The following is a 70,259-nucleotide window of genomic DNA, read 5'->3' as shown; positions in this document are numbered from 1 at the left end:
CCATTTTAGATAACGTTGACCACCCTGAGATTTCTCTTAACATTAATTTTATAACGGTCTTCCTATTGCGTACAGGATAATAGCAACCATTTAGTTTTAAAGGGATTAACTATACAAAGCATACAAGCCCTGGTACTCAAAACACTTGGAGAAAGGAGGGAGGAAGTAGCGGAACCTAGCAGATTCCACCCACCTAAACCAAAAAGGCAAAACTGATAAACAAGGCGTAAATAATGTTAAGGTTCAGAATCACCATAAAGTTCGCCTACATCCAGCAGAAGTCTCCTTTCGTCCATGAACGAAGCAGACGTACAGAGTTGCCACCAATATCGTATATGTTTGATGAGGAAGGCTACGAATCTTGCTATCTGGGAGAGAAACGCAAAAGTGACCAAGAGCAACACTAACACTGGAATAAAAGCTAAGGCTCCTACTTCAATCCACTCCAGGTGATCCAGGTAAGATTTCGCCGGCCCCAGATCTAAGCCAATAAAAAGCAAGGTTGCCCTTGGTAGGTTGATTGCTGCAATCATTGTCAAAGCAGAAAGGGACAAAGTCTCTGCTTTATTAGCCAGTGGGTCTCGATATGGATTCTTCAACATGTGATGAAGGGTCATCAGGAGGCAAGCGAAAGTCATGCAAACCATACGCAACATTGCATTGTGAATAAACGTATGGCATGCGAGAAGGACAAACCGTCGTCCAATCAGAATACTTTCCCAGTACAGTGTTCCTCCGTCATTAGTGCTTGGTGGGCGAAATGGACCATGAAGAACTTCCAAAACGTCGTCGCTCTCTTCCTGTGCATTCGTAGAATCGCTCATTCTTCGTTTTCGAATTTCTTTGAGAGACCAGCACAGGATAAATGGCAATGGAAAAATGCAAGCCGCAAGGAACTCATTTGCGCTTATGGATGACTTATAAAGTTTGAAGGAGCCAAAGTAAAGAACTAAGATAAAGGGCATCAAAAACACTACAATGTAAGCGAGAAAAATGTACTGCCACCATTGGAAGCATTGTACATTTCCGTCAATAAATAGGCATTGTTTTGATCCAATAGACACGCAATGCATAAGCTTCAAGGATGTTTCCGCCAGCCGTTCGTAACCCAGTAGTAGAACTTCAACAAGAACCGCCACATACTGACTTAGTTTTGGTTTTTCTTTTCGCCTGGAGATGTTGATGAAGCTATGCACGCAATAAATCAATAAAACGTCGGCCATTGTCACAGAGACGGTTGCAGAAAGAAACAACTCCTTTGTCACTGCTGTTAGCCCAGAAAAGGGACACCCGATTCTGTCATTTACTGTTCTAATCTGGAAATTGAAAGCGGACACCACGAGATAGGCGAAAGGTACCTTTTCAAAAAAGCTCTTTGTTGTGCCATCAATGAGAATCTCAGCGACTTGATAGAAGTAGAATGTAATTTTAATGTAGCCACTATCGGAGTGGTGGCGGTCACCAAGTTCGCCCGAATCATCTTCTAACTGGCCGTCCTTTCTTTTGTACCATAAGATCTGATCTGCAAGAAAACCAAGAATGGGTGGTTTTATCAAAAGATAGAGCGCCAATCCAGTTGTGAATATCATCGTTGCAATCCACAGCCAGTGTTGGTTACATTTCGCTATTTTGGTGCAATCAGCTGAAAACAGTGTTTCTGTGAATCCCTCTGCGCATTTTCCACACAAAGTACCATCTCTGTTGCCACGACATCGGTTGTAGTCTTTTGAATGGGGCAACGGACTTTGACAGTAATGTTCCGGGCAGCTAATAAATTGCAGTGATGGTGGATGGCCAGGTAATGGATAGCCCCAGAAATTTGGTTTCGCAGCTATGTTAGTTTCAGTGCAATTTCCACCAAATGGACAAGGTATACAGTCAACTGTAGAATTAACATGCAAACCTCGAGAAATCCCCTTTTGGAGGCTGTAATAACCTGGGATGCAAGACCGACAAGAATACTTTAAAACAGTGACATTTATTCGGCAAGACATGTTGTTTTTCTCCGTATAGACAATATGTGTTGCGTTTTCCAAGAGAAGCTTGCTTCCTTCGCTGCAGTGAATCTCCGATTTCTCATCTATATCAACGTATCCTCCACTGGAGGTGGCTAGCACCGGGAAATTGTTTTTCTCCGGGACTAGCGATATCATAGAAGTGTTTGTAAGATTTAAAGGTCCTCCACTTTCGGAATACAAGAAGGTGGATTTCTTATACGACGTGTTTTCTTTTGTTCTCAAGAAAGAACAGTTTTCAAACTCCACCTGACCAGTGCCATAAGCGGAATAAACATGCCCAGTCTGTTTGATGCCAAAATTATCTTGAAAAGTACATCTTTGAAATTTGGTAAATCCGTTACTTAGGTGCACTCCTCCAGCAATCAACCCGACATTATTTTCAAAGACGGTGTCTTCAAATGTCACGTGAGTTTCGTACTGCCAGAGCGGGTGAGTGTTCGCCTTGGTATCCGATCGAAGACAACCCATTTTCAGAGGTTTGTCTGGCTTGGTTAAAATCGAAATGCCTCCTGTAGCAGTCTCGTAAAAACCATCACCCGACTTATTTCCTGGAATGATCCATTTCTGAACCTCAGGATAGGGGTAAGTACAGTTGATGAATCTGGAGCGTCGTATTGTCAAGTTCTTCTTCCCTTCGAAGAAAAGGGCAAAATTACTGGAGGGCTTGGAGTCAAATGTGTCATTCTCGAGTCTGATTACTGCGTTTGAGGAATTAATGTTTTTTAATGGCGCGATATTCAGACGAATAGCATAGCTTTTCTGGATTGTTTCATTGCATGTAAAGAGAGTGTTTTTGATGATAACTTCAACTGAGGTTGGATCGAGAAGAGTTAACATAAGGTCATAATGATTTTTTACAAATGTGCAATTATCAACGTAGACTTTGACCGAAAATGAGTCATTTTTCGGAGGCGTTGATACCACTTGGAAACCATAGCGAAAGGAAGTGACTGTAACGTTGACCAGCTTAATTCGGTATTTGGGACTTACGAAGAATGCGTTTTGTTTTGTTCCGTTGCTGATCATCAGGCTGTTTGTTACTGTTACGCTTCCTGCATTACCGTTTGATGCCACTATACGGAAAGCAATTGCTTTCCTTTTATTTGGAGCATGGTCTATCAGTGAGCACCTCGAAATTGTTACGTTCGTTTTGCCTCCCAAAGTCTTCAAACTTAAAGAGCCGCCCACTGATGTTTTTAACCTCTTATAGAAACTGGAATTGTATAGTGTCACTTTTCCTCCTCTCAATAAAACTTCGATAGCAGTGCATTTTGATCCGTCCCCGTGCCAGTTCTGAACTGTTACATTTCTCAGGGTGAGATCTAGTTCATTTGGAAATGACCCATTATACAATCTATGGTGTTTTTTTACGGGGGGTACTCCTATTGCTATTGCGCATCCGAATTTTCTTGCACCACTGTAACTGAATAAAACGTTGGTGAGACTAATTGTTAATAACCCTCGTGGGGTGTTTGCAAACAGCGATCCACCAGCCAAAGCTCTGTTGTTTTTGAATGTTGAATTGAAAATCTTTAAAAACGCACTGATACTGGCCTCAAGGAACAAGCCTGCTCCTTTAGATTTTCCTTTCTGCTTGTTGAAAGAGGAATTCTGGATTTCCACATCTGCTTTGCCAGACTGAATCCCAATGCAAGGAGAACGATTGTTAATGCACTGAAAAGCCATGAACTTTACGTGTGCTTCTCTCACATTTGAGAAATACAAACGCTCTCTCTCGACTCTATTGCATTTTAGTTCCACATTGTTGTACTCCTCATTTGTCACCCCATTAGGAACAAAAAGGTCCATAAAAGGTCCATGATTTCCGACATAGCTGACGCTGGTGCATGATACAATAATCTGTACCGCTACTGATTTTTCTGGGTACTTTTTGCTGGTTGCAATCCTCACACCCCCTTTGTGAGAACCTGGGCCACCATTTTCTGAGAAATATGTATCACTGACGTTAATATTAAGCACTTGGTTTCCGTTTACTGAGTTGTTAACCAGAAGAACTTCGACACATTGCAAATTTTCGTGGAAATACGAAAAGCCTTGGATTTCAAGTTGAAAAGTTCTAATGCTCCCGATCTGAATACTCAAAGCCGAAGGCGAATGATGGAACGAGCAGTTAACAATTTTTACTAAACTGCAGTCATGAAAAGTTAAGGGCGTTTGCCAAAAAACGATCCCTGATAACTCGAACTCCATCCTCTGTGGGCCATTTGGTTTCTTGAAATGAATTCCTCCATCACAGAAAACATGAGATATTGAGCCCTTTATGCTCAAGCTTTTGTTGATATAAATACCTTGATGACTTTCAGAAACGCTGCAGTTGTAGAAGGTTCTTTTTGTACCAGTCCCTTCGAGGTAGATTTTTCCGCCACAGTCCACTTGGTGAACGGCCTTAACAATGGACTGACAAGGTTGATCTCTGGCGCCACAGTTGTTGGTGTCATGTCCAAGGGGCGACACATAAACTGTCGGGAAATTAAGCTCTTGTGCATCTAGAGCATTTTAATCAAAAGGAAAAAAAGAAATCGTGAGTCAACTTTAATGTAACAAGAAACTCGCTATGAATTAGAAATTCACCTTTATGATCATTCGGACCTCGTTAATGCTTACAATGTAGTTCAAGTTGATTGTAACTTGAGTGATCAATTCTGTACAAGAGGCTTTTAGTTAGCTTAAATGTTCAAAAGGTTTAGATGATGCGCGCCCCCAACAATTAAGGCGGGGGTTAACATGAAGGCCATATTTTTGCTGGGTATTATGGCTTGAATGCAAATATCTCGTTCACGTGTCAAGCAGTGAAAAATCTCTCTGCTCATTCCACATAGCTACGTTTTGGGCTGTTTTGTAAATTTTTTGGTGATTTTGGGGTATATTTGGGGATAAATAGTTTTCCTCAAAGGATTAGTAAAATTTATGGAAATAGGAAATTTTGAAGATTTGATGTTGTTTTAAAATTAGAATTTGAAGTTAGAAATTGGTAGACGTACACCAAACAGTTGCCCACCAACCCGGGGTTCCCTTTTGGGGGCAATCAACTGTCTGGTGGTGTTACAAACCCCTTTTTATCCTTTTAATCCCTCTTTAAACTTCCTAAAATTTCACTTAAATTCATTTGCACCCCCCGCCTTAAGAGTGTTAAAATTTGGTCACACGTACATTGAATGATCGCGTCAGTAGCCTCGTCAACACCAAATGACGGGGGGTCCGATTTGTTTGACAGATTCAAGGAAAACGAAAAATTTGTCTAATCTGAACTATGATGTTTTCATGAGGATACCCTATTAGGCGATTCGGAAAAAAACTTTGCGAAACTCCTTGGCCGAGCGAGAACCAGGGGCTTGGGGCGAATGACAGACGACGACGAATAACCAAACAAATGGGTGTTACTAGAAGCGGCTCGTCGCTATGGCAACGACCATTCAGTGACGGTCATGAACAGTAATGTAGCTCTAGTTGCTCCCATTCACTTTTGCTGCTTTCAGGCAGAGCTACCCTACAGGGTGTTTCAAAAATTCGTGGACACTTTTTTATACAAATAAATGATAGTTAGAGGATTCCCATGTTACTGAAAGTTTTATGTACATTGTTTCCTTTATCAATTTCCGAGAGTGTATTTAACGAATATTGTGTATTTAACAAATTGACTTCAGTTTTTTATGCATCTGTCCTCTAATTGATGATAAATTGCGTTATAACGTTGTCAAAGTGACTGTGGAACCACGAGTCTCAGGCGAATGATTCTGCAGTAAACTTTGACAATGTTATGACCAAATTTATCTTCAATAAGAGGACAGACGCATAAAAAACTGACGTCAATTTGTTTTTTACAATAACAAGACCCCAAAGTGGTCAAACGTCGGGAATAAATGAAGGTTAAAGATGCCGTAAACTTACCGTAGACAAAGCCAAGTAAATTTTATTCAAAGTGACGCGAATATTGTCAATAGCTCTTCTCGCTTTTTGATTCGCTACTTAGGAAAGTTAATAAAATCCCATTGGTTAAAAAGTTGACAGCTTGACGGCTGAAGGTTGAACTGTTGAAAGTTTGCATAAATTAAAATTTTATCCGTCTGTACTCTCATTGATGATAAAAATGAGCCAATCGGCGAGCTAGAAATTACACAGTTATCGTATAAAAAAGGTTTTTGTGGCATAGAACGAGCTACCGCCCTTAGCTTGCTAGTGATAAGTTTCGCCAGGCTTGCCGTAACCTTGATTTTAGTCCTTCCATCGTCTTAGGGATCGGATGTCTATATGCAGCTTCGTCAATGATGCTCCATAGGTTCTCGATGGGGTTAAGACTAGGTGAACTTGCTGGCCACTCATCTTTTAGAGTAAAACTCGGGAGGTTCCTCTTGCACCACTGCTGGTTTGCTTTCGCCGTATGAGCTGGTGCGCCATCTTTTACGAAGGTCGCGCTGCTTTTGTTCGTGAAAAGCTTTCGTTTTACAGGCTATTCTGTTGCACGTCGTCAGAGGAAAAGAGGCTTCACTTCTTTCTCAAGGATTTTTGTAATATAATACTCTGCCGTTACAGTTTGGCCTTGCGGAATAAAATGTAAGGAAGTAAGTATTGCCACCACAAGCTATCCATTTGGCGCTTCCTTTAACTTGGTACGATGGCGAAACCTGGCTTTCCTGTGCGCCTCATACCATATCGTTTTTAGGGTTGGGGAGATGGAAAAGGTATTAGGGCACTTATCGCTAAAGAGAAACTTTTTCCATTCATCTCCTGCAACTGCTGCAAAGATATTTGCGAGCGAATGCTAAGCGAGTTTTCCGCTGTTTGTTGCTCAGAAGTGGTCGTTTTTTTTTTTCTCTCAAGGTTTGCATCCTTTTCTGGACATATATCTCCACACGGTTGTTGTTGTTCCAAGCAGATCTTTGTTCTTCAGTTGTTTGCTGATTTTTTTTGATAGAACTGCCCTTTTTATACTTTGCTTTTTCTTTAATTTTCTTTGCTAGTCTGTCAAGGACTGTTGGTCTACCACTTCTTGGCTTGTCGTGAGACTCTTGAGAACTTGACCATTTTGCTACCAAGCTCCTGCTTTTTTGGAATAGTTTAGCCGTTCCTCGCGTAGATACTCCAAATGATCGTAAAATTGCTGCCTGTGTTCTTAAATACACTGCTTTTTTTACGGTTCATAATGCAAATTATGTCAAAACGATGAAAATCTAGTAGGAACAAAAAACAGACAAAGATGGCGGGAAAGTACAGAAACAAACACGGCATATATTTGCACCTTTTGGTGAGGAAGTATTTAATTCAACGATTCTTTTTATTTTTCATCTATAATAGTTCTGATAATCAATAAACAATAAGATTTCTTAATGTCTGTAAGAAAATGGAGAGAACAATGAAAAATCTGGATGATGTATAGACTTTTAAAATGTCCACGAACTTTTGAAACACCCTGCACAGTATTCTGAAGAGAGTCTGGAAGGGTATTCTCGGGATCCGGGATTTGGCCAAAATATGGTGCGGGAGTCGGGGAAACGTTAAATAGCTTGACGGGACCCGGGATTTGACTGCTTCCCGGGAAGCGGGACTCGCTAAAATTTGGTTACGGGATGCGAGATTTTTTTCGCCTGTCTGTCGGGAATTTGGGAAATTGTCACGACTCGAAGAAAAACGTTCCAGCGGCCAAAGAGAATCAACCACGCGAGCGCTAAGTGGTGTCTGCTTTCAAATCAAACTATAGCGTGTGCCTGGTTAATAGTAATCCAATTGAAAATGTCACAGAGTATTTTGTTCCAACCAGATGCCAGAAAAGTGCACGTACTGTAATAACATAGCAGTTATTTACTCGATGCTCAATTGACTTCAAGCTCTTCAGTCTCTTCATGGATTCACATTTATTGAAATCTTGATGGGATTTTTTCAAGAACTTAACCGCTAGATGGTCCTAGATACGGTAAATAGTGATGTCAGCTCTGCTACAGTTAGAGTTTTGGTCTCGTTTTATCTTACAGCCATATCATATGGTGATATCGTCATAGCATGCTCTTTCATCATACTGAGGTACAAAAAGCTATTTCTTTTTAGCAGAAGTCTTTAAAAACACGCGTAAATTAAAATATCAGTCGAAAGGGCCAATGTACATCTTACATTTATTAGCTTTTGTGGAAATTAGACTTTTTAATGTATTTTTCTGGGAAAGAAAAACGGGATTAGGGATAGTGATGAAGAAAGTGCGGGGTGCGTGATTCTCGTGAAAAAGGAGCGGGAATGCAGGATAAGGACCCCCTTTCCCCCCTTCCAGACCATCTGTGAATAGCCTAACAAGGACTGAAGCTTGGATGGGTGGAGCACGAACGGACGGACTGACTGATTGACTGACTTACTGACCGACCGACCGACCAACCGACTGACTGACTGACTGACTGAATGACAGAGAGATGGATGGATGGATTATCTGATTGATTGATTGACTGATTGATTGATTAATTCACTGACTGACTGACTGACGGGCTCATTGATTGACTGAGTCACTGATCGACTAATTGGCTAACTGACTCACTGACTGACTGATTGACCGACTGGCTGACTGACTGACTGACGGGCAGGCTTAAATTGAACTGGCCAATTGAACAGACTGTCACATGAATTGATCTCCTCGGTAGATTTTAGCTGATACCCCTGGGGCACTTCCGTATAAGAGGCTAATGGGAATGTGCCGCTGGATGGGGTCGCATTTTCACAACTGGATTGACTATCATGGGCTCGCATTTTCAATAGAGTTACTAGAATGAGGTCGCACATTTTCTGATATTCGGGGTAAGGCAGTTGTTCATATTTACGGTTAGCAAATGTACCAAAATGTTTGCACTGTAGATGAAAAGTAAAATGTTCTTTATTCAATAAACGGTACATACTTAAATAGAAAGTGACTAAGTTGGGATCGCGAAAATTACATATTTGCCCAAAAGTGACCAAGATGGAGTCTATAATTGGCCACAGAATAGACTATAATGGGTAGGGGCTCTGAGAGGCCAGCGGCAAATATTCAGCAAAAATTAACCCACGTACCTCCTCCGGGGCTGTTACACGTTAGTTACACCCGAGCTGACAATGCTGAGCCGTCGGCCAAATTAATCGCGAAATTAAAGAGGGTCGCAGCAGCTGTTTCTACTCTGGGGTGTACTGTTGAAATCAAAATTACCTTTAAAAGACAAGCTTTGATTTCCCTGACACCACAACATCTTTTCGACTTATGACGTAGTTTGTTTTCTAGTAGTTTTCCAAGCAGCACCTATTACCATAGCGACGGTAACGCGTTGCCGCTGATTTTGAAAAAGGTCAATTTAAACCTGGAAATGGCTAAATTGAAATTACGGACAATTCACATAGCCCGTAATTTGCATTAATGTAGTCGTTTTCGTTCCTGAATATATTACATCACAGCCACGTATAGGAGGCTCAATGTCAATTGAAAATGCTTTGCTACTATGATAATTTCTTGAACAGATAAGGAAAGCGTTATAGTTTAACATTTCGTTGTAAAGCTTCGAGAAATATTTTGTTCATAGGTCGAAGAGATGTTGTAATCAATTCTCTAGAAATTTTGATTTTAACTGGTACACCTCAAGGCCAAAAAAACTGATGCAAGCCTCCTTAACGTCGCGGCGCGCCCATAAAAATTGATGTCTACGTTTCAACAGACATTTACAAAGATGTTTACGAGAATACACCCCAGGTCATCATGTATAAATTGCAGTTCCATATTTTCATTTTCTGAAGGAAAACGTGTTTGATACAACGAAAAGCAGCAAGACGCTAATACCATCTTTTTCATTTTTTCGTTTTTAAATTTCAGTTGTTTCGAACCTTTCAGCAACATCAAGTCATGATTAAAATAAAACCCTTTTTCCATAATAAAGAAACAAGTCATCTCCAGGTGACGTGAAAGCAAAAACATTAATCTCGAACCATATCGACTCTAGTGGCGTCCTGTGATCAAATCAGCTCAGATCAGATCCATCAGGATTTGGGTCACAGACGGGCGATCGAGGAACAATAAATTTCTTCTTGATGTTTTCGAAGATGAATCAACCTTGCGAATGGGAAAAATTATTTCGCGAACGCGCTGGTCGCTATCGCTACAAGCACAAAGGGTCGGGTGTGGTCCGAGACACCCTTATGACCATACGGAAAGCTTTCAAAAAAGGCGCGATCAAGGTGGCGAAAACAGCCGCAAAAGGGGCGGCTGAGAAAAGGGCAAAAAACTTGGTGAAGCAGGGTGGAAAAGGGGTCCGATAAAATTCAACAAATACTACGAAAAAGGAGGCCAAAAACGCTGGAACGGCGGTCAAAGACAACACCCAGCATGGCGCCGAAAAATACATCAGATGCAATGATGAAACTCAGTCAAATTTTGGCAAACCAACTTTAAATTCAGAAGTAAAATATTTTTTATTTCTTATTCCCCTCAACCGCTATTCGTTTTGGGGTATTTGATGTGTTGTGTCGGAATAGTTGCATGCTCTTCAGAGATAGCTGATGTCTGAGTAGATGTTCTGTCTTTTCTATTTCAGAAAATTCAAAATCGAACGAGTTATCCCACTCTAACGCCATTATGTTGATAAACGGGGTAACCACTGCTTATCGAAACTTTTATAGGCACCGTGACATAATGTACCTTTTGTAGTCCATTGTCATATACTATATTTAAACATGACGTTGATCTATCGAAAGTTCTGCGTTTATCATGCTCGGTCGAACAAAATTAAAACTAACACGAATTTGCATATCCACCCTGTTGTGTATTATCGCGGCGCGGGCAGCATTATTTCAGCGCTTTCAATTTATTTTTTGAGAAAAATTCAGCAAGCTGCTGGCCGTTTCATCGAACAAACACGCTTACTTGGCTGGAAAAAAAAAGTTTTTTCGGTTATTGTTTATGCTAATTTAAAATCAAAATAATTATTTCCTGTTTCTTTCGATCTTTTCATTCCAAGATTCAGGATGTACTCGGGGCTCCTTTTTTTCTTTTTCATCGCATACGCCAGCGAAGACGGCGACCACACGAAAATCATTTGGCCGCGTTCTCGTGTTCAAGTTTCAACAGGACCGACGGTCCGTATTTGTTGTACGCTTGGTCTTGGACTTCAAGCACCTTGTACAAACCCTGCTGAATGTCGCGCCATTTGCTGATTGTTTCACGTTCTTCAAAGTCTTCAACAGCTGGCTAAAAACGCCTGTCTTGTGGTGGCGTGTCAACTACGTCCTAAGTTTGTCCGCGCTCCATCGTGTTATACCAAGGGTTTGTCACTTGTTCAAATAGAAAGCACCGCCACCAGCTCAACCAATTCAGCAAGCTAAGCTGTGCTTTATCGATATTTCTTGACCGCGGCGACACTACCTTGCTTGATATGAGAGTCTGTCTGCCTCTTCTTCTCTTTTTTGATCATGAGACTGCTCAATTAACTTCTTACGCCGGACTGCGGTCTATGGGAAGTTAATACACGAGCTGCTCGCTTCTTTAAATAAGGTTTCGTTGGTCTGGCATTTCTCCATTCTTATATTTGTGGCAGAAATAATTTTCTGTTGCTCCTCGCGAGCAGCACAGGGCCTGTCTTTACGTTTTTTTTGAGAAGAAAATATCGGCAACCTCTTGTGGCTCCACTCGTTTCATGGCGTCAACAATATCTTTTGGTATATCGGCATAGGTCGGTTTACACGATGAATAACCAACCGTCATGGACCTATCTGAAGCAAGCAATTGCTCACACCGTTTCGGTTTTTTACTGCTTTGTTCAACAACTCCTTTCCGCCCGCGTCCCATGTTTATACAGGTATATCATGAATTTTCCATTACCTTTTTTTTTTGTTTTTGTTTTGGGTATCCTCGTTTTTTTGCTTGCACTGACTGTGTAACATTTTACCGCATTTAAGGCATTCGTTCAAATAAAAAATTCCACGAGCAGCACAGGGTAGTATGTCTGGGGTCAAAAAGATACTGACCGATCTAACGGTGTTTGTGTGTATCAGCGCTGAGGGCTTCTGAAGTGCTGATATTCCGCAAAAAGGCTGTTCAGATTTGCCGCTATCTTTTTGACCTCAGACATATTACTCAAATTCTGTGCGAAGATGCCTGTTGTAAAAAGTTAAAATTTACGTAGTGTCTTTAAATCTGTTACAATGTTTGAGCTTACCTAATTCCTTCGTTGACATGTACAAAGCAAGCATAAGAAGCCCTTTAAAAAGCCATTTCTTCGCCATTGAAAATGACTCGAAGAGACGAGACTGCACAATCCTCTAAGCTATCAACAGATATGTTTGCGTGTCTCTTCACGTCGCATATACCTTTCTATCTCTCATTCGAATGAGAAACATCTCCGAAACTGATTAATTTCAAAACTGAAAGATGACAGACTTAAATCTAAAACTGACATCATTTAATTTTAGAGGGCCGTTAAGTATTCATGCTATTGTCTAGAGGGGTTTGCAAATGATCCCAGGACCGCAAATGATCCCGGACAGCAAATGATCCCCAAATTGAACCGCAAACGATCCCGGACCGGAAATGATCCCGACCAAAAATAAGGAATGACATGGATTTATATCAGAGGAAGGTGAAAACATATATAAAAATTACAAAATAACAAGCATGTTTTATCATTCCACAGCTTTGTTTTTTTTGTTTTTCGAAGGGTATTGACCTAGAAAAACACGAGTCTCCTGTAGCTCAGCGGTAGAGCATCCTGAGTAATCGGAAGGTCATAGGTTCGCCTCCTGTTTGGAGCACACGGATTTTTTTCTGAGTATGCCCGCGTCATTTTCAGGTAAATTCATAATTTCATGATCAATATTTCACTTTTATTGGAACAGTTTTTCAACAAGCTTACGTGAAAGTGAAATTACGCCCAAGCGCGGGAAACGGACATGTTGACACTTCGAAACTTGCCAGTTCGTTTTGTGTATTCCAACTGACAACGTAACAAAGTTCGAGTTGTCATTGAAGTTTGGAAGACGACAAAATTGAGCTCGAACTGCCAAAGAAAAACTCTTACGTAAAGAAAAAGAGTGACCGGGTTTCCGAGGAGCGGAAAACAAGTTGCACATTATGAATTGCTCATTCTTTGAAGATCGGAACTGCCTTTGCTGCCTGCGACGGACTGGTTTGCTGATGACAACTTGTAGATCTTTTGTCAATCTGCTGACCCGAAGGATGACAGGTCTGCTTTCCGCCGGAAAGTGCCTTCAACACATCACTGCAGATATGTACCTGAGAAAAAGAAGGACGCGAGTTGCAATGAGCGAGGGATTGCTCATTTCGGTGATGTGAATTGGATATTATATGACGACTACGTACGACACCATTGGACCACAGGGTTGTAGCTGTCGCTCTAATGTTGTGGTTTGTACATGTATATATTTTCGACAGCCCGGCTGCTTCGCTGATTCTTTTCATCAAATTTGCGAGGCTGTTGACCCCAAAAGGCCTTGCTTCGTACCAAACATCGTCGTCTGCCTTCGCATTCGCTGGTACTAAAATAATGCTGTGCAATTTGGAATTACGTTGTCAAGATAGACTTTCAAAACTTACATTCTGGCCTCTTTTTCATGGCTCGGACTGCCGTTTGCACCACCGGGATGATTCTTGGACGGCCTTCGACATCGGCATGTAAAACTGCTTGTGTTCAGCGCTCTGAGTACTTTCCGGCCCCTTCAGCAAAAGAAGAGGACAATGTGTTTCCATAGTTTGGTGAAAAGAGAAAAAGCCCCACGGTTTCTCAGCTGTCTGAGATGCCCTTTCTTTGATTGCAGGTTTGTGGTTGACATTTTCTTTCCCAACTCTTTTGAAAATGATTAATTATTATTTTTTTTAATGGTTTGTTTGTTTTCTCAATTTAATGGCAACTTAAAAGAATACAATGCCACAAAAGTGAAAAGAGAAATGCCTTAAGGTTGGTCCGTTACTTTAGAGCTCGGGACACTGAAATTAATACTTGGTCTAATTCAAGGAATGTTAGTTAGCAAATACCCAAAATATAAGACATCTTTTGACTTACGCGACAGGCTTCTCCTTACTCTATTTTATGAACCCTGTCGAGCTACAACTTTGTAAAACTTAACGTTCTTAGAGCTGAGGGTGTTATCTGATTACAATTGAAAACTCAGAGGGATAGGTATTTCTTGTTTTTAATTTCGAAATATGAAAAAGTCACATGAAAATCAGCAATTCATGTATTATCATTTTGGCGACCCCAAAATTCACCCACTTTCATTTTTATTTCGATTCCCTCTTTTTTTTTTTTTTTTTTTTTTGTTGGCTCGGGGCAGTGATTTGCCATTTCTGAATTACATAGTTGTTGTTTAATAAAGCCACATCCAAGTAAAAGTACAGAAAACTACAGCAATGAGGCAAATAAAAATTGTATTAACACTCTTGAAGTACAGTTACGTACAACTTAATTGAAAATGAAATTGAAACCGACTAAAACAACTGCTGTATAACCCGTGATAAAAAAAGCCGTTCTACGCGTGATATTAATTAATGTTCTGTAACCATTACATCAGGCCCATTCTCCAACAAGAGAAAGCATTACTGCCGGCGGGTTCACGTTTTGCCACAAATCTTAGCAGAATATACCAAATTTGGGGTTTGAATCCACTTGGCTCAAATGGAGCAAGAATTAAGTACGGAACGAAAACCAGCAAATCGTAATTTGGTGACGGAGGGATTTCGCTCCTTCGTGTACTTCGGGGCAATAGTGTGCATGATTTCTTGCTTTGTCATCCTGTTTGTTTCACTGATCTCCATGGAAAGGCGAGTTGCTTTACTTGAAAGCAAGCTCAGTGAGATTTCTGAGAATTCCAAGAATGGCGTCAAAGAATCTCTGAGCGCCGTGCATGTAAGACATGAGCGAAATGCTAACCCGACAACAACTTTGTCAGGCCTGACAAAGAGACTTATCGCACTGGAAAGCAGGTAAAACACGTATTTGTTCAGATAAATCTGATTTATAGTACACCTGATTCCACTGAAGATGCAGTGCCATGACCCTAAAATTGACAATTTTCAAAAAGAACGTGCTTGATAATTTCAGTAAGACTTCTTTGCTACATTTAATTTAAAACACAAGTTCCACGTAAAAAGATTCATTCTAAATAAAGTTATGAAGGAAAAATGATACTGTCAATTAATAACGTCTAGTCACCAGGTTGTCACTCTTTTGACGCGTGACCCGAGCGAGTCTCGTTTTGGATCTTCTGCGAGCAGCCAAAGTTTGTTTACTTGGCAAATTGTAAGTTAGATTTAGAGGTAGAAACTTTACCATGAAACAGAATTGGCTCCCGTTGATGAAGTGTTTTGTTTAATTTCGCAGAACAGTAAACCTTTCTAAAGACTTGCGTATGAAGTCCTCGCTTCGAGGTCAGTAAACAATTATTTATTAGTTGTTTCTATTAGTATTATTTACTTCAAAATCACAATGTATTAGATTTTCCATTATCCATTTTCTTCCAGAAATATAAATACAATAAATTAGACCAAAGGTTGGGAGAAGTTTAGCAGAAATCACTGTCTAGTGCATCATCTCATTACTGAGGAGAATATTGCTGTAAGGCCGTTATATATTTATCTGGCAATTTTTTATATGCCCTTGTAATCTAAGGAACAGATAGACCTCCGATTACTCCAATTACAGAGTTGTTTGTGTTATAGACGTTTCAGGTTTTCTTTTATTAAAACATGAAAGAAGACGTGCATGGGAATTTGGATGATTTTAATCAACCGAATTTAAAAAATAAACACAGGGGAGTACTGATTGAAAGAAATATTGTTTAGGTCGAGACGGACGAGATGGCAATCCAGGACCTCCCGGACCTTCTGGTAATTAATAAACTAATCCATTTCTTATCGCTATTCAGACTAAGCGTGCTATTTTATTTGCCCGTGGGTTCGTTCCTGGAGACAATATGGCTTCTCACCTTTTCAGTTACTTGAGGGTGGTAAAGAGGGGAGGGGGGGGGGGGGGAGTATAGATCACGTTTCACGGAAAATAAAGCAACCCTTTCACAATTCACGAAAAACACAACATTGGCATTTCACGCTTCACGGAAAATAAAAGAGAAAGTTTCGGAAAATCACGGTTCACGGCGACTATGGAGATCACGATTCACGAGGAAAAAGATGGCTTTTTCACATTTCACAGGAAATAAAAAGGGCCGACCACGGGTCACGAAAATATACTTTATCACCCTCTTACTTTGTTTCCGGTGTGACGGTCACACAAGGGACTGCGAGATGAGAGTAGATTTGTTCTTTTTCCGAAACCAGAGAACTTTCAACAGGCTTTCAGGATTCTTGTGCACAGTGTACACTCTACGGTATTGAAAGAAAATAAGCAAGTAACTCATTTTCGGAGATTATAATTTAATGGCTCACTTAGCTTGTCGGACGATCTTAGGACGAAGATTTTCTAGGTAGAGCCAGCTCTAAGTTTTAGCTAGGTTTGGCTTACAGTTGGCTGCTCAGTTAGTTTGAATCACTCCCTGTTGTTATAACAGTCAGATGCTTTTACGACTTTACAGTTTAAATTAACAATCATATATTGACATTTTCAGGACGGGACGGTAGAGACGGAAGAGAAGGTCCCGCGGGTCCTCGTGGGATTTCAGGACCAAAAGGTATCTCAAACTAGTAAATGTATGTTACAAGCTTACTCTGCTATTACCAATCTGTAACATGGCTCCTCCGGGCTACTCTTGATCGTTGTCCGTTCAAGAGTCTTGGGAAGAGACTATTCACCTATAGATGTTTCACGATTGGTTTTTCATTCGTTTCATGTTTGTTGGTTTTTATTTACTTTTTTTTTTTTTTTCAATTTATCACATATTTACTAAATATCAGTATATAATGAAAGTAAGTCCAGGGAAGCCAACAACGTTTATCTAATTAATAAAAACCCATGATTCTACTTTGCCGAAGTTTGTGTTACAAGCAATAAAACAATATATTATTTGATTGTTTTAAAACAACAGGTGATGTTGGTCGAGCTGGAAGTCCTGGGCCCCAGGGACCTGCCGGCCCTCAAGGAACAATAGGACCAGAAGGACCGGCGCTGTCAGGTGTGAGTTACAACCGCTGGGGACGAACGAACTGCTCAGGAGATGCCATTACGGTGTACACAGGTAAGTTGGGGGAAAATTAAATCATGTACTCAAAGTTAGAATAATGATGTTAAAACCTTACGGAGACCTATAACATTCATTCATGACTGACGAGGGCTAAGAGTTGAAATGGAAAAACCTAATCTACTCCACCATGTTTCTCGGTTAATCGTCAACTTATAAAAATCTTCCTTAGGAAGGTTTCCTTATATAGTGAACCCCTGCGTTTAAAACAGCTCGCCCACAGAGAGGGGATAGGGGGTAGGGAATTGTTTTTTTTCTGATTTGTCCCAATGGCGCATAGCCAATGACAATTCTTAGACGCATCTTTTAGAGTTTCCTCGTCATTTTGTGCTTCCATCTTTCTCTTACTCGGCCACTCAATCCTCGGTACTGTGTTGCTCGGGTCAGTGTTTGATGCATATCCTTTGACTTTGCTGTAGGTGCGATGGGCGGTGGATACTACACTCACACCGGTGGTGGCACCAACTACGTCTGTCTAACCAACAATCCTATATATGACAAATACCAGAGTGGGTGGCAGGGTACAGCAGCAATATACGGTACCGAGTACCAAATATCATTTGCAGGCTTTACAAAAGGCGATCTTAGTGAACATGATGCACCTTGCGCTGTGTGTTACGTCAGATCACGTGGGTCCCAAGTGACGATTCCTGGAACCAACAAGTGTCCTTCAGGTTGGACCAGAGAGTATTATGGGTATCTGATGACCTCTCACTACGACCATGCCCATCCCAGTGAATTTGTGTGCGTTGACGTAGATGCCGAGGCTGTGCCAGGAAGTCACAAAGACACAAATGGCGCTTTGTTGTACGTTGTACAGGGAGATTGTGGGCATGCCTTACCTTGCAAACCGTACATTCATGGCTATGAACTAACCTGTGTTGTTTGTACCAAATAGTCAAGTACTTACCAAAATGTAAAACAACTGTAGCTTAGTCGAGCGGTGAAGGGTTGTTAGCAATTACAAATCAAAATCTTCTCTCTGTGAACCAAACTATAAATGTAACTTGTAAGGCCTGGATCACAACATCGTCATAAAGACAAAGCAGCGAGGTCACGCAAACGCAAAGAACGCATCTTTTAATATGATATCTTGTGTCACTAGTGTGAACAACGCGCTGCAAAACAAACTAGCAAGACCATACGGAGATTAGCATAACGAAATAAGAAAAGAGTATTCTTGCTATGCCTTCTGTTACCAGTAAACCAGGCTGAAGAAGACTTACAGTGATGTAGTTACTTCAGCGAATAATATTGATTTTATCTCAGTTTTATGCAGTTCGAGTCTGAAGCTGAACATCCTCTGTATTAATCTAGACGTAAAACGATTAAAGGATAGTTTAAATGCTGTGTTTAATGTCCAGTTAGTTAACCTTATTTATTACAATAGTTACAAGCGAACTTATTCTCCTATTTTGTCTGATCCACCATACAAGGTATAGGTAATAAGAGACAGACGAGGAACTGACATCTGACCATAAACACCATATATCAAACTACCGTGCTAAATCATCAAGATAGAGAAAAGAGAAACAGAAATTCACTTGACATGCGAGTCTATTCTTTTCCTGGAAAAAAAAAAAGTCTGCCTGCAATGTTCCATCGGCGATTTTCTCAAGACATAAAACTCAAACAATATATTACAAGTCAACATAGCATGCGGTTACACATGCCGGCTTCTCATGATTGTCATGGCAAACACGAGCTACCAGAGAGAGAAAGGGGGATACTTCGAATATTACATTGCCGGAAAGCAACGGCTCAGGAAGCCCAGAGTACAGAAGGAGCTTCCTTTGTCCCTGTGGGCAGAACTGAAATTCAAGTGAGATTTAAGTGACCCCAAACTGTTAGTGCACACGAGTTTAGCATTCAACCCTCAAGCGTATAAGAGAGGGGAGTGGGAAGCGAAGGGGGACGGGGTGAATACCACATGAGCAACAAGTTCAAAAGTATGTATTATCTTGTAGAGCAAGCCGAGGGCAATCTTCTCAACAGAAAACAATTTTAATATATCTTGCCACATCTAAAACCAAAAGAAGATCTTCAGGTACTCCCCACCCCCTTCTCCCACCGTATGAGTTTGCATGACGTCTTATAGCAAACTAGACTTTAACGACAAAATTCCGAGGGGATGAACATCAATGATCGAATCCTTCACCTCGAGGACAAGCACTCACAGCCACTTCAAGAGTTCCCCAAATCTGAAAAGAGTAACTTTTAAAATAAACATATCTTAGAGACATCAAGGAGTGGTTTCTTGCTTGTCAAATTAACCGGTCATTTCACAATGTTAAAGCAGGTGACCTGGCTGCTGGACTTGTACCCTATTCATAGGACAAATCACCAGATGTTACACTTGCTTGATGATAGAATGAAATATTTTATTGAGACATTAGGACGTGAATTGAAAAGAACAAAAGAAAACAGTGGAAAGCACTTTTGTTTAACGATAATATTTTCTTTGCTACGATATAAACCACAAAGTGATGCTGATCTCAAGAAACGAGGTACGTAAATATGTCAATCTTTACACTTTTTTATAATCACACTTGATTTTGTTAGAATTACAAGTGCTGGCTTTTGAACACATCTTGCAATTATTGTTAATTTTTTAATTCGAAATGAACGGAGTTCGTTTCTACTCTTGAATACTGTTTTAACTGTAAATTGCTTTCTAATTGCAAGACGCTTTTCGCTTGAATCGCCATTTTCTGTTAGTTAAATGTCCTTTTGATTTCAAACTAAGGGAAGCAAATATGGAGAAAGACGGATATAAAGGAAAAATGGACCTAGTACCTCAGGGAACTTAGTGAGGGAAAAGAAGAAGTTTCCTATTATCACCTATTATGAATCATTTGCAATGTAAAGATAGTGTTTATTTGTGTGGCAAAGTGGCTACTTGTGCCGCCTAAACATTAGATCTGGAGCTCCTCATTTAAGATTCATTCATTTACAATGATAATCTACCTGTTGAAGTACACGGTCGAATCCTTGCCAATTTCAGTCGTAGTTGTTGTTTGATATTGGCATTGCCGTATCCGCAAACACTTGCCTCTGAAACAAATCATTGACCCTTATACGTTATACTAGATCACACATTTTTCTGTTTGTTACCACTAAATTTCACCTTCCTATGCCTTTCAGTGTACCATGTTTGCTGCCATTTTGCTTTTTATCACAGTTATTACCATCCCAGAAAGAGAGGCAGCGAGCGGTAAGTATATATATATATATATTTTTTTAGCTATGCACTCTTTAGACCGAAGTGTAACTGGGTGTCGTAAAACTATACCTAAAGTATTCACTCTGCTCAGTCACAAAGGACTCATATGTAATAGACCACTTTCGTATCTCGGTATTGGACTGGCACTAGTCTACAACTGAAACTAATGTGGGGAGTCTTTTCAAATGCAAATGATATTTTAAAGTCTCTCTTTTTAATGATAAATTATTCCCCCGCATTAGCCTCCATTGCAAGGTAGATCCAGTTCAATACCGAGAATACGAAGATGGTCTATTAGATGAGGCTGACGCGAAGCGGGAAAAAGTGTGCCAGCGAGTCACGATTGTATGACATAATGACACGAGTTGTTTAAGCCAATCGTGAAGCGTAGTAATGCAAAACTAAAGCAAATACGAACTACCTTCTACACTGAAGTGTCGAAGTAACAGCTCTAGTCCTCTTTACTCTCCAAAATAACAAAGCTCCCTATCTCCAACAAAATAATAATAATAATAATAATAATAATAATAAACATATTGACACAAAACATTATTTAGAAATAAATTTAAGTCGAGCAGCAACCTGCAAATTGAACAGGAGACCTCCGCAGTTAGACGAAAGATCTAGGAAATGTTAAAAGAAAAGAAAAAAAAAATGTACAAATGTTGTTGTTTATAGTAGCCAATGCGCTTAGCTACACCTAGCTAAATCACACGCATGCCACTTAAACTGAAAGGAACAAATATATCAACTAAACATAATAGGTTTAAAATTTCAACTGGTAGGTGGCAGACGAGTTGGCTATTAATTTGAAAGCATGACCTAGGAGTTGAACTAGGGTCTACTGAGAAACAAGTCAAGCTAAGTGGTCAGAGCGGGACTTGAAACAAAGACCTCCGGATCTCATGTCCGGCGCCCTATCCACTCGGCCACGCTGCCTCAATCACGTTTCTAGAAGAACAAATAACCTTATCCGCATCCCAAGCTAGCAATCTCATTTACTTTTAAAGATTGCTTGTACATATTTCATGACGAGAAATATGTCTTGAGTTTTTAACGCTGTTATGCTTTTTTGGTTTTTTTTTTTTCAATTCTTTTTTTCATTTTTTTTTTCTTTAATATGGAAAGAATTTTTTGTGGAAACAATCTGCGATGGTGAACCAGCAAGAACCGTAAAATGTCCCAATCAAAACGTCATATCCACTGTTTGGGCGAGTTATGGCCGACAACATTCCGATATTTGTGTTGATGGTGATCAACTCATTAACACCACCTGCAAAGCTGATTATGATTTCGTTCTGAGCATGGTGCAGGAAACATGTGACGATATAAACTCGTGTAATCTGGAATCAAACAAAGACGAATATGGTGATCCTCCGGAGTGCCAAGGAGTCAAGAAATATTTGCAGATGTATTACCTCTGTAAGTCAGGTAAGGTACTTTTATGCGGCACAATGGGTTCGTAGACAGATTCGGCTTACGTGTTTATATCCTTGTTGCAACCCAATTCAAATCATATGATAATTGATTTGGAAAGTTACAATTGTTCTGTCGGAATATACTCCCATGTAATCAATTGTGCGTGACAAATTGCACAAATGTAACCTGCCAAATGAATCATCTAGAGATCTGAATTTAGGTGGCAACAGGGATGTACACACATTACCGAATCATTCTATTGGGAATAATATTGCTAGTTTTTGAACAGACTGAGATGTAAGTTCAATACAGCTAGTGAATTGATTATTGGAACACACACTGTCTTTCAATTATGTTTAATTATTAAGGTCGCAGTATCTAGAGTTTTCAACTATGGAACGAAAATACTTGAAGTATTTTATTTTACAGTTGTCGCTCCAGTCTTTCAAAAGTCTATGTTTTATATTGATATATATATATATCAGGACTTCGGTTGCAGATGTGTTCTTGTTCATGAACAAATTGAAATACAGGGAAGTAATGTTGACCACTCGGAATCCTACACTTAATTAACCTCTGTGTATATAGAGCAAGACGAACGCGGTTTGGGTTTGTTCGTTTCACTTACGGTCTCCTTTTCGCGGGCTTTAAGTCGTTGATCTTTTTTTCTTTTTTTTTTTTTTGTTTTCTGCTGGCCACACGTTCTATGACGAACAAAATTAGCGTAGTTAACTTCCGTTAAGGTGATCAGTCCCTGAAAACTCTCTGTTCAGTGTAATTTCCGAAGGACCAAAAACAGCAGAAACACGTTTGCCTTGTCCAGTACTGACTTGGTCCTATTACTAGGTCCTCTTCTGTGGAAAATGAGGCAAAAGCAATTTCCCCTCCATTTATCCCTATATTTGGTGCAGCATGTTGTGCCTCGCTCTGTAAGAGTTTACCTCAGGTGAGCTCTGCCTTGAAAATTCGGCGCTAGGTGGTTTTTGGCCGACCAGGTTTTCTTTTGCCATGTGGTGTCCATCGCAAGGTAACCTAAGGAATACGAGTCTGTGATAACCATTTATTGTCCATTTTGAAAACCTCGCAGAATTAATAAAGAAAGCCGTCTGCGAGTTTAATCCACCCGAGAATATTACGTGCCCTGAATCTCAAATGATTGAGGTCGTGAACGCAAACTATGGGCGAAAGGATAAATGGACATGCGGTGAGCAATTGGCTGAGAACAATCGATGCTTGTAAGTATCTCAATTGCTGTGGCAATAGCTTTTCAAAATCTTCGGAACTGTTCATATGAGCTTCCTCTTAGTTAACATTGTAATTATGTATATACATATATACATTTTTGTAACTTTTTATTGTACCTTTTAACATATCGTAACTTGTTATTGTTAATACTTTGTACTAAACTTAGTTATTTTATAATTACTCGTAGATTTTTAGCACAGAGGGCCACTAGTTTGTCACTTTATACTGTCATGTGTCAACCCTCTAAATAAAGTTGATTGATTGATTGATTGATTGATTGATTCGTGTTCTCACGCCTCCAAATCCCAGAAGTTGATGTGGCGTTAGTCTGTATACTCCAAGCATTGCAGACATTTTTATGATCATGAAGGTTTATAAGTTAGTCTAGGCTGTCATGCTAGATGTTAGCACCCTTATGATTAATCGTTACTTCTCGCATAACGGTTTGTTTGTTTTGTTTTTGTTTGTTTGGTTGTTTTCCAACAGCTCGCCAGAATCAGACCAGATGGTGAAAGACAAATGCAACGGCAAGAACTTCTGTGAAGTCGAAGCGTCTAATGAAGTTTTTGGAAATCCGTGCGGAGAAACACACAAGTACCTGGAAGTGCAGTATCACTGCCAAGCGGGAAAAGAAATAAGTAAAACTACCTAAATATTAATTAGGCTGTAGGCAACATATGATTACTTAATTAAGCCTCGGTCGAAACAAGCGAATACATGCTCCCATCAAGGTGTTAGCAGTTGGAACGCCTTAGGATCTTATTCTTACAAGACATAACAACATTATTTGTTTTTATTGCATAGCTTTCAGCTTTCTTCAATTAAAATGAGAAGCTTTTTTGTCAGTTATGACGTTATATGCACCACACAGCGTTAATAGATTTGGCATATTGGATCTACGTATAAGAAAGTTAGTTCTTATTAACAAAACATAAAAAATGAACATTTGATAAACATACCTGTCAAATACTGGTGTCATGGATACATCATAGGTAAATGTTATCCCAAGGCATTAAATTTAAGGTTAAATCCTCCAAAGCCCAATATGAATAAGGTTAGGATATGTTTGCATGCACAGCGATAGCGAAGGTTTCGAAAAAAATGCGTTTAACTAACAAAGTAGAATAACTTGTAAATAGTGGCGAAACCGTCCTTTTTTGAATTTGTCTCTTTAGAAGAAGCTCCTGGAGCCATAAAGGGCAAAATATATCACAGCATGGCGATTTGAAAGGTGACTGCTTTTGGGTTTCTTTTACACAGACTATTTCAGTCCTTCCATGGAGATTTCAATTTCTCTTAGCCATAGTTTTGTAAAATAAATACAAAAAAGTCTGTGAAATAGTATATCAGTAAACGACGTAAATTAAAGATGATATAAGGATCTCACTTGTTCTCGATCCACAAAGAGAGAAAGCAAATGTTAAACAAGTTCGGTAATGGAGAAAAAGTGCGGCCAAAAATCATTACATTGGACTTATGTTAAGAAAAATACTAGGTGGAGTTTGTTTTTTCACGACTTTGAGCTACTGATGAGGGGAGGCTTCAATTTCTACTTTTAGGCCATACACCGTTTCGTTTTCGGTGTCAGACTTAAGTTTCATTTAAACGACCATGCTATGTCATGAAAAGGAAAAGGTTATTGATGGTGTTAAATAAAAGGGTAATCAGTACGTATCTTTTGGACTACGAAATATCATCGACCACTTGACATGCTGTGTCACACGATAAATTGATTGACTGCATATTTCCTGAGGCCCTGCTGGTCTGGTATGATTGGTATTGCCATTGCTGTTTCTTTATCCCTGCGTATACAAAAGGTCATGCAGCTCGTTAACTGAAGAGTTTCAATTAAGTAAAAACATGCTATTCAAACGCAATTATCCAGTTACAGTTTTCTATTATGATAACAACGTAATTCCAACTGTTGTCGAGGCAAATTCGCGGGTGTGGAAATCCGTTGAATAGGCCATTTTTGAGTTACATTGTGTCTCTGTTTCAAAAAGAGGACTCGCGCGAAACATTCATATGAAAATGAGTTTAATTTACATAAAAATGAACCTCTAGACGAAACACATTTTCATATGAATAGTTTCGAACGAAAACTCGTTTTAACACAGAGGAAAAAGCCACCTCGAAAATGGCCATCCAGAACGCGCCAAGGCGACAATTGTAAGACATTGACGTTTTAGGTTCATTTGAAGTTTTTGACGATGTTGCTATTTGTTAAATCCTTAGAGAACTGTTCAAGAAAGGAACTCCTCATCGCCCAAAATTTAGAATTTATGTATTAACATGCGGACATCACCATGGTATACCTACATATGGCAATGGCAGACAATGTCACAAAGAACTTTAAATCGACGCTTTTATTGGCGATAAATTGTTGCGAAAAAAATAATGAAAGAACTCGCCACATTGGGAAAAACCTGACGGAATGGTATGAAATAATGTCATTAGGACTTTTGCAGCAGTGTTTGTCAGTGCTGGTTTTCTTTGCCCAATAAAATCATAACCTTGTTGTGAACCTTAGCACCTAGGTTACTGTAATCTATGGAAAAAACAATAAAAATAAATTTAAAAAATACAGATATAATTGTCTTCTGTTCCTTAACTTAAAATTTTGGCTTTGTCACGGTTTGCTTGGAAGAAAATAAAGAAATATAAAAATGTACCAAAAAGGCGCGCGCTGAATTTCTTGACGTGTGCATGGTGTAGGTTCGAAAATGTCACAGGAATTAAATGTAACATGTAACATTGTGACTCTGATGAAGTGAACAGAAGCCACCGAAAATTTAAAACACACAGAAGCACAAATCGGTTTGAAACACTTGTACAAAATGGTCGATTTATACGGAAGAGTATTCTAGATAGCCCGTTAGAAGAGGTGCAGTTTGCTTCTTGGCCGGTGGTACTGCTCGAAGTCTCAGATGCATACGTTTTCTGGAACAGGTTGTATCGTCATATAATTCTGAGATTGCCCAGGAGCAGCATTTACATTCAGAGGGGAGGGGGATGCCCAATATCCCTGTCAGTAGTACAATGTAGCTTGTGCCGTGATTCGTAATTTTCACCTAAGGAAAACAGCAAGTCCCCCTGCATTACCTCCTTAAAAACGTTTATATTTCGGGGTCAAATATGAAATGTAAACTTCAAGTAGCGCAAGGAAACATTTGACAGGAATAGACGTTACCCTATCAGTCTCTTCAGTCGATTTTTGACAATTTTCTTTGAATAATTTCAATTTCAATATCCATGTTTTTTTCCCCCATAACTTTGATATCAGTGAAAGAACTGTCCTCTTCGCTCCCTCCCCAGGCGAAATAGATGGAATTTAATTGCTCTGAGACGAAATGATATTTCCCAATTGCTTTCAATTATCAAATAAATTATGTTTAAGAGTTTTTTTTAATAAATGGCACATTTGAATAATCTATTTTAAATTAAAACCCCAACGAACACTTTGTCTGCGCTTTGCGATACAAAGAAATTGCAAGTACCTGAGCTTTTGATATTAACTAAGAACTCAAGTGACATAAATTTTGCGGAAAAAACGAAACAAAAAACAACAACAACAACAACAAAGAAATACAAAAGCAAAGTGGATTAAGCTGCGTATGCAAACATCACTTGTATGACTGTATCTATTTTCCCGTGTGGAAATCGCAATAGGCAAAAAAGGTTAGGGGAAGATGGGGGGGGGGGGGGGGGGTGGAGGGCTGGAGAGGGTGAATTGGGCATAAGCAACGCTTCATTTTATTTTTCACTCAACTGTCCTTATCATGGAATTGCAATCGAATGGAATAACGCCTCCCGGCCCTGTTCTACGATAAGATCACAAATAGCTCATTTCTATTAAAAAAGCCTTTCACTCCAAAGTGTCATCATTTCCCCTGTATTAAAACATATCCGGAAATGATGTTGCATACAATCCAAAACACATGTTTATTTGCTAAACTACCCTCCGATAAACTACATGCTCGTCCTGCAAAAGCTGCTTTCAACTTTTGCATTAGCAAAAGTAATATATTAGAATACACGCCAGGTTGCATACAATGCTTTCGACCTAAAGGCGCTACTTTTTAGCACCTTATTGTGTATGTTGCTTTATATGCTAACTGACCTAGCGTTAGTGAACATCAGCCTTATGACGTAGATAATTGATGTAAGTTTCATGATTATCATCAGTTTTTTTTTCTTTGCCTGCAAACAAAACACATTAATTTCGTCAGGTTAAAACAAAAGCCCACGCTTCTAGTGGAGGGAAAACGTTTCTCTTTCAAATTTTAATTAAAACGAGATCTACTGGATCTCTTGTGACAACTGTGCCAGCTTTCGGAAGGAAACAACGACAATGAAACAATTTTTTGTTTGCTAACTAACGCGATTAAATTAAGATGCGGATGAAAACATCACGGGATAAGATAAGACCTTTAATTTCACTAGACAAAAAAAAACATTGCTGAAGAAACAAAAAATTATAATAAAATAAAGAAAAAAAGCAAATGTTTCGTCGCCAACGATGGTAAATGTCGCGGTTTACCACTTCAAATTTTTAATTATGTAAAAAGATGAAAACAAAAGTGTTTTCCTTCTAAAGACAAGTGTACAGCAGGAAGGAACTTAGAAAATAGAATTGATCTACCCTCTATTTGCAAAATAGAGCGAGTCCATCAAAAAATACACAGTTGTGTTGCCACTTTTCAGGCGTTTCGTGCAGGTGTACTTCAAACTGTCAGAAGATAACCCTTTGTGTATTTCAGATGGTCTTCTTCATAACTTTCCAACCTTGACTTTTGCATTTTGTCGTCTCAGCGAAGAGGTACACAGCATTTACTGAGTTCAGGCCCTCAGTGCAGTATTTCGCCTTTCAATCTCTGAGAATACTAGAGAACAAATTCAAAACTTTGTCCGCACATGGTAATATTGTACGTGCATTATTTTTTCCATCCACAAATTTGAGGTAAGCTCTACTTATTTTTTCTCAGCCGCTAAGCATTTCACATGAATCATCATATTTCTTTTCGTGTAATTTTCTTGTTGGCCATCAAGAATATGTTATCGACTACTTGTAACAACGCCAGCACAGGCTTGAGCACGGAGCATAATCCATTTTGCCACTTAAACAAAAATGTAATGCGGTTTTTGTTTGTCTTGAAAGAAATGCGTAAACTACTGTTAGCTTCTTCAAGAATACATATGACAGACATGAATTACTGGATTTTATTTTCAAGTACACATACATTTAAAACGACGACGATTTTGCTACTTGACGTGCATCAAAAATAGAACGATGAGAAGTCGACCACTACTGCAAGGCTAACACAACGTCGTATATTTAAAACAATATTTCGGCTGGCCAGACCAGCCTTCTTCAGGTTTAGATGTTACTCAAAGAACAGAAATATCTCTAATGATTATTTCAGCTCAGTTGAGTTCTTAAAACGGAGACCGTTGCAAATTAAATTGCGCAAATTGTAAAAAAAGAAGGAATTTCCATTACAATGTTTTGTAGAAAAAAAAAAGAATACATTTTTGAGAAACAAATTCCATTTGTTGATAAGATCCTTTGACTTTCACTTTATTCAATAGCTTTCAAGAGTACTAGCCGTCGAGTTTAAGAGTTGTTGTTTTTATATTCTCAGGGGTGCGATCACGCAACCTTTATTTCACAGGATCATGGATAATAACACGAATACGTCTTCGCCAGCTATTCCCGAGTTTCCCTTGCATTTCAGGATTATCAAGATAACTTTATATGTTATCATCTTCGTAACAAGTGTCTTTGCCAATGTTCTTGTCTGTACGGTTATTTTGCGTCGCAAGAGGATGAAAACAGTGACCAACTATTTCATTTTAAATCTGGCGGTAGCCGACCTGACTCTTACCTGTATCTGTATACCGTTTGATATTCCAGTGCAAGAACTGCACTACTCATGGCCATATGGCTCGCTTATGTGTAAAATACTCTACCCCTTGCAAACATTTTTGCTATTTGCTTCTGTATACACGCTAACAGCCGTTAGTCTCGCTAGACACAGAGCAATTGTTCATCCTTTGAAAAAGCAGCTCACCAAAACTGGAGCGAAGATTATTATTGTCTGTGTATGGTTTTCTGCCATTCTACCGGTAACACCTTATTTTCAAGCGTTGAGGTTTAACCCAGTTGTGAAGTCTTGCGAAGAGAGTTGGCGCGATTCTATGACTGCTAAAGTGTACACAACAAGCATCTTCTTCTTCCAGTACATTTTCCCGTTCTGCATCATGTTCACCGCGTATTTCAACATAAGCCGTGAGTTAAAGAAAAGGGCGGAGAATGGTAACCAGTGTCTTAAAGACCTACAGGAAGAAGAAGCTCGGAAAGTGGTGCGCATGCTTAAAGTGGTAACCACGCTGTTCGCATTTTGCCTACTGCCAAACAACATTTTGTGGCTCTGGCTTGATTACGGAAAGGCGGACAAACGTTGGAGCCATTTCTGGGAACTTGTGGCGTTCTCAAATATTTTAATACTAGCTAACAGTGCCGCAAATCCCATCTGTTACACGATTTTCAACGAAAATTACCGACAGGAAATGAAGAACTTACTAACAAACGGGATCTGTAGACGCCACGACTCTCCACCTGAAAGAAGCGAAAGGATTGCACCTCCTCAATGTTCACGTAAAAGCGTGAAGAGCCGGTCTTCGACCTTAACCTCTGCCGTTTGATCATAAACCCAAAGAAAACTGACGATACCCAGTTGACATGTGCAACACCACACAGGAACTTCAATGATAAGTGAATAAAAGTAGGAGTAATAATTAAAAAAGGAAGAAAAAGACGACGAACCAATAAATGGCTTTTAATAGGAAGCTAACTGAAGTATGTAATGCTATAGCTTGCATTAGTAAGCCGAAAAGAACATCATGTCTATAACACATGGCATTGACAGTTTGTAGACTACGTGGTATGCTACCTACATTGTAAATCGGTTAAATTCCTAACCTATCTTGTAATCTTTGTTGGCGCGGGACGAGCCGAGTTTCGACAATCTCAAAGGAGCTTCGTCATGGTTTGCACATCTTGAAAATTTTAGCCTGAATTTTTCAAGTTCGTCATTTTTAATCCATGTTTAATTTTCTCCATCCATAAACATCCTTGTTCCTTTATGGTTTTTTATTATCTATTTGGTGTTTTTCTGTCTTAACCTGTTACTTTCAGGTTTCCATAAATTAAAGGTAATTTTGCACGAGGCTAAAAAAATTCAAAATAAGGTGACCGAGCTCCTTTATTTTAACTCAGTCCAAAGCGCGGAGGATTTCAGGAACAAAAACCGACTACTCGTAGTCTAGATTCGGTCTGTTGTTGATTCGAATCGCTAGTTGACTACCGTAACAGCTAAGAAGGAGACAAGGGATGAAAGCGATTTCGGTCATATTTTGAATCGCCCATAAATCTCTAAAACTAAGAAAAAATTCCTCGTTTCCAGCAAGTGGGGTGGAAATAACATTTTCTCCCAAAGCATGTAAAAGAAACTATCAAGAAAGTTCGCAAAATTCATCATCGATCCTTTGAGGGTAGCCGCAGAAGTAGGGGCAAGACTGGCTCCAGCGAAAGCGGCGATTTCAACAGAACGCAAAGTGCAAACGTACAAATCCAAGTCTAAGTCAGTTCAAAGGAGAGTTTCTCACTGTAGGTCGAGTAAACTCAGATGTGACGCACGCAAGGAAGCTACGTCTAAAAAAGAGCTGTGTAATGAAGCACATTGCATCGCAGAAACATATTAAATCAAAGACATTTATAGCGAAAAGCAAGAAAAAAGACCAGAGTATTGTAGACCTGATGAAAAGAAACGACGAAGGAATGAATCCAAAAGGATCTTAAGGTATTGCTGTGCATTTTATTGATAACCATTGGCTTATACAACAGAGGCTTGTGAAGCTGGAGGTTCTTGCAAAGAGCATGAATGCGGACAAACTTGCTCAGCTGTCTGGTTGTTGAGTGCATGTTTCGTCCCGATCAACTTTTGGCATCAACGAGGGATGGTGCGACAGTGAATGAAGCTGGTCTGCGTCAAATGAGTTTTTTTTCTTTCCCAACATGTTTAATCTTACATGTTTTTCTCACACGATTGACAATGTTGGAAAGCACTTCGAATTTGGTGTACTGAATACAATTTCTTGGTACTGGAATACCATATTCTCTCTCAGTCCAACTGCCCACATGGCATGGAAAACAAGGACAGGAACTGCAATGCGTCTAAGCTCAGAAAAGAGGTGGTGGAGTAAGTGGGAAGTCCTTAATCGAGTAATGCAGTATTTTGGGGATGTGAAGCCTTTCTAAGAGAAAATGAACACCTGGCTACCTCTTGTCACAGGCATCTCTTAGAGCTCTTTGATGACCCAGTCGGTGATCGTGACTTAGAAATTGAACTTGCTGCAATGATTGATGCTGGCCAACTCTTTGTTTCAGCAACATATTATCTTGATGCTACAATTGCCGCACGAGAGCTTCCTCTGTATCTTGCCATTGCTGGTGGTGCAGTTGTCGAATCAGTAGAGGGAAAAGTGCCGTGGTAGTCATCACAAGAACGGGCTTTTCCAAACTGGTCAACAGCTGTAAAGAAGATTTTGATGATTCAACCAAGCTCAGCCTCAGCGGAATGTGTCTTCAGTATCCTTCAGAATACGTTTTCAAAGCAGTAAGATGCAGCACTGGAAGGGACTGTTGAGGCATCACACATGCTGCGATATAATGGCAACAAGCGAAGTGTCTTACCTTGATGCGCTACATGTCAATGCTGTTGTTTACAAATCCATACCCAGAGGAGAAACACTTTAAGATAGCATTTATTTGAGAGCCACTAAATAGGTTATCTGTTGATAAGTTTGATACATATTATTCACATATAGATAGATAAATGCCGAATTTTTATCGTCAGTCACTAAGTCAGTCCCTTCAAAGTGCTGTGTATTTCTATGTACTGTAGTCTGGTACAACATAAGTCTGCTTTAATTAAGGTCAAGGACTCAAGGTTACATGTTTTTATGAACTGTGATTGCAGTTATATTGCATGAAAATAGTTAGAAGTCTTGACCTTGAACAGCAACGACAATTCTATTGGCTCATGATATAATTTATTGATGCGTAGTATTTACTCATACGTATTGTGAACAAACTTATTTAGCGACGCTGGTTACAACTCAAAATTGCGCAAATTGATCAGAAATGTTACTTTTGTTGTACAGATTGCATATCTTTGCATCAAACCAAATAAAAGAAGAGAGAAACAAAAAATAGTTTTTTGCTTTTTTTAGCAACTTTTGAGCAACTTTCGTTACAAAAAGCAACTTTTGACTTTTTTGAGCAACGTTTGAGCAACTTTTTGAGAAATTTCGGGCAACTTCTTGGGAAATCTCGAGCAACTTGTGGCAAGCCCTATCTATTGCCCCCTCGTACCACAGTAGGGTGGGTGTATCATGACTTTACGAATGGGTAACGTCCAAAAGAAGCTAGCCGTACAGCAAACTTCATTTTAGTTTACCGAGTTCACAACCAGAACTGTTCATGATCTTAGTACATCTGTATACAGCCAAACCTGTATTAAGCGGACCCCATATTAAGCGGATACCCTCTATTAAGCGGACAGCAGTGCAAATCCCATTTTTTTCTTTGCCCAAATTCACTGTAAAAAAATATCTGTATTTAACGGACACCTCTATTAAGCGGGCTTAGCTTGAATTGAAAGTTGCAAAGCATTGCGTATGATGTAACGCCTAGAATATATTTTAATCGCGAGGTGAAGGCTCCAAAATAAAAATCTCATGCAAGAGGTTTCGTGGAATCACTTGTCTCGATCTGTTTCTGTTTCTGTCTATGTTAGGGCGTCGATAAGTCATTGTATTAGCTCTATCTTCCCTCAGTTTCAGTCGCCAAGTCAAAGAATAATCAGCCATAAGACAAGGTCTATAAAGGGGCCCAGAGAGTCATTGCATTTATTAACACATAAGTAACACATCTTTTAATTAGTGTTTTCCGTATGGCTCGACTAGCGGCATTTGTTAGTTCATTTGCTGGTGGCTGTGCTCCTTCTGCCAACAAAATTAATATAGAACCTAGGAACATTTTTTTTTTTGTATGTAAATCTAAAAAGCACAAACTAAAGATTGTTTTTGTTGCTGGTTTGTAACTGAATCAAAGTCAAGATAAGAATCGCAAGAGCGACCTCACCCGAAAAAGACAACATCTTGGTTTTGCCCCTTTTTTATCCATAACCTGAGAGGAAAAAAACTTTTGGACGTCGGTATATCAAGCAGTGTCAGGACTATATATTCATGTGGTCCTGTTGCAACATATCACGCGTGCCTTGCCCAAAAACTTGTATTGTAAACTGGGCTCCAGACAACTTCGTATGTCACTGAAAACCCAGGTTTCAACATATTTTAAAAAGGATGACTTCAAGCCGAGAATCATTTTGATGCTTTTCAAATAGTGTTAAATGGACTTTGAAGGCAAGCAGAGATATAGGTCGGCGCTGCTTCTGACTTCAAGTAAAATCCAAACCCAGGAAACAGAGCCAGGTTAATATCTTTCGTCTTTCACATGGGAACCTGCATGCTATAGTTGCTAATCATTGTCACTTGCTTGTGCTTACTTTGTTCCCTAAATGTAATTACTCCAACCACAAAAAAGATGATAAATTTCCGACAAGATGGTACCTCGTGGCATAAATTACTTTACAACTGAAATAAAGCAACGACCCCTTTAAATGCAGTTCGATCAAACGGAACTCATTTTGGATTCTTTCTCTAGTTTGTCTTGTACATAAGGTAAGTGTATAACACAAACTACATTTCTGGTAGTTGCAGCAAAATCCATCTTTGGCGACGAGCCTTGCTGGATCATGGTGAGCCATTTCATAAATTATAGGTCCAGTTGTGAAAGATTGCACCCTGTATTTGGTACAACTATGACTCCACTTCTCTGTAATAATCTTGCCATCACAATGAACCAAAAGTCTATTTCAATATGATTCGAAATGATTAGCCATTTTTTTTTTCATAGCTAAACGCTTATAAGCAGCACATAGCAACAGAACTTGTCAACTTGCTTTATTTTCTCCGACCGGTTTCGTCTGATAACAAAGACTTCGTCAGGTTGTTTGAACAAGATGGTTGAAAGAAACTTATTTCAGCGTAACGTAAATTTTACTGTCTGTGTGTTCGTCACGCGCGATTTTTAATCATCAATGCAAGAGAAGCGCCCTTGAAAACAGTAATAATCATCAGCTTCATTAGTAAGTCAGATTGAAAGTAATTTTGCGAAGAAATCGACTTTCAGGATTGAGAGATCCAAAAGCAAACCAATTGAAATCGGTCTACAAACTGAGCTTCCACAAGGCATTGGAGTCTTCCAGTCACCAGTTCCAATGCCGTATTTTGGTATTGGCGGTCTGCGTTCCTCTGAGTGTCAATACATTAAATTTTCCCTAATTAATTAAAAACCAAGAACAAGGACCGATGATATTTGGTCACCGCATAGCTATTTAACAGTACGACTGATTCAAAGCTAGGCCTGCATAGCTAGAAACGATGACCATGGACAGATATTCAGCCACCATAGGTTTATAAATGTTTGCGGTTGTACGAATTCATATTTATTTTAAACAGAGCTGTACAAGCTTTATCAGGTCCAATATGTACAAAATATAATATGGTAATGAAACATTCTGATTGGTTGATTTGATTATATTGACCGACCTTCTTCTTTCTTGATTTTTTGATAAGGAAATACCGTGTCACATTGGTCAATGAAAGCTGACCAAAATCCAAAGTGGGAAAAGATAAAATATAAGCAAACAAGCAAACAAACAAAAACTAACACAAACATGTAATAAACTTTTGTTTAGTTCAATGACTTTACAAAGTAAAGTGATAGCCCTTAAAATGTGTTAAGTCATCTTAACTGCAATTATGATACGAATCAAGTTACACAGCAGATATATCTAAGAATACGACTCAAGGCATGTAGCTAAGAACGAACACGAGTTTTCTAAATTTATTGAGATTGTTTTATGGAACATTAACAAGACACATCCAGACACTGAAAACCTGTTGTGAGCTTGATCAATCAAGGTAAGATCGAACTCTCAAACCCTAAGGATTGTTTGTCTATTTACATCATTACCTCCAAAACATAGTATCCACATGTAGTTCGCGATGGTTTCACACGCAGTTCCATGTCGATGGGTTAAGTCAATGGTTATATGCAAACGAACCATGTCAATTCAATTAGGTGAGAGTGGCAGCTTTTCAAACGAAAGTGACAAGCACAATGGCAGAATCTACGTTCTTAGCGGGGTTTCATCGAAACTGAATTCCAAACCCCGGATTGTTGCTGCGATAAAGGAACAGCACAGGCAAACAAACACATACTCGTCTTAAACGAAGCTTGTTTAAATTTTTCAAAATTCCTTTCAGCCTTTGAGTGTTTATAGGCATTTCATTGTATTTTAGTTAGTCGGAATTACATATTTAAATTGCCTCGTATTCAAACATGTTATGGACCGCTGGCTCAACCGTTGGAAAATGTCGTACAAAACACTAAAAAGAAGGCAATGCAATTGTAAGAATCTGACCTTGCGTAGCAAAATCGAAAAACATTTGATTATGACAGAAAATAGCCCTGATCAAGCATGAAAACTTGTCTTCTTTTCGCTACATCCAACCCCCCAAGAATGGAAATGCCAGATGCCACTGCATTGCGTCTTCGCTTGTAAAAGGCTGTGTTCATTCCACCTCAAAACCTCAACATGTTCACTATTTTCAATGAAAATGCTTAATGTAAACCCGGTTAAGGAGTCAATTTCCCAACTTTAAGGCTGACAACCACCTGCCAAGTCTGTGTAAGAATAGGTAATGCTTCAAAAGAAGTACATTCGAGTTTAACGAAGCACGCAGTGGATATCGCTGACTGTAAAATGCTCCAAAGCACTCTTTAGGATGCAGAAATCCGGACTAAACGTGACGGGGTAATGTCCAGGTAAGTCTTCATTCGTTTAATTTTACAAAAGGCTCGGAGTTGACTATCGTTTTTTTTCGGAAAACACCGGTTATTAAATTTGATTTAACACTTGAGTACCTGCTTCAGAAGACGGTAGTGGCCAAAGAAGCTAATGTGATTGGCACCAGAGCTGATTCCAATTAGCATTTTGATGCTGGCATACATTCCTTCCTCAGGGGAAATATCAGTTTTGTAGGGCCGATAGTTAACGATATCAAAGATGTAAGACATTTACAGCATTACCCCGACCTTAAAGATAAACACCTGTTCATTCCTATCGATGTGGGAGTTGCGCGCGTTGTCATGGTTCTCTCGGTTGGTAGGTAATCGGAGGCGAACGGCATTATTGCAAGTGAGCTAGACTCAGAAGTTTAAATCCAAATCAAAAAGTGATTATTCTATCACAGCAGTAGCAGTAAACTACGAATAGCCTTACTGTGATACCTCTTTTATCGCCTCCCTTTCACGCTATTCATCTAGCGCTGAGATATAAATATTTTTACACAAGAGTTAAAAAGGTTCTGGAAATGGCGCGTTACTTTAAAGTTGCTACTGAACTAGTGGAAAGTTTGTAAACGGTCTTAATTTTTAGAACTTATTTTTGGAAAACTAAGTAAGATTGTTTTTCAAAACTGCCCCTTATACGAATTAAATAGTAACCTAACATTAACCAATATGGCGCTCGCCCCATATTATTTTGTTCAAATGATCCGTTGACCCCCCGTGGTCAACCTGCTTAAGGGCTGTCTGATTCACAGAAGGGGTTTAAAAGTGACAATATTTCAATGGTAGTCTCTGTTGTATAATTGTATGAGCATTTGCACCGAAAAATTATTCTATTCTCAGTTTCAACGAAGGTCTTTGTTTGCTATCAGCTATTGTTTGGACGCGGGTAAACGTCGGCCTCGCTGTAATTGAATTAATTGAAATCACCAACAGCAGGTGGTTCTACGGCTTCTTGACTCTGTTGGTCTCTTAATTTACGGTGAACCCCTTGTTGCCCTTGTCAAGACCGCTTTACCGCTTCAAGTGTCACGAGCCCAACCAAAAGATTTGATAGATACGCTTTTCCTTTTCTATTGATATAACCCCGCTACATGCGACGCTGTGAACAGCCTGGCGAAACCAATTGTTGCCCTTGCTTCAAGTACGTATCACGAACCCAACCAGAATATTTGATATTTTTTGATATTGATATTTTTTTCCATTGATTTAACCCCGTTACATGCGACGCTGTGAACAACCTGGTGCAATAAATGAACATGTGTTATACTACAGGTATGGCACGGATACGATCGAAAAGGTTCCCCTGAGGTTTTCCAAGTAGTCCGTAATTTACTCAATTAACTTGAAGTGTGACCTTGTCTCGGTGAGGTACGGTGACCTCTATAGATTAAGCATTATAAGATGACCGGGAAGCTTGGCTTTGGCCCTAGCCTTGTCCCTCTAGTTGTACTTTGAGAAGATAAGTTTTAGCATCACTCTTAAATTACCTTTTTCTACTTTAATGCACAGACGGGTACATCCCACGAGGAGATAGAAGCAGAACAACGTCATTTCAGGTCATCGTTAGTCATGCATGGGAAGCCACTGGGTGATGATCAGACTGTTATGGTTACTGAACTAAATAAAAGTAATTGTTGTTAAATCGTTCGTGGCGGTCAGTAGGTGTAGTCGATTGATTCACGGTGGGTGTCTCAAGAACAGTGGGTTCTTTCCATCATTCAGTCAGTAAGCCTATAGGGACTATGCAGACATTTAAACAAGGTAGCAGGAATAGCAAACTGGTTGGTAGTAACTGAATTATGTAGCTCATCTCTCGCAATTTTGTTTTCTGTCCCTCTTTTAGTATTTACCTAAACCTACACTAAACAATGACGATGGGATTTTCAAGGCGTTCCACGATTTTGCTAACTCTGATAGCCACTCCAATTTTTGTGGTGAGATGTCAAGGGGACAAAATTCACGACAGTGCAAGTACCGATGCCTCACGCTTGACTAGGCGTAAAGCTAGAGAACTTACAGCCAATCCAAGTGCATTAATTCACGAAGCTCTGCACCTTGTGCGGAGGCGACGAAGCATTGACGTTAGATACGACGACCAGATGAATGAGAATTACCACGACAAATTTGCCAGTTTGGCAAGGAAACGAAGATTGGAGGAAAAATCATCTGGAGAGGAGAGAGAACATTCAATCGACAAACGTCAGATTCCTGATGGCTTGGGTATGTTAAACAACTACATGGGTGTTGACACAAGTCCAGTCAGACTACAGCAAGCCATGGTTGGACTTCCAAATGAACAAAGGGTGCACAAAAGGACATCAAACGATATAAAGGAAAGAGTAAGTGGAACAACAAAATGTATTACTTATATTACAAACAGTACGCTATATGCATCAGGGAGGAAAAGGAAAAAAATTCTTAAACTCGTTGATAATTCATAAAGTTTAAACAGAGGAAATCATGACCGTGACAGTGTTTGGATATATATTGTTACGATTATAATTCTACCTTTTTTTCCTCAGTTTTAGTTTCGATTGAGAAGATATATTGAACACTCAAAACAGTGTTTGACTACATTTCCAAACACCTCAGGATGCGTCAAAAATACTGCGCTGTGCGTCGTATTTTTAACAGCTCTTCTCTTTTTTTGGAAATACATAATACTTAACTTTATTTTGACTCGAATGTGTTCAAACACAGTCTTTCGAGTTTGACGTATTTCAGCAATAAAAATACTCAACACTTTCCCTTCATTAATTTTCTTTTTTTTTTTTTCTTATAGGGTGTTATATCACTGTCAAAAAAATCTGAAGACGCAAAGCCTTTGGAGTTCAATCCAATGTGGCTTGAAAGTTTTGTTAGGAAGATGGCTCCCCTGCTAAAAGGAAAAGATGGTAGAGATGGGAAAGATGGAAAAGACGGTAGAGATGGAAGAGATGGTCTCAAGGTAGAAAGCGATAGACACATTTTGTTAAGCCTCCGTCTAACATGTTAAACGCTTGTTTGATAAGAATTATTAGAGGATTTATCTTATAAGAGGAGGGTTCCCTTTGTGAATGACCAGTAAAGGAAAACCCCCAAAAAATTCGTCCAGCCTCCGCTTAGCAAGGTATAAGCATTTTATCGCAGGACCAGTTTAATTATTTGTCGAAAATGCACGTTGAATACGTATTAGCGAGTATCCTAAATTAGAAGACGTTGATTTCGCTGAATGAACTAATGATCTTTCGCGGAGTGGAATTACATTTAGCAGACCGATTGAAGTCAAATTGCCCAGCCATACTGGTGCCAGCTCGCTGTGTAGAACAATATGATAAATCAATATGATAGAAAAATATGATAAAAACTAGCAAATCTCCTTTCCTTAGGGTGATCCCGGATATGCTGGTCCCCCAGGACCTCCTGGATCCTCAGGATCAAGGGTATGTTTAAAAAAAATTAATGCTTAGTTGCTTTCACATTTTTAGCTGAGAAGGGAGTTTGCTTTAAAGTTTGTTATCCAGAACTACGACCAAGTGAGCCCCTCTGGAAGCCAAAATAAACAGACTACAAGGACTCAATACCCAATAAAATATAATCTATCATCACAATACGTGATATTTTATCAGTTAAAACAGTTCACAAGGCATATGTACATGGAAACATGGCGTTCGCCGAGAGGCATTGCAAGATCGCTGAGATTATATACCTTGCCTAAAGCGAACTTTTCCCAAATCTACTCTGTTGAGAGAACGCTCTGTCATGTTTTCGCCCCACTAAAAAATCCGACTGAACTGCAAAACGCACTGAAAAATGCTTGAAAAAATCGTTAACATCAACGTTTAGTAAACAGATGCTTTTCTTTGGCTGCTCTGTCTTCCCTCTTTGTTCATTGATTAAAGGGAATCATGACTGATTTTAAAGCGTTTTCAAGCCAGTCAATCTATCATTCTATTATTAACTTATTTATTTTAGAAGTGCCCTGAAGCTCCGGGCATGCGTGATGATGCTTCTCAACGCAGTGAGGTAAGAGAAGCTTAACTGACTACCAGTTGTCGGGAGAAAAGAAAATTGCAACGCAAGATAATAAACTCTCCATTTCTTATTGATTGATTGATTGATTGATTGATTGACGGACATATCTAGTTTCTTTCTATATTGGTATACTCGTAATATGTTTCACTGCTTTGAATACCAAGTTGTAGAACAAATTTCCTATACGACTTTTCATGAGATGCACTTAAAACTAGAGAAAGTTCAAGGTAACGACCGATCATATTTGATCCTTCTCTCTGGGTTACATCAGAAATAAAATGTACGTAAAAGAATACAAGTATTGGGTCGGGTTGTCCAAAGCCTGATAAAGCTTACCCAGGATTAGCGAGAATTTTGAGTTCAGTTTTGTAGTTTTTCCGTGAGGTTTTCTGGTTATATCATTGTCCTTCAGTTTTGAGCTTGCGAACCACACTAAACATAAGCAGAGAAAAACATTCTTACACAACAAAAATTGACACCTCGATTAAGTTTTAAACTTGGGTTAGGGTTAACCGGCTTTCGAACAACCCGGCCCTGAAGTCTTTTAATGTGAGGTATTAATATATGTATATATTTTTAAGGAGAAACCTTCTGGTCATGTAACTGGAGATGGAGGACCATTTCGCTTCTCAGACGGCCTTCGTGAGTCTAGCTTTTAACATTATTATCGCGTTGTATACATAACAGTTGCAATTACTTAGGGAGGCTGGCAACAGTTTTCAGCACTTTTGTAACAGTTATACTTTGAAGGATGAATACTACCACTGTTTAACAAGTGATGCTAAAATAATGGTTTCAGATTCACCTTAAGGTGACTCAAAACAGTTTCCAGTACTTTCCAAGACGAATATTTTGATGGGCCATTATAACCACACTATATTGGTTGATGCCACGATCATGGTATCGAAAAACTTGCCAATCATTGGTGGACATGTTGATTTCAATTTCCTGACACGATAGCTGGTTTTTACATGACGTCACCAAAATTCGAACCACAATACCATTGATCTTCCTAAGATTTTACTTAAATGATGTATAAGAGCAGCTGAAAACTAATATTCATACAAATTTTCGCTTCGAATGGGTTCTTGGTTTTGTGATACACTACGCTTGAATTTCTAAGCTTTTGCGTGACGCGGCATTTACATGACGTCCTAGAGAGCTGTTATGATGGTTAAAAAAGTGACTTATTTTGGGGAACTTGGCCATCTGAAGAGTTCATGTCTTAGATAAAGCATTATTTTGATGTTTTAGAGTTCCTCGAGGGATAAATTCACGCTTTTATTGCAAAACTTAGTGACAGATGTTTCTGTTGGTTTCCGGCCGCCACCAGCATGGCGTCTCCATACAAATTTCTATAAATTTGGTTAAAAAATTTTTCCGCATATCTCGCATAAGAAAAACTGCCGTGACCAGAATTAATTTTGGCGAGAGTCTTTGCATATTTACCTTCTTTCATTTCCCAGATTCTGGACTTTATCTATTGACCGGTTTTCATTTTTATTTTGATCTATTTTGAATTGCGTGACACTGAAAACCAGTAATTGGTTATCATGGCAACGGTATGACCTGTTTATAAACCCTTAATTTTAGTTTTAAGCACTTCTGAAACTCATGAACGAGCAAGGTGACCCCCATTTTTTTTTTTCATTATTATCAATGGGATAAGCATAATATAATGCAACTGTTTACAAAGTTAAAAAAGAAATTCTGTTGAGACGATTCAGAGCCACCTTAACTCTTCAAAAACTTGAGTTGAACCTGAACATGAACACATGAACCTGTGATTTTTTTACTGCTTAATTCTGTAACATACGATCCTCTATACATTCGAACCTCTTTCTCTGATACGGACACCACTCTATTACGGACAGTTTCATATGTGACAACAAAATTCTCATACATTTCCTCTAAAAGAAACTCCATAATGCGGACCCTCTCTAAAATGGACAACGAACACTAAATCTCGGCCCTAGGGAGCAAATTCATATAAAATTTAACCTCTTTATTACGGACTCTTCGGGGACCAGATGTCGATAGTTTGCGGTATATACCATTTCCTGTGGGCGGTTACACAAACATCGACACTTTATCAATACCAGAACATGCCAAAATGTTTGTTTGCAAAACTTACATTTACAAATGCAAATACAATACAGACTTAAAAGTGACGTCATCATAGTGACCTCTCCAAGACGGACACCTCTCTAATTCGGTGTCCGTATTAGAGATGTTCGACTGTACGTATGAATGAATGAATGAATGAATGAATGAAAGAATGAATGAATGAAAGAATGAATGAATGAAAGAATGAAAGAATGAAAGAATGAAAGAATGAAAGAATGAAAGAATGAAAGAATGAAAGAATGAAAGAATGAAAGAATGAAAGAATGAAAGAATGAAAGAATGAAAGAATGAAAGAATGAAAGAATGAAAGAATGAAAGAATGAAAGAATGAAAGAATGAAAGAATGAAAGAATGAAAGAATGAAAGAATGAAAGAATGAAAGAATGAAAGAATGAAAGAATGAAAGAATGAAAGAATGAATGAATAAATGAATGAATGAATGAATGAAAGAATGAAAGAATGAAAGAATGAAAGAATGAATGAATGAAAGAATGAAAGAATGAAAGAATGAAAGAATGAATGAATGAAAGAATGAATGAATGAAAGAATGAAAGAATGAATGAATGAATGAATGAAAGAATGAATGAATGAAAGAATGAATGAATGAAAGAATGAATGAATGAATGAATGAATGAAAGAATGAATGAAAGAATGAATGAAAGAATGAATGAATGAAAGAATGAATGAATGAATGAAAGAATGAATGAATGAATGAATGAATGAAAGAATGAATGAATGAATGAAAGAATGAATGAATGAATGAAAGAATGAATGAAAGAATGAATGAATGAAAGAATGAATGAATGAAAGAATGAATGAAAGAATGAATGAATGAATGAATGAAAGAATGAATGAATGAAAGAATGAATGAATGAAAGAATGAATGAATGAAAGAATGAATGAATGAATGGAAGAATGAATGAATGAATGAATGAATGAAAGAATGAATGAATGAATGAAAGAACGAAAGAATGAAAGAATGAAAGAATGAAAGAATGAAAGAATGAAAGAATGAAAGAATGAAAGAATGAAAGAATGAAAGAATGAAAGAATGAAAGAATGAAAGAATGAAAGAATGAAAGAATGAAAGAATGAAAGAATGAAAGAATGAAAGAATGAAAGAATGAAAGAATGAAAGAATGAAAGCATGAAAGCATGAAAGCATGAAAGCATGAAAGCATGAAAGCATGAAAGCATGAAAGCATGAAAGAATGAAAGAATGAAAGAATGAAAGAATGAAAGAATGAAAGAATGAAAGAAGGAAAGAAGGAAAGAAGGAAAGAATGAAAGAATGAAAGAATGAAAGAATGAATGAATGAAAGAATGAAAGAAAGAAAGAATGAATGAATGAATGAATGAATGAGGTTAACACGTTCTTTGCTGTAAAGGTGCTACATGGTTACCTTAGGAATTCTTCCTATATTAATTTTGTTTCACATTTTTCAACGTCATATCACTACCTTGAATATATATTAAAGAGTTGGTTCATGCTTAGCTTGCGAACAGCTGTACCATAACTCGATATATGCACAGCTAAAAGCATGAACCAATTCTTTTATAATATAGCGGCAACAACTTGGGCGCTAAAGCATTCTTTATTTGTGATTGATTACAAAGCGCACGGTGAAGGAAAACAAAGGATCCTATTTCCTGGTAAAAACACGCCACAATCTGGCTTCTAAAATTGTCAATGAAAATTCGAATTAACTGCAATGAAAATGTAGGCAAACAAAGTCAAAGTATTCATCAGATATCCATTCTATTCATAAGACACCCCAACAGCTGTTATTCGCAAAATCGGTAGAACAAAATTATTCTCATGTTCTCTTATTCAATCAGAAATTAAAGTTTTAGATTTACCCATGAAGTTATGTATAACGTAATAGTTTTGTTTTTTTTTCGTTTTTAATGTACAGAATTCTCTCGCTGGTGTTCAACATGTCCAACTTCCCATCTCGCTGGAGGAGTAAAATCAACAAACGATTCACTGGAAATACCACGAGATGGCCGCTACTTTGTTTACTGTCAGTTCCATTTCCTTCAAACCGATAACGACAGGACTGGATTTGAGATACTAGTCGACGGGAATATTTACCTCTCTAAAGTTGTGAAGGGCGAAGAAGCCACATACTCTGGAGCAGTTTTGGTAATGAAAAAGGCAAGCGTGGTAACCGTGAGACTCCTGGGTCACGGGACTATAGAAGGTGACCACACCGTCAACTTTTTAGGCGCGTATGAATTATAAGAAGAGATGACAAACAGGAACCTTGGCAGTCCCAGAGTCTAATCAGATCTCTTTTAATGAACTCTAGTAAGCTGTTTTTAATATTCTTCTATTTTAATTCCTGAGTTTATTTTAAAATCCTCTTATGTAAGTTCCGAGAGAATTTAGAGATACAGTAAGGGAAATCAAGTCTCCGCGTGCTGGAAACCACAACAAACACAGTCAGTGGCAGAATACAGCCGTTCCCATAAAGATTTTTTTCAGAAAAGCGTAAAAGCGCACCCAACGATGCAAATGGTACAAGGGGTACTAATATTTTAACGATGTTTGATTGAAGTTCATAGTGACTAGGAAGCATTACCCATAATACTTTCTCACATTGTCGCGTGCGCTTTTACGTTTTGGTAAGACAACCTCTCTAGAAACAGCTCTATACAGGGAGCTCTCTAGCTATACCTTAAATGAAACAATGCACATTTTCGGTTTGAACATCAACCTTGTTTAGATCTGTCATGTGTCCTGGAAAGCTACAATCGACGAAGAATTCTGCTACATTTTCGTAAAAAAAAAAAGACAGTCAAACATTAACAAGCCCTGGGTTCAAATGCTAAATTATTTCCATTCCTGAGGTAAGTATTTAAAATTAAAACACGGCAGCCTTTAAAAAAGGGTAAGTCAAAGATTACATGTTAAGGACTCCTGTGTAACATTAAAAAATACGACGTAATTTAGCTTTTAATTAAAGTTATGTTATTGAAAATAATTATAAACAATTCCACCTTACTTAATTTTGCAAATAAAAAAGGCAGATCTGAATTGCTTGCTACATGGTGACTTGACAAATTTGTGATTCATGCCAATGCTGATAACCCTGAGTTTGGGGGCAAATTCTAGGGATAAAAGGGCTTTTGTGTGTTGGAGCAGTTCAAACTTCTCAATGCTGTACCATAAACCGGCTTAAAGTATCAAAGCCTTAAACTTCTGATAACTATAACACGGAATTTTGGTCTTTTTCTTAAAATTCCTTAATACATTTGAATAAATTCAAAGAGCCTAAACATCACAGTCTCCACCCTTAGTACAGTTTCTTACTTACAAGGAACGCCCAGACGAGACCCTCTTCATTCCAATTTGTTACTTTCTGTTGGTAGAATTTTTCTTTTGTCTTAAATTCCGATGACTCTACATCGAACGTCGCTCCACATACAGGAACCCGAAACTCTACGGGACGCCAGTGTCACTCGGGATTCCTGGACCTTTCCATAGAACTGAAATTATCAAGCGGGGATGTGTTGTCACAGTTAAAACACGACATCTTAAAAACATGTTCTTATAATCGTGTTTATCGACATTTTAGTGAAGTATAAGATGATATAATTGTCATAGACAAAGTGATTTTATTAACCTTTATCGTTTAATAATACTATAGCCGGGGTGAAAACTGAGAGTTTTAATTTCAACGCATGACTTCTTAGTTAAGGATTACAAGTTTCAACATGCAAGTGGGCAGAGCTTTTCCTGAGCGAGTACGTGGTTGGTGAGCAACCTTACTTTGAGACCTTAAAATTACATTTTGTGAGGGACGATTTAGATTGTACAACTTTAGTCGCATGGGACCTGTTGCCATGTAGCATGCCCTGCTCGTGTCCTGTAACAAATGGCATCTGACCTCGTGATGAATATGAGGCCATAATTGTGATGATGTTTAGAAATTGTGGGTTTGTAAGCCTCAGAGTGTCTAAGCTAAGATTGAAATTTGGAGGACTTATAGCATATTTAAATCAAGATCCTTTACATGCATGGAATGATGACGTAATATGACGGACAGCTTCACGACAGCTGCCATTTTCTATGGTCTATCTTGGACTTAATGATTCGTACAATACGCTAGATAAGCAGCAAAGTAGGCTTCCGATAGTAAAAACCGATATAAAAGCTAAAGTGAAAGAAAAAAATGCGCAGCAAATTGATTATTGTTTTTTTTTTTGCTTTTTTTTTTAATGCGTTGACTACTTACTTACTGCTTAATAATCAACCTAGGCACACTTGTCAATAATTAACGTTAAAAAAAATATTATTGTCTTTCTGCAAAAAGATAATTATGTGATTACGCTGTAAGTACACAAGTTTGATGTGACAAGTCCTAAGACCTGGTAACATGTGCAAACCACTGTTTTTTTCAACGAGATGTGAACAAACTTGATGCTTTTCGAGAGGTTCTCATCAAAATCTATTCTCGTACTTCCACTCTGCTAGCGTGAGTTGTTATTCTTTTAACGAAGCTCTGTATTAGCAGCAGAACTAGTTCCAGGACTTCGCAGCAGGTCAGGACCGATACACCGATCCAAAGCCCCAGTTGGCCACCGATGTCAGCAATCAGGTTGATGCCCTGCAAGAGTCGTTGAACAAAGCGAAATTATTGATAATAAAACAAGCGTTTACGTTAAATTTTTGGAAGTAAAGACCCTCGTCAGCTTGATTATATTTCTAGCTCCTTTTTAACTAGCGTTCCGTTTAGTTATATTCTGGTAGCTGAATCATTCGTCTTAAATTGATTTCTCCATCTTGCACCCAGCATCTTGGACGCAGCTTTTTTCTCAGCAGTTCGGTAAATAACGCAAAATAATGAAAAATCAGTGCAAAATTATTACTGAAACTGAAAAAAGGGTCCTTATTCTGCAATGCTGGTAAAGATAGGAAAAGCGAACATTTTTCCGTAAGGCGATTTTTTATTTCACGTCAAAAACGGTTACAATGCAAACATTTTAGCATCAAAAAGTAAATCTCCTTTTCATAATTATTCTGAGAAAATAAATAAATAAATAAATAAAGCTTTGGTTCGGTGCCATCACCCCCTACCCCCTATCACTCTTTCCCCCTTGTCACTAGGGTTAAGATAACTTAAAAATCACCGCAAATTTTAACATACTGAACATAATTCAAATGTTGTCAACCTTTGTATGCAGTTAAATAAACAAAATACGATCATTACCTTGTAGCTTAATTGCTCTTTCACTTCCTGAAAATTCAGCCGTTCGAAAAACACTTTGACCTGGAGGAAGTTTCGACTGCAAAATTTAATCACAGAAGTAACGTCAAGTAATTGAAGACTTTTATCCAGCTTGTGTCTTTTAGCTAAAAATCATACATTTCTATAAATCGTATGTGAAAGACGACATCAAGCATCGATACTTAATTAAAGTCTATGTTATTTCTTTCCTATGGCAAAATTTGTACTTACTGCAATGAACCAGAACCATCAGCCTTTTGCTGTTCATACGCTGGATTTTGTCTTTTTAGAACACGTTTGAATAGCGTTTCCTGATAAATAATCATCAAATGTCAGTAAATCAGTTTTTTCTTTCTTTCTTGGATTCCTGTAGTTTCACAAATGGGCAAACTTAACCCTTGTGGCAGTTAGCTCAAAGTTATACACGTATATCAATGGAAGTATTTAAACCTGGGGTTAACCTGTTTAACAGTAATTCATAGCTCCTCAAATGACAAGAAACGTTTCCCTGATACAAGGCGGACCTCAGGCGGGATCTGTTTCCCAGTAATATGTTTGAATTGAGTTAGAGCATTTCCAGATTTTAATAACGCAAACAGCAAAGAAGGAATAATCTAACAAGCAAGCAAACAGAACAAAAGATATCTACCTGATATCCTTCAGAAGGCCACTCTGCCATCGACATGGTAGTCTTGTAAACAACCTCACTGGAAGTGTAAAGAAAGCATCGAAATGATGTGCTGTCCTGAAAAGTGCTTCTGGACTAGCAAAAAGCTATTACACAATCAACGTAATTACTGCTTTATTCTTTTCCTCTGCATTATCCCATTGGAGTGATTCCGTGCAAATTTGTAGGAAATTAGTGCTATCAGATTGTGCAGGAATTAAATTCTGAACGCAACAACATTTCTTTAGGATTTTAAAATGCAACCAGATTGATGAAAGATATTCATAAAATGTAAAGCACCGTCAATCAGATTTACCTGCAAGGAACAGGGCAGTCTGGGTCGCAACCTAAACCTTCAGCATCAAACTTTGCAATTAAGTCGTCCAAGCAATGTCCTAGCAATTTTGAAATAAGAAAATGTATATTATTAAATCCAAAGGGTAAATCTGAAGGCACAGACAATGCTGTTTTGTATGCAGACCATCCACGGACTTTTATATTTAGCAATTAATTAGAAAGGATGACAGTTGTCAGAGTTGAGCTCGGATATGTCGCCTACAAATTGCAATTCGAGCGAACTAGAAGTCCTTGGAAAAGTTAAGGCCACGTCAACTGAGCCAAAGGGTCTTGAGTTTTGCAAACTGCATGCCCAAGTTTCATTATCGAGTCTTCGTGTGCTCTTATTGCTTTATTGTTGCTCCTGGTTTTATTGTTGCTCCTGCGCTCTACCACGATGCATAGTCAAAAGATGAGACAGTATCTAGGACCTCAGAAGAATAAGTGGGAACAAGGTAACGATAGTTATCTATTGCAAAAACATAAGATATATCTTTCGGGTATTTAAAAGGGAGCAATTGCGGAATTTAGTAAAACGGAACAGCGAAGACAAAATATTGTTAAGGAATTAAACTTAAACTTGAGCCCAACATAAGGGAGGCCTTCAAAACAGAATCCGTCGATAATTTGTTGTCGACAATAATAATCATATCTATCTTATATCTATGTCTCCCGTAACCCTTCGGGCACGGCACTGACGTGACCCCACATTGGTATTGTCTCAACGAAATTGAGTTAGGTTTATTTTCCTGCGTGTAAGAGGGCCCATTGACTATGCCAAACGTCTTTAGCCGAAGTTCTATGGTATTTCAGGGGGAAAATGTTACAGTTTATAAGACGCAACATTAAACTTTCAACAAGATATACTTCCAAACCTGCGTCAGGTTTCTTGATGGTGTTACAGATATAGCGATCGTCGATCGGAAATCGACCCTCTGCACAGCCACATGTTTTGATTTGAATCATTGCCAGACATGACCTCATGCAAGACTGCAAAAAAAAGGAGAAGGAGAAGGAGAAGGAGAAGGAGAAGGAGAAGGAGAAGGAGAAGGAGAAGGAGAAGGAGAAGGAGAAGGAGAAGGAGAAGGAGAAGGAGTTGGAAATGGGTTTGGGTACTCATTTCAAACGTTTAGTTCGTAAACAGCCTTCAGGTTGTAGTGTGCAAACGTCCTTTAATTTTAGAGCAATTGTCACATTTCTGCAAATATTTGGACATCCGAGATGACTGATCTGAGACGGCAGACATTTTGACACGTGACGTTATTTTCAATTGTGATATGGCTTCACGAGTGGCACGTGGTTATTACTGAAATAAATAGTCTGTGCTAAACTCTTTCTTAAGTTTTAAAGAAATCTCAGTGGATGCTTTGACCCAAATCTTGCGCGTCAAAAAAGCAAGGAAAAGAAAGGTCTTTAGGTTGACCCAATACTGAACTCAGATAATCGGTATTAAAGTGCACACCTCGCGTGAATAAAAGGATCCAAAATTCTTGTGGTAAATGTCTTCATGATCGTGACTATTAGATGCTCTACAGCTTTGATTATTGAAAGGATCCACTCTCTCTATGACTTCCTAAAAACAAAAGGAATAACATGACAATAAAGAAACAACTTAAGGCAGACAAAAAGCACAACAAAATCCGGACCTAATACAATTATTATGGAAATTCTAGGGTTCGAGAAGTATTCGAAACCATCAAATAACAGCACCCATACAATGAATCTGTATCGGTATAGTACAGACGAACTCTAAACGGCGCTATGCTATGACAACTTATTGTTCGATAAAAATATTGAAATTACACATTGTTTAATTTATACTAAAATTGCATTGAAAACGACAACAAAAACAACAAAAGCACTCGGCCAGAAAGCCAAGCAAACAAACAAATAAACAAACAAACAACAAAAGAGCACCATTAACACCATCTTCAGCAACAACACCAGAAGTATATACTGCATACATTAGTCCTTTGAATTAGCACTGTTTCGTTTCTTTCTGTATAAGAGGAAATCGCGGAAAATATTGTGAAAAGTGAACTGATCAACATGACACGGGCGTGGAACAAAGAAAATATCTGAGTCTCCGTTCTTTACCAGACTTAGTATATATGATTCGAAAGAGAAATCTTTGTTTACGATGCGATTTTCCCCATTGGCATAAGCGAACCAGTTTCTGCTCGAGCTACAAAAACATCAGTTCTCATCATTCAGTTCATCAAACTCTCAGCAGTTTTAAACCCGGCTGCAGCGGTCTCTTTTAACGCGGGCAAATAGTATAAACACACGGCATTCATGGAAAGCAGGCATTTTTGTTTCACTCTATTCACTTAATTGATTTTATTTTGTTTGAATTATTAGTATAATATATTGTAATTATAACGGTATTAGAAAGTAATTAGAGTTTTGAAATAGTATTGATAGTAGTATTTAGACTTAAGTATTTAGACTTGCACGAATATAAATCCTTCGAAGAGCACTGGTACATACTGGGCTAGACCGGTACATAAATGGGCTAGACTGGGGATCGCAATTGAACGGTCACTCAATATGTGAGTTCATTTATTTATTTATTTTTTATTTTTTCATTTTTTTTGGTAACAGTTTTAAGATATATACCCTTCTAACTCCAACAGAAGTAGAAAATCCCGGAACGAGGTTGATTCCATCTTCGTCCGGAAAAGGCATCTCCCCTTGGTTATGGATGACAATCCTGGCCCCGGCAGCCTGACTAACCTCTGGTACATATTGAGCGGTCTCGATAAAGAGGTTCAAGGTTAGTCCTATGGGATTTGGGAAGAGAATAATAAATCAATCAAATATACGAAACAAGGAGAAACAAGATTAAAGAACCTCGTCCTATTTGGACTTAACACTTTATGTATAGGGATGGTAGGTGTATTGAGGGAAGACCGGGTTTGTGGACAACTTGTCTCTAGCGCTTTGGGCTTATGCGTTGTGACTGACAATGTTGTTATTTTATGTCGAGAAACGTGAAAAACAACAAAGAGATGAGCACACCCACTAGGTTTAGTTTTTCAAAGCTATATGCTGAAAGTAAGTTGCTCCATTTGACATCAAATGAGATAATAAAAGCAAACATCCTGGATTCCTTTTCTTGGATTGTGTTTCATCGCTGCATCTTTCCAATGCAGTAAAATGCTGATAAAAAGAATAACACTACAAAAACGCTAACGAAATATGAACCAAAACGTGTCAACAATAACGAAACATACGGTCACCACTTAGATACAATATTTGCCTTTTATTATGTAGGGAAAAAATCACAATATATTAATGGTGATTGGTACACTTGAAATAGGTTTAAGCAGTTACGTTCACCCCACGGTATTATTTACGGATGCCCAACAATAGGCCTTTTTCGGCCGGGTTGCTGTTACCTCTGTTTCAAAATGAGTCTTAGTGCACAACCTTTCATTTCTCAATTTTTGAGATTTTCTTGCACGTTCATTGTCTTGCAAATCAAACTCATTTCCATATAAAAAGTTGTGCACCAGGACTCGTTATGAAAAAGAGGCAACTCGGCAATAGCTTATTATATGATCTTCTTTTTTTCCCTTAAAGTTACGTTGACATTTTTAACGTTAAAACGTGTTAAGTTACTATCTATTGTTAATTACGAGTTCACCTTGATTGTTTGTTTGTTTGTTTTTTTCTCACCTCCATAGGGTCCAGTGCTGTGAGTAGCCAAGGTTGTTTGATTTTTCTTATCATCGTCCATCCCACCGTTAAAAGTGAAACAACTCCCGTAACGGTAATCCCAGAAGTGATGCCAGTATTTGGAGTAATTTTTCCTGAATCGTGGGAAAAAAGGTGTTTACTTCAACTGCCTTAAATGTGTGCCAGTGATAGCAGAAAGCAATTTTTGAGTAACAATGCTTTGGATTTTCATTACGATGGAAAGATGGTTTGTTTGTTTGTGATCTCCACGTTATCTGACATTGGTGAGCAACGACATTTTCACACCCCCGTCTATACAAATATCTTTTTTTGACAGTATTCTTGATTTAGCCACATGTAGCATCTTTTTTCAACATTTTGTAATAATTTGTGTCAATTTAAGTTTTTTTTTTCTGACTTCTTGAGAAATATTGTAAAATCCAAGAAGCAGATTCAATGACATGATGAGAAACAACTTAAGTCAAAAGCAGTCTATCTTGTATAGAAAGCCGGTACTGTCTATTTATTAACACAAAAATGTTGTTTTTTCCTATTTGAACACAACTTGGAGGGGTGCACTAATCTCTACCCTTTTTACTACGGAGGAACTATTAGTCTGTAAGGCCAACGCTCGTCACGGCCGGTCATGGCCGGCACAGGCGTCAATGGGTTAAGAGACTGTAAGAGTCATACTCTATGACACACCTGCAATCAATCCCTCTGAAGTTGCAGTCAAACACAAAGTCTTTATATTTGTGTCCCATCTTATACAACGCTGTTTGGTTCTCCAAAGCTAAATAGGACAGGAGAAATTCTTGAAAAAGGTAATCAATTCTGAGTTCCTCTTCTGGATCAAATAATTCGTCGGTGCCATTGTTTTCAGTGTCATCGATATCATTCTGAAAATCTGGAGTAGGTGTGACATCATCGCCTACAAATGAAATGTTCAAAATTGATCTGAAACTACACATATATGAAAAGGTCAATTTGAAGTTCTATATGAATAGAACTGAACATGAAACGACAATTTCAAGCGGACCAAAACATCAAGACAATCGTGACGTCGTACATTACCTGCATCTTTCTCATCGCTTTTCATCTCCTGATCGAGAACCTCATAAATTTCCTTGAATATATCGTCTATGTAATGGTCCGGTATTTCATTGTCTTTTATGGCATTCTGATTGCAAATGGTAACAGCCGGAAATTTTACCTCCTGTTGGTGTAAAAAAAAAAAAAAAAAAAAATCTACTTTTGTAGAGAATAAATATAGGAATCTCACTTAGTCAAGTATCTCGTTATGGACTCACACAACATACAGAGCCTACGTGTAAATAAGAGCATCTTTGTTGACAATATTTGCATCATAAGCATAAGCGATATAGTTTCTGATGGAGCTACAAAAACATTAGTTGTGAATATTGAAAGGGCACAGCACGATTAACTGTCCCAAGGAATTAAAGCTGGCCAGATGTTTTGAATAATTTTTGTGCGACGCGGGTTTAAAAACTCAAAATTTTACAAGGAGTGTATGAGCTCTTTATCGCTTTTGCCACCAAGAAATTTTGCATTTATTTGAAAGCCAATTTTTTCTCGAATATTACACCCTAATAGCCAGAACTTTCACCGGTCCTTTAATAAGTTTCATGAGCTTTTCAGATTTCTGTAGTCAATTCGCATCTAGCATGATGCCTTCTCTGTGCAAAGTCGTAAGTGTAAACAATGATGCCAGCAACGATTCTCCCATTGAAAAATGCCTTTGGTGAGTCTGGCTATGTCATTGTACTACTGCTACTGTTTTATTTCAACAAAACGACAGCTTTTGTCGCCCGTTGTTGGCCGATAATCAATAAAGGCCGATTTTCTTAGACTCCTACTAAGCTCTATCTTTGTATTCTTCTGTTTTCCTTTTTTGAGCTCAAACAACGCTTAGCTCATTGGCTTTTGCATTCATTCACGATATTCAATTTATGGTGGGCATTCGACGAAATGTTTATGTTTATAAATCTGATCACGAAAAAAAAATTAATGGCTGAGATCATTCTCTTGGAACGAACAACGCAGTATAAAAAAGTAGTATAGTAATAAACGGTAGTATATTTTATCTTTTCGGTTTACCTTTGAGACTATTATTTTGTATTACTCAGTATAGTGTCTTTGTTCTCTGATCGAGCTTTAAAATCTCGCCTCCTTTGAGGAAATAAGTCATATCCGGAAATAATTTAAAAAGGGCAAAAACTGGACATTTCAGGAAGACTGGTTTAAATGTTTTATTTGCTGAAAATACTCCGCGATAACCCTTCCGTAGGCCTGGCGATGCGGGCAAGTCGTTTGTGGGGAATAACCCATCAAGACTCCGTATACGAGTTTTGTCGCCATTTATTGGCAACATTTTCGAATAGACAAAAAGTTATATAAAGAAAAGTATGGACAGTATATATAGTATATATTTTTCAACAGCTCTGGAGTTTATTCTCGGACTGTCGAGTCGAGTTCGTTGCCAAGTTATAAGTTAAAGGACCCAAGTCACCCTTCCCCATTTTCAATGCCATCGAAATTATTGACATTACATGGTGAAGCGAGATCTTATTGCTTTACTGTAAGTTGTGTTTCTGAAGGTATGTTTAATCATCTTTAGACTTCCACAGCGACTGTTTTCTTCGTTTCGACATGTTCCGAATTAAATATAATAGCCAAAGTTTCGCATGTGAACAAAAACAAAAGTGTCGCTGACTTCGGGGCCTTTTAATGCTCCTGTTTTGAATTTACGCCTCGCAGCTAGATTTATAGAAATATGTGACTGAAAAGTAAACTTGACAGTCACATTGTTGTAAAGGTCGGGTAATTTTAAACATCAATACCTTTCAATGCAGTATACTTATTACGAATAAATGTTTAATATGTGTCCCAGACGTCATGTGAACTCTTTCTAATTGCCTCCAATGTGTTCTTTGCCAATTCATTAATCTGGTAATAACTGTTAAAAAAGTTATGAGCCACTTTACATAATGTGTTTACCCACCGTTTTATGCCTGACTTTCACCACCGTGGATACAGGACGACTTAGGTATAAAGTAAACAAACCGTACGTCTGATAGAAGAACATGGCGAAGGCTCCAAGGATAAAAACTGTCCATATCGATCGGCTGAACAGCGTTTTGGCCTCAGCCAGTCTTCCAACTCCATGTGTAGTTGTGTAGCTGCAGAAATCTTTTACCAGTTCCTTAGGTGTTTGCCTCTCCTTGTTGTCTTTTTTGACTTCATAAGAAACGTCACCTGCCATGCCGCAGGCTTTTTGCGAAGTTTCAGAGCTTGTAAACCGGATGTTCTAGAGAACCGAGGAAAAAAAAAAAAAAAAAAAAAAACGTGCGGGTTTCTAAAGTCGTTTATGTTCTCGCTTTCTTTCGACTTAAAACTATATATATATAAAATTAAAAAAATAATGCATTCCTTAAAGCTATTTTCGTCGTCTGTTGTCAAGTGCAATATCGAGCGATCATTAAAGTTTTCGACACCTTTTAAATCTGAAAGTTGCGTAATACATCTCAGCCTAAGTACATGTGAACAAAAAGTCTTAGGCTTTCAGTTTTCACCAGGAACATAAGTATCTAGATCTTAAAACATACCACGTTTAAATAAATCGTCATTATCAGTTCCATTTCTCCGTTTACATAAATAAATGTTAACAAATAAATATGACATCAGCTGCAGGCATACTGACTGTTTCAATACAAGTATCCTAGTAATGCCATGCTTTACTGAGTTGTTTGGAATGGGAACGTACAATCTTACACGTTTTTATTACTTGTACCATGCAAAAGCCTTCAAATGATGCTCTCTTGACATATTTGTTGAAAAAAATGACAATCCGTCCTTAAGCGAGGGTTACGATTGGCGTGATAAAGAAATCTTGTTATATTACTGGCCCCACGAAAGAACTAAATCTTACGGATGCATTTGACAAAAGGGTACGATAGTTTAAAATGAAAGCTCAGTCGATATAATATAAAACTTACTTACCAGTAAGTAAGGGGGATCTGTCAATAGTCCTTTACAGAAAAAGAGAGAAAAGTAATTTCAAGCATTTATGAGACCGCTAGCCCGTTGAAAATGAATTGATTTCGGCTATCACAGCGATTCTTCGTAATTACGATAACGGGCCAATCGCGTCGTTCTTAAAGAAATATGAGATTTTACTTATTTATGACCGCAGTCCTATCTTTGAGATAAGCCAAATTTGTTTACCTGTTTCATTTTCCCGTTTACATTGTATGTCTTGTTTCCAGGATGACGACATAATGTTCTTTGTGGTCTGCCTGCATGCCTATGACTACATGACACGGAAATGGAAGGTTTTGAATCCATTTCAAGCATAATTGAGCTCACAAAAAGTGCAATGTTAAACATGCTACGAGCAGACCTTACATTGAACATTTGGAAGCAACTCTACAATACAATATTTAATGAACAAGGAGTCGCACTAGTATCTTTTGGCGTGTAGCAGATAGCTTTTTAACTTGCAGTGTAAGACAAGAGCTCTATGTCAGTTATGATAACACACGAGGGCGGGGAAATTATGTCACTTAGTCGGCCATCCGAGAATCTTATTTTTGGCAGACAGACATAGTCGAATGCTGTTGTTTCGTCAATAATTTAGTTTTGAAAGCATTAAAGGCTGGAATTGTAAATTACAGTAAAAGTAAATGCTCCAATATTGTGATCCCCCCTTGATAAGCCTAGGTGCTTTTGGGGGAAAACAATAACGAATATTTAAAAAAACCGGTTCGACCAGACCAGTCCATGTTTGATTCCAATGCAATTTTCATAGGGCTATCAAAGTGATTTTGCGTTTAATGGTTAGCTATCATACAGCTCTACAAAGAATAGAGAAGACCTGCGAAGGAGATTGAGTGTGATGTTATCTTTTGGTCTTGGGGTGGTATGACGTCATTTGATAAGACGTCGTTAATTCCACCATTTTGGAAGGTCAATCATTTTGGATTCTAACATTTTATCGGAACGTGATAATACCACCAATTACTCAAACTGATGATAAATTAATCCCAAAAGGCAATGGAATAAAAATAAGTGTTAATTCTAGGATGCTGCTTCAGAAAACTGGAAATAAGAAGAATTAAGACACAGAAAATTAGGCGTATCTGGATGTCAAAATGCGGTTGCTACGGTCGTGCTAAATGGCGCAGAGGAACAGTTGACCCATCAAAACTTGTGCAAGGGATAAAGAAACAGATACAAGACGCTTTGGAACTAAAAATTGAATACTTTTGTCAAAATTCTGGAAAAAAAAAGAAAGCTATGTTCGCCCAAAAGTAAAGGTAACACGATAACTGTACTTAATTTGTTCACAAATATGCCGAAATCAGTTAATCATTAACCAAATACAGGTGTATAAAAGAGTAATGACGAATCAAACGTTGAGGGAATCACTCTCTAACGAGATTAGTATCCCATCGAATGTTGATCCGAATCACTTTATTATATACCTGCGATTGTGCTACGCGTCTGTTGACTTTCCATGAGCAACAATGGTCAAAAGACGTCTAACAAGATCGCATGCAATCATTTTGATCACATACAGGGATACGATTTGCACTGCACTTGTACAGTGAATTTGACTGGAATTAAGGTCAAATAGGTCTCCTCTTCTCCATTTGACCATTCATTTGCATATCGTGATCACTACTATAACTCCCTCTAGCCACGCTATCCCATAAATTCCGGACAGAATACGATTTTAAAGTAAACAGACTACAGAAAGGTTTTGTTGTTTTACTTGTATACTTTAATGATTCGCAGAACCCTGGTACCTAGTACATGTATGTTAACCTTTTCATTTATAACGATACACAAGGAGACATTAACTACATTTCAGAACTGAAATTTATAAATATATATATGAACAGTCGTTTTTGGAACAATCGTTTTCTATATGCTTATATGGATGGTTATTATTGGCCTGTTCAATAATGAAACATTAGAACGTGGGCGATTAACAAAGGAAAAGGAAAAGACAAACAGACGAACAAAATCCTAAAATGAATGTCGTAAAACAAAAACGGAAGTAATTACTTTGGCGAATCGTAAAAGACGCAGACAATCCAGTGAACCAATCGAAACTGGAAGCATATAGAAATACATGTAGCTGACCCGAGGCGCGGAAAAACGTGGGTAAGAGAGTAACGATTAGTTTTGGTTTTGCTTCTGATTGGATGACTAAGTGGCGTAGGTGTTTTTAAGCCAATCGCTAAGCGTTGAAATGCAAAGCCAAAGCAAAAGCAAATTACTTCCGACACTCAGATGAAAAGCGCTATATTGCCTATTAAATAACTACACAACACCTATAATTATACCCGATCGTACCTTTTTTGGTACACTTCGGCGACATATCGGGCGAGTTTGGTCGAGCCAGGGTTCGTATTTTGGCGAGAAGTAGTCGAGCCAAAATACCCATGGTGGGACAAAACAAGCTTGATATTTCGCTGAAGCGTACCAAAAGGTACAATTAGGCATTATCATACCCAAACTCGGCCCAATGAGCATGATATCGTAGTCATATCAAATATCGCAGGATATCAGGACAGACAGGGTTTCTGATTGGCTAATTGCGAATTTGGGTACGGTAACGCCACGTAGTTGACACTGGTTTTAATTTCTTCTTTTTCTGTTTCTGCACCTTAGGGCTGTACATGAATTATCTTTCGTCTTGAAATACGATCAAGGGCAGTTTGCACTATCATGACAACTAACTCCACAAACTCGCAGCACGTTAGCACTGAGATGCCGATCCAAAGTCCCAGTTGGCCTCCGATATCAGCAACAAGATTTACGCCCTGACAAAACAAGAGGTAAATGCTGGTAACATTTAATTCATAACTATCTATCCACACCTCTACACCCCCCTACTCCCCTCTCTCCCCTCCCTTCCTCTCTCTCTCCTCTCCTAACCTTACTCCACCATTTTCATTCAGTTTGGTCTGCAAGAAGTTAACGAACGTTCTATCAACGAGAGTGATATAACTTTGGTTATGCATAACTCTCACCTTTGATTTACTTAAGCCTATTATAAGTAAGCTCGTTTCATTTCAAAGCATACAAAAAAAATTGAAACCACTTGCGTACAAAAAAAAAGAGCTAAAAACATCATCATCATCATCATCATCAACAACAACAACAACAACAACAACGAAACACATCGCTCAATCATCGTGTAAGTCGGACTGAACAGACAATGATTAAAATACTTTTTTCAGTACTTGTTTTTTTTGCAATAGATTTAAAAATACTTGCAAAAGACAATAAACCACAGGGCTTTTAGGTTTTTACCTCCACCTAATTCCCCCGTGCCGCGTTTGCTCTAGTTGAAAGTTGATGGGGCTCGGCTTAAGAGGAGTAAGTTGCAATCACATAGTTAAGTTTCAAGATAATGTAGTTAAGTAGCAATGGAATGCCCATGAAAACTAAGTGGTTGGAATCCACTAAGAAGAACAAGTATAAATAATAGCCTCGTAAAGGAAAGGCAAAGGAATACAGATATACTGGCATGCCTTACCTCATAGCTTATTCTTTCAGATACCCTCTCATAGTTCAGCTGCTCGTAAAATATTTTCACCTGAAGCAAGTTTTCGCTGCGAGACGAAGAAAGCAAAGTGCCAATTAATAGTCATATCATTAAATGCCTCAACGGGAAGATACTACGGTACTGTAGGTCTTATTTGATAGATATTATTTCAATGTGCTTCAGTACTAGCTTATGTACCTCAGATAATATCCTCTATACAATTCATTTGCATAGACGGTTTTTTCCTTCACACGGCTCTCAAGGATTGCCTGAGGAAGAGAAAAAAAAAATTATAAAACATCATTAACACGATCACTTCACTCTAGAATATATCTCAGACAAACCTGAACAGATTTACAAAAACTCTCATACCTCATATCCAGAGGCAGGCCAATTTCCCATTGACAGTGTGGTAACAAATTGGACTTCTCTAGAAAAAAAAAACGGTTGTCAATTAGTAAGCCTTATATTTTACCACATAATAACATATATCGATTATTACTATTCAAAACATGTTTCTTTGCGATATTTACTTCTTAAAGAACATTAAGTTGTTATAAGCACACACATCGTTTACAGGACACAACGAGCAACGCATATCTTTGTTACTAATGTCACATAAACAATATCAATTTGCAACCGTTACATATTATATTAAAAATCTCGCACTTCTTTGGGAACAAAATATTCAGCGGAGTTAATGCTCATGGTGTTGTGGTGTTGTCCCCGTTGATATGTATTTTTATTTAAAACAATCTTATCAGTATCATGGATTCTTCGAGGAGTTATAAGCGTTTTTTTCTAGACTAGGAAAATCCACCATGAACCAAAACAGAAGGATTAAGGCAGTTATAATTATAGTAGGGTTCGCTTCAAAAATAGCATATGCACATGCGAAATAGCCCTGATGCACGCTGTCAACAGAATGGCTAATTTCACCACCAAGCCTCAGTTTGAAAATGCAAATTGTAAATTTTGTCATGGACAAATTTCCAAAGCAGCTAAGATGAAAAGAATACCCACGTAAAAATAACGCGGTGAGAGAGGCTCGAAAAAATTTCGTTCAAACCGGGGTTGGTGGTGAAGTTTGACGCAATGACGCATAAGACCAATTTACCTGCATGGTGTAGGACAGAGTTTCTCACAGTCCAGCTCTCCAGTGACTAGTTTCAGTTGTATCTTCTCTAAACATTTTGCTGGGAAAGGGATGACATGGTGGACTCAGCAACTTGCGAAAATAATGGGAAATACAAATAAAATGTACATACACTGACCAATGCAGAATTGGTCTCGGTTGCGTTTGCGTTTGTCCATCAGCTGCGTTCAAAATTCTGTTGAATGAAGTTACATAAAAATATATATACATAGCTTACGGAAAAATTCGCAGGGAGTAACTGATTGACTGTCGTTGGTGTTGTTTTTGTTGTCCTTTTCTTTTTTTTCCTTCATTTTTTTCCCCAGTTAATTCCGACAATCGTTGTTGATTGAAGAACTGCGTAATGTATTGAAATATGCAATCGCTGTTGCATAGGCACTGTTGTATGATGTATTTAAAACAGTCATTACAAGCTATTCGATCACTTTAGTAGTCAGTCAGCCAGTAGGTCGCATGTTCGTTTGTTTGTCGGTCCGTCCAGTTTTCAGTTTATCCCTTTTCTATCGTTTTCACCTGTTGACGAATTTCGCAAGTTACATATTTCTGCATCAGATGGAAACTGGCCTTCGGCACATCCACAGGTTGAGATTTGTTTTTCGGCCTGGCACGAGTTCAAGCAGGTCTTTAAAAGAAATAAAAATAATGGCTATTTAAATAAGCGAAGAAGTTTAAGATATGTCTCTACCGAAGATATTTTTTACCACATTAGCCCATCAACTAATTGTAAATGGGTGATGAGTTTAAATGTGATATTGCAAAACAAGTAGTATCAACAACGACAACCAACAGATAAAGAAATAAACAAAATTACAAACGAAGAAAAACTCATGGGGAAAAGTTATTGCAAGAATATTTACCGGTCATGTCAGCTTCTTAAAAACAATATCTATGATGTGTATAGGCTTGACATTTCTATAGTAATAGAATTTAGATGAAAATAATTGCCAGATACGCTCCGAAACGATACTTACATGTTATTACTCGAAAATTTAGAGGCAGTGGTACAGAATCATACATGGAATATGTATTACCTGTCTGGAATAAGAAGCGCCGTATTTCTTGACATACATGTTGTCACTGTTTAAGTCCTTCTCTGACACACAGCTCCCGTTACCAAAGGGATCTACCCTGTCGATAATGCTCTATAGGGAAGAATAAAAGGAATTCAGTAATCTCAAAAAATAATACCCAGTTAGTTTGAGGGCCAAAAAAATATATAAACATTTTTTGAGTTGCTGCTGTAAGTGGTCAGGTACAACAACTTCTCTTCTTCGACGTAAAAAAGGCAAAAATCCATGAGTCTTGAAACACTCAAATTTAACTTCTTGCCCCGTTTCAGAACATGATGCATTTGACACACTTAAAATATGGTACCTTTTATATAAGAACAATCAGACCAAAATTACAACATCACAAGTTCTAACATTATCATCAGTCCTCTATCGGCCTGTCCCATTAATTTTTCAGATTAAACCAAACACTTCTACTACAGTAAGTAATAGGCCTTTTATCCAAATATAGCAGCTCTATGGTTTACCCTTCTTATCCCAAATGAAGTGGATCGGCTTGGCAGTACACTGTAACCTTCATTGTTAGGAAATGGCATTTGCCCTTGATCATGAACCACAATTCTTGCCCCAGCTGTATCACTTAGTTCTGGGATGTACTGCGACTGCTCTATAAATAGATTCAACTTAAGACCTAATAAAAGATGAAGATAAGTAACATAATGATTAAAAAGATTTCAAAACTTTCGATGTACACGCATTCAGTTAAAAATTAAATAACGTACGCTTTGAAGTAAAAGAAAACGTGGAAATTATTGTTTGCAGCACTTGAAAACAATAATTAGTATCAAAATTTATCAACAAGAGAGCACCAAAGGGTTGTTAACAACGAACTGAAAAAAAGTAACACAAAATCTAAAGATTATGGCTTATTTGGGTGAATTTTAAACAAAGACTCGATTACTGCGTGTATATTTGCTTGTCATTCTTGTATAGTATTATTGCAAGTTAAGAAACGTTTGGTAGGTTAATCAGTAATTAATTCAGGTAACCAGCTGACGTCAAGCTAATGTTCAGAATCAGTTCGAAATTCGATATCTAGCTCCAAAGTAAGAAACACACAATTATAGTTCAGAGTTATATCCATTCAAAGCCGGATATTAGTCGGTTTACTTCGCTGGGTCAAACCCTTTCTTTATCAAAAAACTTGCGTCCCCTAACTGTTCAAGGATAGCAACATTTACAAGTCAGAAACTATTACCGCCCGTTGGCCCAGTGACGTGGGAAGACAGAACTCTTTGTTTTTCACCATTGTCATCTATACCACCATTAAAAGTGTAGCAGTTGCCATAGCGATAGTCCCAAAGACGATGCCAATACCGCGAATAGTTCCTAAAAAGTTGAAATGGTTCAAAATTAGCGACCATGTGTTCTACTTTAAATGGTCTACTGCGAATTTGGTATTTTCATTGAAGCTAAATTGTATTTCTTTAAATTAAAAATCAAGTTTTCGTCTTTAGGTGTACTTTTGAAATCCTGAAGCAATGCTAATTAAATACAATGATACAATTAAGTTACCCCATGTATCAAAGGATATATTTTAGTTCAAGTTTAACACAAAACGAAAGTCGCTCAAATTCATGTTGATAGTAGGGGATTATTTGCCCTTTATTATTAGAATTTTATATCAATATTAATATTCCTGCATTATCTTTAACATTTTAGTACTATGAATTGACCTGCAGTCATATCCCCGAAACGAGCACTCAAAGACGAGATCCTCAAACTGATGCCCCATTTCGACTATCATTGAATCGTTTTTTAGTGCCAGCTCGGCACGGATAGCTTCTTCAATTTCGTATTCCTGTTCTTTGGTTTCCTCCCCAAGCCCACCAAAGTAATAATCGTAGTCGTAATCCCAGTAACCGTAGTCATAGTAATCGTAGTCAAAGTAGTCATAGTCGTAATAGTCGTAGTCATATGGAGGATAGGTAGTCCCATCTGTGGGGGGACCAGTGGGGACATCTGTGGTGTTGCTTCCATCAGAGGAAGGTTGCAGTGTTTCTTGGGTCGACGAATCAGTTGGAAGTGTATGAGGGGCCGAGTTTGAATTGGTGGGAGCAGTGGCACCAGGTCCGGATGTACTGTTAGCTGCTTCGGAATCATTGTTTGGCTTTAGTGCTGAAATGGAAAGAGAAGAGGGGAAGCTTTGGCAACAGAAGTGAAAGAATGAAATAGAAGGACTAAAGTGAAGGACCAATCAAAGAAGTCAACGATAGCAGTCAAATTAAATCAAGATCCATTGATAGTGGTGAGCAAGAGAATTGCAGAAAGCTCTCATCTATATGTCCAGATGGTCGCCTGCCAGAATAACTTGCTACGTTCAACTTTCCAAATTTTTGCCATTTTTCCACTCTCTGGAAAACTGTCCGTACATCTCTAAAAGTTGTCCGCGATTTTTTTTTTTAATTATGTAAAGATCATACAGTGAGAAATGTGGCATCTAAAGGGAAACACATTAAAACAGCACCTTCCGCAAAGCTTTCCAAATCCAAATTAGGTCTAATATTTAAATTTACACGTTCACGTTTATGTAAAAATAGTTATTTACATAACATGATTGATTAAGTAAGAGATATCCATACCTTCTAGCTTAAGTTCCTCCAAAATTTCATCTATGAAGTTATCCGGAAGCTTGTCAAGTCGAATCATATTTAAATTGCATATGGTCACAGCTGGAAATCTGACATGCTAATAAAGGAGAAGTTCACAATATTTCATAATCCTGAACTTACAGATATCGAACAAAAGTCACGGCAACTATTTTTACCTATGAAGGTACTGAACAGAGTAAGTTCAGTTTTGTATATATGTGGTGCAAACGTGTCCAAGCAACCATATCGGTGGACTGACCAGTGACAATGGCTGGGCCGGTTAACTAACCGAATGGCCAACCGAGACGGTTTTTTTTTTTTTTTTAACTTTCATTTCTTTTTTTACAGTGTCATTTTTGTCACCGAAAAACAAACACACAAGTGAACAAAAACAAAACAAAACAAAACAAAATAAAACAAAACAAAGGTAAAGATCCTCTGACAGGCCATTTACGACTGATCTCCTTGGAAGTGTTCGATCAGTTGTTAATAAATTCATTTTTCCCAATTTCCCCTCTTGAAGGAAAGATCTCCTTTGAAGGCTTTCCCGACAATAAAGAGTTCATTGTCTTGTCTACGCTGAGTGGAATTTTCTCGTTTTGATACCAAACGTGTTCTAACATTTTGAAGAGACTCGCCTAGTATTCATAAATATCACATAAAATAAACTATTTTGTAATGACGATCATGTATCGTCGAATCTTTTCCCAATTCCTTACTATGTAATGAGTGAATGTAAAACAGCAATGCACACGTCGAATACTTACACTATCGTGTTGGACGGTAACTACAGTTGACACAGGTCGGCGTAAGTAAATTGCAAACAAGTTGTAGGTCTGCACTACAAACATGGTAAGGGCGCCAATGCAAAACAGACTCCATGCTATTCGACGAAAAACACCACCACCATCTGCCAACCTCCCAAGACCATGAGCGGTAGTGTACCCACAGAAGGTAGATATCACTTCTTTGACTGAAGGCTTTTTGGAAGCGACCGCCTTTTGTTTGTCGTTTTCGGCTGCCAGTTTGGCCATGTGTTCTTTAGATACTATTACTGAGGAAAATAAATTAAATGACCTTTGGTTAGAATTTTCTAGAGGCGAACATCCTCGTCTGCTCTTGCTTGAGTAAGTAATGTTTTAAACAAAACATAAACTGGGACAAGTTTTATTTGCTGTTTTTATAATTTAGTGGAGGTGGTGGTATATTAGAGTTTTCTTTATAATTTGTATTCATTTCGAAATAAACGTCAGCGAATCAGAAAGAAGAAAAAAAATTAAGAACGTACATTGATTCATCCCCCTTAGTCCATGGAAGCACAATATATGTGCATTAAAATCCCGCGATTAACATCCATGATAAACGGACATTTCAATATGTATGGGTTATTGACCAAGCTTGTTCAGTCAAGATGGCTGGATATTGGCCAAGTTCTTTTTTTGCGCGTTTATGGACCGAGACGGAGTCGAGGTCCATAAACTCGCAAAAAAAAGAACGAGACCAAATGAAGCCATCTTGACCGAACAAGCTTGGTCAATAAAGGATTTATTATATGGCTTTCGGGGAAATTTTTCCTACGGGACACGGCGGGTAGTCCCGAGCGGGCAAGATAGCTCCATCTTGCCTGCTCGGGTAGCCAATCACAGAGCTAGCCATATAATAAATGATAGTGAATGCATAGATAAGTTTCTTTCGTTGTTTCTTGCTTTCTTTCTTTCTTTTCTGTTTTTTATTTTTATTATTATTATTATTATTTTTATTCAAACCTCTATAAGACACAAGAGTAAATAATTGAGAACAACTATTAACATAGACTGGAAAACTGAAGAAGACTGGAAAACAACAAAAAAAATCCATTCGAGTAGATAGTGGGTGCTTCAATAAGTTTTTTCCTTTTTTCTTTCTTTTTTTCTTTTATTCAAGCCTCTTCAGGACATGAGGCTAAAGAATTTTCGAGAACTATCAAAATTGGTAGAAAACCTGGGGAAGGAATGGTTTAAAAGCATCGTCGATATTATTTATTTTCAGTAATTCATTAACAACCCTCACGGGATACCAGGAGCCATAATCAAAATGCTTCGGAGTGGTAAGTCGGTAAACAAGCCAGTGATTATGGGGCTTTGACTGCGAAAGACACAGGCTTCTCGCATATGTAATTTGGCTTCTTTCAGGGTAGAGTAATTGGGATGCTGTTAAACTGATGCGAGACAGATTTAAGACTACTAGCAAGTCTCTTATGTAGTTAACAGCGGGTTATTTCTACAAGCATGACTTGACACAACTTAACTCACAGCTGGACGAATAGCGTCTAAGCAGCTCTTTATCGCAGGCGATAGTTCGGATGCGGCATGGCTGTAAACTAGCTGAGCTTAGTGCTTGTATAGCTAAGTGCATGACCACTATAAGTACGATTTACAATTACATAGAGTTATTTTTTGTTTCAACGATAAGTGCTATTCTTATACGAAAACTCGGTGTTTGAAGCTTCTGGCAGCTCGGAAAACTAACATAATTTTATAATTGTAAATAGGAGTTTTTTGTTCATGCAAAAAGTTGTTACAGTTCTAGATATACACTAAACGTAAACTGCGTAACTTTTAAGTTTAGACAACTCCATTATATTTTAACGATATCTCCAAAATGATTGAAATATGGATGTTACTGGATGCACGTATCCCATCTCAAAGCATGCTTCAACAAAATTAATAAAGATGAGATAAACAGGTCCACGCATTTTGAGAGTTGTAAAGTTTAAGTGGTATGTCGATATTCCTTGTTTATGCCCTCTTTATAATCTTTCAAGATTGTTAGATCCACTGAAGTAAAAGGAAACGTATTGCCAGGATACCGCTGTTTAGCACGTTTTCCGTAACTAAATACCTTCAACTGCCTTGTGTCAATAATTAATAGCAATTTACAACGTTCAGCCACTCTTTAAAGAATGTTATAATTCAACGCTTTTTTAAACCTTAGTCCAATGGTCGTTTTTACAGGTTAATACACAAGAAGTCAAGATTAGTAAAAGGTCGCTAAAAAGATAAGTACCTTGTTAGATGATGGAAGGCAGACGGTTACAGACTGTTTTGCGCGGTTTGACACAAACAATGTTGCCAGCATCTTGCAGAACCTTTTAGCAAATGCTGCGTTTATTCACCGTTATGATATTCAATGAAAGAGTCATGTAAATTTAACCAATCATACGAGATGAATAATAAACCGATTTTTTTAAGTGACGGAGGAACCAATTAAATCGCCTTGTACCTCTCAGCGTGAGAAAAGAAATATATGAGGATTTTGTTCTTTTGAGTAAATTTAGTCAACTTTGTCAGTGCTTTTTATCAGACGGATGCAGAACCAGTAAAATGACGTTTTACAATTATTTTTACGTTCTCTATTTAATGTCCTAAAAAAGAATAGCAAAACGGAAAGAGAAAAAAATATATATGTGGAGCATCACTTCATTAAAAATTGACGAGTGAAAACGATGAATTCAGGTACAAAGGTAAATGGCTTTTACAATTAAGGTATCCAACTTCTAAAGTTTGATGTCTTGGGACCGCGAGGCTTTGGCAACCACGCAAGACGGGTAACATCAGAAGTTGGAAGTTTAACAAAATAAAAAAAAATATTTAAATTTGTTAGTCTAGTCTCTTACATCTATCCATTTTTAATGAAGTGATGTTTTATATTAAAATTTGCGTACCACAACAAAAACATGCCGCGCATCAAATGCTAATATTTTTACAAAAAAAGTGAACTACAGACGTTTCCAGTGTAATTCTGACTCTCTCGCTGCGTTTCAAATCTTTGCAGTTGACACCCAGATACAGACTCACTCTCTCCGTTTCGAAAAAACTAAAAAAAATAATCAAAAACAACAACAACTATGGGAGATATATAGGTATTCTTCTAGAAAAATTTATTTAAAAGATCCCTCTTCACAAGTCTCGAACGGTCTAATTATTGGTGCGATAGAATTGGAATCTAGTACTCAGTTTATCTGAGCTTTGACATGAGAACTACAAGGACAGTAGTTTCGAGTCTTATAAGTGAACTTTTAGGTTTGCTCAAGGATGACACCTGCATTTCTTACCCTGTCTTGTTATTTGATTTACATTCCGTTCTACTGGGAGAGCAAATATGCGCACAGGCCAGTGGCTATATTTCGGCCAGACTGCTCATAACCAAGCGTTCAAAAATTTTTCCTCTGTCCATTTCACTGAAATCCAAAAACTTCTCGAACTAGTTTAGAGTCCTTGGGACTCGTAAACATTGCCCAAGTTCCTGGAAATCGAACTAAAGTTGGTCAAAATTACGCCGCGCGTAGCCCGGTCTCGGCGACTTTCTAGTCACTAAGTGGCTATATTTCAGCCAGACTGCTCATAACCAAGCGTTGAAAATTTGTTCCTCTGTCCATTTCACTGAAAACCAAAGTCTTCTCGAATTAGTTTAGAGTCCCTGGCACTCGAAAATATCGCCCAAGTTCTTGCAAATCGACCCAAAGTTGGTCAAAATCACACTGCGCTTACCCTGCTCTCGGCGACTTTTTAGTCACCAAGTGGCTATATTTGAACCAGACTGCTCATAACCAAGCGTTCAAATATTTTTCCTCTGTGCATTTCCCTGAAAACCAAAGCCTTCTCCAATTAGTTTAGAGTCCCTAGGACTCGGAAATATCGCCCATGTGTTCGGAAATTAAATCGACCCAAAGTTGGTCAAAATCCGGTCTCGGCGACTTTCTAGTCACTAAATAAGTTAAAGCGGGGCTATATTTCGGCCAGACTGCTCATAACCAAGCGTTCAAAACTTTTTCCTCTTTGCATTTCACTGAAAACCAAAGTGTTCTGGATTTAGTTAGAGTCCCTGGGACTCGGAAATTAAATATTGCCCAAAATACTGCAAATAGACCCAAAGTTGGTTCAAATCACGCTGCTTGTAGCCCGGTCTCGGCGACTTTAAGCACAGTCCAAATCGATAGACTTCCACAAGTGAAATACAGGTGTGTAGATTTGGGAAAGGGCTAGAAGTAGCATCTTTAAAAAGTTAGGTAAGCATTGGTTGGGATCCCCGCACTTAACACGCGAGTGTGGCGCATCTCTAAAAGCGCCAAAACTTACGAGAAAAAAAAAATTGATATGGGCGAGAATCTCCAACCCAAACACTGTCCAAATCTATAGATTTCCACAAGTGAAACACACGTGAGTAGATTTGGGGGAGGGCTAAGGGTAGCATCTTTAAAAAGTTAGGTAAGCATTGGTTGGGATCCCCGTACTACAACGCGAGTGTGGCGCATCTCTATAAGCGCGAGAACTCACTAGAGAAAAGAAAGTTAATATGGGCGAGAATCTCCAACTCAAACACTGTCCAAATCGATAGACTTCCACGAGTAAAACACACGTGTATAGATTTGGGAGGGAGCTAAAAGTGATATCTTTTAAAATGTTAGGTAAGCATTGGTTGGGATCCCCGCGCTAAAACGCAAGGGTGGTGTATCTCTACAGGCGCCACTGACTTACGAGATAAAGAAAGTTTAGATGGGCGAGAATCTCCAACTTAAACACTGTCCAAATCGATAAACTTCCACAAGTGAAATACACGTGTGTAGATTTAAGACAGGGCCAAATCTAGCATCTTCAAAAAGTCTAGTAAGCGTAGTTTGAGATGCTGACACCGAATCGCGAGTTTGGCGTATTTCTAA

General features: G+C 38.3%; 7 protein-coding genes across 8 annotated transcripts in view; 4 read left to right on the top strand and 3 right to left on the bottom strand.

The window, feature by feature from the left end:
- Window positions 1-13,959, bottom strand: part of LOC145493753 (uncharacterized) — a 15,198-nt gene extending 1,239 nt beyond the window's left edge. The window contains exons 1-2 of the mRNA XM_081473211.1: window positions 12,188-13,959; window positions 1-4,525 (exon numbers count right to left, since the gene is read on the bottom strand). The exon at window positions 1-4,525 is cut by the window's left edge and continues 1,239 nt beyond it. Coding sequence (XP_081329337.1) covers window positions 237-4,525; window positions 12,188-12,254 — 4,356 coding nt within the window. The 5' untranslated portion in view covers window positions 12,255-13,959 and the 3' untranslated portion in view covers window positions 1-236. The remainder of the gene's footprint in view (window positions 4,526-12,187) is intronic.
- A 344-nt stretch (window positions 13,960-14,303) lies between these two features.
- Window positions 14,304-18,514, top strand: LOC145493754 (uncharacterized). The gene is made up of 6 exons (XM_081473212.1): window positions 14,304-14,967; window positions 15,365-15,411; window positions 15,826-15,870; window positions 16,605-16,667; window positions 17,022-17,171; window positions 17,594-18,514. The coding sequence occupies exons 1-6, from the start codon at window positions 14,660-14,662 to the stop codon at window positions 18,070-18,072; spliced, it is 1,092 nt and encodes a 363-aa protein (XP_081329338.1). The 5' UTR covers window positions 14,304-14,659; the 3' UTR covers window positions 18,073-18,514.
- Window positions 18,515-19,674: 1,160 nt separating this feature from the next.
- LOC145493758 (L-rhamnose-binding lectin SML-like) lies at window positions 19,675-25,592 on the top strand. The gene is made up of 7 exons (XM_081473216.1): window positions 19,675-19,681; window positions 20,319-20,388; window positions 21,526-21,828; window positions 22,904-23,051; window positions 23,548-23,699; window positions 24,237-24,292; window positions 25,297-25,592. Exons 2-6 carry the CDS (start codon window positions 20,325-20,327, stop codon window positions 24,287-24,289), a joined length of 720 nt encoding a protein of 239 aa, XP_081329342.1. The 5' UTR covers window positions 19,675-19,681; window positions 20,319-20,324; the 3' UTR covers window positions 24,290-24,292; window positions 25,297-25,592.
- Window positions 25,593-28,737: 3,145 nt separating this feature from the next.
- On the top strand, window positions 28,738-30,003 carry LOC145493757 (neuropeptide FF receptor 1-like). The gene has a single exon (XM_081473215.1). The coding sequence runs from the start codon at window positions 28,738-28,740 to the stop codon at window positions 29,764-29,766; it is 1,029 nt and encodes a 342-aa protein (XP_081329341.1). The 3' UTR covers window positions 29,767-30,003.
- Window positions 30,004-36,015: 6,012 nt separating this feature from the next.
- Window positions 36,016-45,108, top strand: LOC145491969 (uncharacterized). 2 transcript variants are annotated; one of them, XM_081471274.1, is made up of 7 exons: window positions 36,016-36,079; window positions 37,950-38,445; window positions 38,889-39,053; window positions 39,475-39,528; window positions 40,061-40,111; window positions 40,702-40,762; window positions 44,164-45,108. In XM_081471274.1, exons 2-7 carry the CDS (start codon window positions 37,975-37,977, stop codon window positions 44,490-44,492), a joined length of 1,131 nt encoding a protein of 376 aa, XP_081327400.1. In that variant the 5' UTR covers window positions 36,016-36,079; window positions 37,950-37,974; the 3' UTR covers window positions 44,493-45,108. The 2 variants fall into 2 exon arrangements, with proteins under 2 accessions (XP_081327400.1, XP_081327399.1); XM_081471273.1 differs by lacking the exon at window positions 36,016-36,079 and having other exon boundaries at window positions 37,653-38,445.
- A 1,526-nt stretch (window positions 45,109-46,634) lies between these two features.
- On the bottom strand, window positions 46,635-55,759 carry LOC145492627 (epithelial sodium channel subunit alpha-like). Its single transcript, XM_081472049.1, has 12 exons — window positions 55,188-55,759; window positions 53,235-53,381; window positions 52,871-53,160; window positions 52,166-52,299; window positions 51,104-51,267; window positions 49,947-50,057; window positions 49,360-49,474; window positions 48,465-48,543; window positions 48,131-48,188; window positions 47,713-47,792; window positions 47,464-47,539; window positions 46,635-46,860 (listed from the first exon to the last, which is right to left on the bottom strand). The coding sequence occupies exons 1-12, from the start codon at window positions 55,446-55,448 to the stop codon at window positions 46,702-46,704; spliced, it is 1,674 nt and encodes a 557-aa protein (XP_081328175.1). The 5' UTR covers window positions 55,449-55,759; the 3' UTR covers window positions 46,635-46,701.
- A 3,101-nt stretch (window positions 55,760-58,860) lies between these two features.
- Window positions 58,861-65,595, bottom strand: LOC145493719 (epithelial sodium channel subunit alpha-like). The gene is made up of 12 exons (XM_081473178.1): window positions 65,329-65,595; window positions 64,553-64,658; window positions 63,647-64,088; window positions 63,169-63,299; window positions 62,438-62,601; window positions 61,932-62,042; window positions 61,414-61,522; window positions 60,862-60,940; window positions 60,117-60,174; window positions 59,943-60,013; window positions 59,736-59,811; window positions 58,861-59,016 (listed from the first exon to the last, which is right to left on the bottom strand). Exons 1-12 carry the CDS (start codon window positions 65,593-65,595, stop codon window positions 58,861-58,863), a joined length of 1,770 nt encoding a protein of 589 aa, XP_081329304.1.
- Window positions 65,596-70,259: the final 4,664 nt, after the last annotated feature.

Source organism: Orbicella franksi, chromosome 7, assembly GCF_964199315.1.
Source record: "Orbicella franksi chromosome 7, jaOrbFran1.1, whole genome shotgun sequence".
In the NCBI taxonomy this organism is placed as follows: domain Eukaryota; kingdom Metazoa; phylum Cnidaria; class Anthozoa; order Scleractinia; family Merulinidae; genus Orbicella; species Orbicella franksi.
The sequence above is the reverse complement of the archived record's forward strand: the minus strand, read 5'-3'. Positions and strand labels throughout refer to the sequence as shown.

Bases quoted from the DNA above. Each gene is read 5' to 3' on its own strand.
- LOC145491969 (XM_081471274.1), top strand. From the start codon at position 37,975: ATGACGATGGGATTTTCAAGGCGTTCCACGATTTTGCTAACTCTGATA. The intron at 38,446-38,888 runs GTAAGTGGAACA...TTTTTCTTATAG, and splicing joins CAAACGATATAAAGGAAAGA to GGTGTTATATCACTGTCAAA. The intron at 40,763-44,163 runs GTGAGTCTAGCT...TTTAATGTACAG, and splicing joins TCGCTTCTCAGACGGCCTTC to AATTCTCTCGCTGGTGTTCA.
- LOC145493757 (XM_081473215.1), top strand. From the start codon at position 28,738: ATGGATAATAACACGAATACGTCTTCGCCAGCTATTCCCGAGTTTCCC.
- LOC145493754 (XM_081473212.1), top strand. From the start codon at position 14,660: ATGGAGCAAGAATTAAGTACGGAACGAAAACCAGCAAATCGTAATTTG. The intron at 15,412-15,825 runs GTCAGTAAACAA...AATATTGTTTAG, and splicing joins TATGAAGTCCTCGCTTCGAG to GTCGAGACGGACGAGATGGC. The intron at 16,668-17,021 runs GTATCTCAAACT...TTAAAACAACAG, and splicing joins TGGGATTTCAGGACCAAAAG to GTGATGTTGGTCGAGCTGGA.
- LOC145492627 (XM_081472049.1), bottom strand. From the start codon at position 55,448: ATGGCAGGTGACGTTTCTTATGAAGTCAAAAAAGACAACAAGGAGAGG. The intron at 52,300-52,870 runs GTGTGTCATAGA...CCCACGATTCAG, and splicing joins TTCAGAGGGATTGATTGCAG to GAAAAATTACTCCAAATACT. The intron at 48,189-48,464 runs GTAAATCTGATT...TTACACTTCCAG, and splicing joins GACTGCCCTGTTCCTTGCAG to TGAGGTTGTTTACAAGACTA.
- LOC145493719 (XM_081473178.1), bottom strand. From the start codon at position 65,595: ATGGCCAAACTGGCAGCCGAAAACGACAAACAAAAGGCGGTCGCTTCC. The intron at 64,659-65,328 runs GTAAGTATTCGA...CTCCTTTATTAG, and splicing joins TTACCGTCCAACACGATAGT to CATGTCAGATTTCCAGCTGT. The intron at 59,812-59,942 runs GTACATAAGCTA...TTCGTCTCGCAG, and splicing joins TATAGAGGATATTATCTGAG to CGAAAACTTGCTTCAGGTGA.
- LOC145493758 (XM_081473216.1), top strand. From the start codon at position 20,325: ATGTTTGCTGCCATTTTGCTTTTTATCACAGTTATTACCATCCCAGAA. The intron at 23,052-23,547 runs GTAAGTATCTCA...GTTTTCCAACAG, and splicing joins GCTGAGAACAATCGATGCTT to CTCGCCAGAATCAGACCAGA. The intron at 23,700-24,236 runs GTAAAACTACCT...TTGTCTCTTTAG, and splicing joins CCAAGCGGGAAAAGAAATAA to AAGAAGCTCCTGGAGCCATA.